This window comes from Apium graveolens, chromosome 8 (genome assembly GCF_009905375.1).
Source record: "Apium graveolens cultivar Ventura chromosome 8, ASM990537v1, whole genome shotgun sequence".
In the NCBI taxonomy this organism is placed as follows: Eukaryota; Viridiplantae; Streptophyta; class Magnoliopsida; order Apiales; family Apiaceae; genus Apium; species Apium graveolens.
The window spans coordinates 247,476,467-247,548,555 of record NC_133654.1 but is presented as its reverse complement, the minus strand read 5'-3'; the positions used below and the strand labels follow the sequence as shown (position 1 = coordinate 247,548,555).

The 72,089-nt window shown below is 34.3% G+C and overlaps 1 protein-coding gene and 1 pseudogene across 1 annotated transcript; one reads left to right on the top strand and one right to left on the bottom strand.

Moving 5' to 3' along the window:
- Positions 1 to 32,727: 32,727 nt before the first annotated feature.
- Positions 32,728 to 36,704, top strand: LOC141678859 (putative sulfate transporter 3.3). Its single transcript, XM_074485270.1, has 13 exons — positions 32,728 to 33,132; positions 33,244 to 33,292; positions 33,393 to 33,600; positions 33,691 to 33,862; positions 33,966 to 34,031; positions 34,694 to 34,807; positions 34,891 to 35,007; positions 35,092 to 35,218; positions 35,318 to 35,604; positions 35,699 to 35,889; positions 36,005 to 36,090; positions 36,260 to 36,336; positions 36,440 to 36,704. Exons 1-13 carry the CDS (start codon positions 32,839 to 32,841, stop codon positions 36,584 to 36,586), a joined length of 1,935 nt encoding a protein of 644 aa, XP_074341371.1. The 5' UTR covers positions 32,728 to 32,838; the 3' UTR covers positions 36,587 to 36,704.
- LOC141678861 (uncharacterized) lies at positions 36,637 to 40,112 on the bottom strand (annotated as a pseudogene).
- Positions 40,113 to 72,089: the final 31,977 nt, after the last annotated feature.

Sequence of the window (72,089 nt, the reverse complement as noted above, 5' to 3'; positions counted from 1 at the left end):
ATAATATGATTTAAAATTATTATGATAAATTTCTCGATCATTATATGCTTATTTATATCGAAAAAGAAATGGAGAAATTTTTTAATACTTACTCAATTATAATTAGCTTTCATGATTTAATAAAATGTACAGCTCTACTTCAAAAATTTTACTAATTTTTTTATATTTATTTCATTAAATATTTAAGGGTGTTTTAGAAAAAAAATAGCCACTTGTAAACATTTGACGTCAATCGTCTCTGCTTTGTAGGGATGACAGTTTTACCCGACCCGACGGATACCGGACCCGTTCCGACCCGATTGGGTCTACCCGAACCCTATTTTTTGAATCTGGATTTGGATCTTATTTTTAGACCCGAAAAAGTTTGGATCTGGATCTGGATCTTAGGTGTTCTAAACCGAGACTCGACCCGAAACCTGAAACCCGATTCAGACCCGATCCAAACCCAAGACCTGATAAAAATTCGATACAATATATATATATATATATATATGTATGAAGTATGTATATATATACATATTATATATATAACATATTATATAAATATATATGTTATATTGTATTGTATATTATATATATAACATACAATATATATATATGTATATATATATATATTGAAATATTTTGAATTATTAAATATGTATATTAACATTTTACTTAATTTTATATATGTGATACATAATTTACATTCATGTTATCGATATTGTGTTTTTCTTAAATATTGCTCATTAAATAATCAAAACGAGTGACTGTAAACAATTAAATTAGGAATGTTTCACATGTTTATTGTGCTAAATAAAACATGTGAAGCCCTTTGATATTCATGTTTTTGATAGAAAAATAATTTTTTATTTTTTAAGTATCCAAATTAGATCCGAACCCGAACCGAAATCCGGAAAAACCCGACGGATCGGATTTGGATCTTAATTTTTGATATCCGGATCGAATATAATGGATCGGATCTGGATCGTCATAAACCCGACCCGATCTGACCCGTTGCCATCCCTATTGCTTTCATCACCTATATCTAAGTTTTTCTTTCAAGACATCTTAGTAGTTTCCCCGATACCTAACTTTTCGGGTTTCTTATATATATTATGTGATAAATAAAATCTCTGTGTATTCCGATTAAATTATATTATTATATTAAAAACACTATTATTGTCTATTGTCTACGGAACGTTTAGTTAAATATAAACTCTCAAATTGACATTTTCAGCTCCATTAATTAACATTAAGTACAAAACTTTCACATAATAATAGAATATTTTTTGACACAAAAAATGGATGAGTTTGAAGTAGGTAATCGTATGATAATTTATACTAATGTTTAATTAGTCGGTCTTGTTTTATCAACCAAAAAAAGTTGGAAGGAGATCTTTCACTTATCAGTCTCTAATTTATAAAATTGTGCTTATGATAGAAGTCTTGCATACAGTTGGACCATCTCCGGTCGGTTTGAAGATGTGTCCATGAAATTTGGGTCAGGCCCAAGTTGGTGGACTTGGTCGGTTGGTCCTAGAATTAGAGTAAATTGGACAACTTTTTTTGAAACCGATTTTTACTTGGATGGCGAAAAAATTGGGTTCCAATAATCATGAACTTGGGCTCATGCATCTGAGATGCTTTTAAGCAGAGTAATTATCTACATGTAAAATGTAAAATGATTTGTAAAAAGCGTAAATTGGACCTAAGCGGTTAAGTCATCTTCTAGCACTTAAGCGTTTTAGCAGTTTTAAAAACGGATCATTAATTGGATTATATATATATATATTAAAAATAATGAATATTTTTTGAATGAAGAGATAGCATCCACATATTATAATAAATCAATAAAAAAATCATTCACAAAATAATAATTAATTTAAATAATACAATTATACAAGTAATATTTAAAAATATCTAATTATACCTCTTTTAAAAATAATATTTGTGTTTTTCTAATTATTTTTAATTTTCTATTTAATTCGGTCAAAAACCGCTTAACGGTCAAAATCCGCTTAATTTCCGCTTAAACCCGCTTAAACTTTACTAAACGCTTAAATATCCGATTTTACAGTAATCCAAGCGCTTTTTACAAAAGAAAATTCTGTGGATACAAAGTTAACCAATTAACCACATCCTGCGGTGAAAGTGTGATAGATAACAGAGGATCCGATGAAACATTAGTGCTAACTAGTACTATGACACTGGTAGGAGAACTATATATAATCAATAATAGTCCCCTACTATAAAGGTACTATTAAGGTAAGAATGAAAGTGGTTAACTGCTACTAAAGGGGGCCAGACGGCCGGTTTAGCTCGGCACGAACGTTAACCGGCTCGCCAAAAATTCGTTTGAGTCGGCTCGTTGTGTGCCGGTTAATTATTCGGCACTAACCGGCTGAAGAGACGAACCGATTATGAATAGACTTTCCTGAAACCGCAAACGGACCGACCGTGTGGTCGGCTCTAACTGCTACGAACTAGCATAATAACCCCTGCGAGGCACGGTTCATTTTCTAGATTTTTTTTATATATACTATATAATTATATTAGTAAAATTCTTGATCGTTTCTTATTGATAAATATTGTGTAACATCTAAACATATCAAATATAAGTTGAGTATCAATCAATGTGTATGATTTTCATGTAAAACATTCAAAACGTTTTTAATATATCTCATTAATCATAATACATAGTTTCTTGTTTGTGTCGTGTAATTTGTATTTACTAAATGAAATTGTACGTGTAAAAGGAAAAGATTGAAGTTAATCCATCAAATATTGTCAATATGTTAATAAAAAAAACTAAAAATTAACATATATGTATATTGCAAAGTCGAGTACATTTTTTGAGTTTCGGTCAAATAAACCCGGGGTAATGAGATATTTTATTACTAAGTCATTACTAATTTATAATTATCTTGCTTAATTTAAAAGGATTAGTAATGCATAATTAAAGTGGTCAATACCTCCAATCGTAATATTCAACAAAATAGAATTTACACTAAAATTAAAATAAGTTTATTTTTTAAGAAAAATGTTATTTTTTTAATTCAACATTTATGTTGATTTAATATCATTGCTAATGTCTTAATTTATTAACTAAAGTTTATCTCAGCCGTATATTTAGCTTTTAATCCTCTCTAATATACAAAGTTAATTTTATAAGATGTTAGATAATTGTCAATTCATAAATTTAAATTGACATAATCTATTTAGTTTTTAACACATTGAAAAAAAACTTAAATTTAATTGATCATTTTTACTTTCAGAACATAAAAGAATTTTGTTATTTTCTTCTAGTATATATATCAATAACTCTGAAATACTCCATTAAAATTGAATCTTTTAATATTGGTAAAGATAAAGTCACATGTATGTGTATGTATGTAAATTATTATTTAATATATTTTTGAGTAAATTATGTGGGTCTCTTTTATTTATATGCTAGATATCTTGATCATGTGTATATCTAACTGTTATTCAATAAATTACTCAAATAACATGTATTTATTATTATTCAAAAATTATAATTATCTAATAAATAAATTACAATTATTTATATTTAGTAGTCGTAGTAGCATTGACAATCAAATAATATCTATTTTTTTTTTTTTTTTGCTAAATAAATAATATCTATTATTTGAGTAAAAATAGAAATAATATCTATTTTTACTCAACATAGCATTAGTCATGGATGTGACATAAAAATAATTTATATATCGTAAAGACTAACTACTCATATTCAGAAGTTTTTTTTCAAGAATCTGAAGATATATTTGTACTAATATCATCATTCAAATCATTTCGAAGTTTCTTTTATTTATGATTCTAATATTTCTTTTTTATAGTAATTTGATAACATTGTATATTATTTTTTTAAAATTAAATATTTTCAATTTGATGATTTTTTTTAAATATTAGTTGAACTTGTTAATCCTTTCAAAATATCGACTAATATTAATTTTTTTAAGATAGCATAATATGGATTAAATTAAATAATAATATAAGTTAAGTTCTATTGAGTCCATATTTTTAGTTGAGTACAGTAGTCCATATATGTTTTGCAAGTAAATTCGTATAATTTTTTTTGTAAATGTATTATAATGTGAATCATGTTCTACAAATATCACTATTTTAATAAATATCTTGCAAATCTCATACATTTGACAAGTTGAACATTACAGAACATATGATTTTATAGAATATGGTCAATTTGAAGAACATATGTATTCACGTTATAGAACACGCAAATATTCAACTTGTTGAGCATTAATGATATAACACCATAACAAACGTTTATATCATGTAGTTTATTATTTTAATTTTTAAATAATTAGAAACATAAAACCTGAACCATTAGATTAGATTGTAATATAAAGTTAGGATTTCAGACTCCAGAACTCCACAGAAAAATAAGGACTTTATGTATATGATTACTTATAATAACCATATCAAATTGAATAATATAAAATTTAGGATTTGTCTCACAAATATTTGGATATAAATATATCTTTAATTAAATAATGCAATAAATAAACTATTTTTTATGAAGAAGCATCAAATGTCTTACCATTTTTCAAATAACATATTAATAAAAATTATTAATTTTAATTTATGGTTGTAGTTTAATTTTTTCTATAGAGAATGAAAAAATAGGAGTTTAGGAGCACCCCTTTATAAATTCACCATCATTGAATAATATTTTAAACCTAATTTTTTATAGTAAAACATTAATAAATAAATCGATTTAGTATATCTTCATAGTTTTAACGGCTTGTGACATCTTATGTCAAATTTTGAATATATTAAAATATTGGGTCAAGTTCCAGATCTAATAATGTAAAACCGGTATGTTAGTAATTTTGATAAATAATATCAATTGACTTGATCGTATAAAAACCTCAAAAATATTAATTTTTATTAATATAAGATATTACGAAATTTATCCTTATTGGTAAGATATTCTCGTCGAACTCATAATTTAAATTTAATAAACCTAGATAGTGATGATGTATTTTCGGCTGGGTCATGTAGTCAAATTTTGAGTATTTTTTCAAAATGGGTAAAATTCTGATTTTGAAGCTAGTAATTTTGATACATATTATTAATTGACTTGATTCCATAAAGATCTCAAAGATATTAATTTTTACTAACATAAGATATTACAAAACTTTTCTTTGTTGGTAAGATTTTTTAGTCGAACTCGTAATTTAAATTAAACCTACGTAGTGACGTGATATTCACGGGCAGGTCATTTAGTCACATTTCGAGTATTTTTTGAAAAATGGGTCAAATTCTACTTTTGAATTCGAAATAAATCGAAATACGCAAATTATAAATTATATAAATTTGTAGTACACATATATATTATTCATATAAGTGTATCTCTTTTCAACAATATAAAAAATATTAATTATATGTACAATTTATATTTTTGTTAAAAATATATATATTAAAAATGTATGAGACATGCTTTCAAATTAAAAATTATTTAATAAATAACTGAATGATCTGTTTATGTACTATGCTTAACTTTATATCTCAAATTCAATTGTTCAAAACTAACTCTAAAAATATTTAGTAATCATGTTTAAAGTTAAATAAATTGTCGCTATTTACGACACTCACATATTATGTGTATGATTAAAAGTTTAAGTAAAAGTGTGGTGTAGTGGTAAGGTGATGCGCTTGTGAATATAAAGACTCGGGTTCAATTCCTCCCAACAACCTCTTTTATATAAATTTAAAGTACATGGGTAAATTAGTCATTACAATGAGACTTTTTAATCTCATGAATATTATCACCATGTTCTCTTATTATATACAATACAAGAAAAAAGGCTAAAAGTCACCGGTTAAAAAACGGTTGCTTTTAGCTATAAACGACCGAAATCAGTGGATTTTAATATAAAATCGACAGCTCACCATCGGTGGCTTTTAAACTGGTCGAAATTGTTTTTTACGGTGGAATTTATATAAAAACGACCGTTTGGATGGTGGCTTTTATTGGAAGTCAACTTTTCAGTTTTTTGCCTCAAATATTTAACGAAAATTTGAACCTTTCGCTCTTAATTTCTACTAAAATTTGAATTTCCTGCTTTTAGATTATAAGTCACTCAGATCGGTGGCTTTTATATGGCTTTGGATTAATTTACATCACATGTTACTTTCTAATTTAGGTAACCAAATATGGTCAAGAATCATGTGGTCAATATAAGAACCATTTAGGATAAGGAGGTACGTGATTGATTATATTAACATAAGCATCCGAATGCGGTCAAATTACGAGCACCGAATTTTAAAAAATTATCACCAGAAACTAGAAAATTCCAGAATCCGGTGAGTTTTCCGGATTCCGTTCACATTCCGACAGTCCGATTTCGACTCTAATCATATTTCAAGTAAGCCCCATATAAGAAAAAGTACAACCATTCAAAATAAATAATGTGAGTTAATTATATCCTCAATCAAAAAACAAATGACACAATTATTAAACATTATAATTCTCATTCAAAACTAAACTTCAAGTCTTCAAAAACATTCTGTCCAAAATAACGTAAAACTCTTCTCCACTATTCTAATCCATAGCATCCTGCAATTGAAATTTACAATATTACACACAAATAAATAACGAATCTATACATACATGTATATATGTATGTATATATTTCAAGGTGACCTTAAATTTTCACCTGCGAGCAACAGCACCGCGGTAAACCCACCACGTCCTCCATAAACACATGATGATTTATGCATGCGGTCAATTACCTGGAGGGACGCGACCGATGATTGAAAGGCGGCGGGATTGAGGTTATGTTTTTTCATGGACCCATGATTGAAGAGGTCTAAGCGTAAGGGAAGAGAGGGGTCTGAGACTTACAGTTGGGAAGGAAGGAGGGAGAGAGGAGGGGAGAGAGAGAGGAGAAGAGGGAGAGAGAGAGAGACGAGAGGGGGTTGTGTTGGGAACCACGGACTTAGGGTGTTACTACGTTTTACGATAAAGATTACGAAAAGAGGATTACCTTGTTAATGGTTGATTCCACGCTCTTCTATTGTATTCCCAAATTCCCTTGAGCGAAGTGTGGCCTCCGTCTTCTCAAGTTATCCTCTCTTCTTGCTCCTTGGTGGCTACAATATGTTTTCACACAATTCCAAGCAAGAAGAGAATAAGAATATATATAGGCTACAATAAGGACCATGGATAATTAGGTTGGGCCTTCTAATTACATCTTGAGCCTAGCCCAATGTAATTAAATATTAATTCAATCCACTAAAGAATTAATATTTGCACTACCTTTCCTAATACCTTAATTTATGTAATTCGGTTCCAATATTATTTGCTTATTAAATTTCCCATGTTTAAAATATCATATGTCCATTAATTAAATAAATTACTGATAATTTATTTAATTAATATCTTTTATCCTTGATCATCCACTCAACCTTTATTTAATTATGCCAGAATAAATTCCACCTGCAGGGTTTCACATAATTAAATCTTTTTGAGCTTTCAAGGGGACATCATTAACCCGAATATTATCAGGACATGAATTCCTTCAATAAATAATATCCACCATGTATATAATTCCATCACCCAAAATATAATGATATAATTCAAAAGAATTATTTCATATATAAATCAAAGCATGTAAATAATATACACGTGTCAATTACTATTTCCGGATTAAGAACCTAAGCATTAATAATAACATAGAATCTTAGTTCTCCTTCTTAATCAGTATTAAGGGAACAATTCTAAATTTGACCCTGTTCAATATACACAAAGTATACTAGTATTATTTATTAGTCAATATAAACTAATCTAAATAATACTACAGCCATACCAGTGGATTGTCCAACATCACCTGTGATGTGAACCTTATTATATTATATAACCGTATTTAACAATCTAATATTCTGTATCCCATTTGATACTAGATTGTTCACAATATATAATATTAGACAACATGTAAACATTCAAATGATTCTCAAATAAACTGGCCAGAAATAAATGTACATACTTCAAATAAATATTTTCAGTATACACTAACAATCTCCCACTTATACTCAAAATATTCTATGTGTACATCAGTGTTTATTTAATCCACTATTACATAAAAATCTATGTGTCCATCCATCTGACTCCTATCGCTTCCACATGCTTGTCAAAAACCTTGGTTGGCAAGCTCTTTGTGAAAGGATCTGCTCGGTTGTCTTCTGATGATATGTGAGCCACAACTATATCCCCTCGCTTTACGATTCCTCGTATGAGATGATACTTACGTTCAATATGTTTAGCTGCTTTGGGGTCTCGCGGTTCCTTTGAATTTGCCACAGCACCAGTGTTATCACAATACACCGTCAAGCTCCTAGGCAAATTAGGTACCACATATAAGTCCAAAAGGAAGTTCCTGAACCATACAGCCTCCTTGGCAGCCTCAGAGGCCGCCACGTACTCGGCCTCCATGGTGGAGTCTGCAATGCATTTCTGCTTTACACTCCTCCATATAACGGCTCCACCTCCCAAAGTAAAAACATATCCCGAGGTTGATTTCCTCTTATCCCTATCTGATTGAAAATCTGAATCAGTATATCCCAAAGGAAATAGATCCGAGGCCTTGTAAATTAACATATACTCCTTAGTCCTTCTCAGGTACTTAAGTATAGTTTTTACTGCACTCCAATGTTCCTGACCTGGGTTCGACTGATATCTACTAACCATGCCTACAGCAAAGCAGATGTCAGGCCTCGTACATAACATAACATACATTAAGCTTCCACATGCTGAAGCATAAGGAACTGCTTTCATGCTCTCTATATCCTTAGGTGTCGAAGGACACTGCTTCTTAGATAGAGCAACTCCATGCTTAAAAGCTAAAAAACCTTTCTTGGAGTTCTGCATGTTAAAACGAGCTAATACTTCATCAATGTAGGGCTCTTGAGATAAAGCCAACATCTTTTTCTTGCGATCCCTTATAACTTTGATCCCAAGGATGTATGCCGCTTCACCTAAGTCCTTCATGTCAAATTGTTTGAACAACCATGCCTTTACTGATGACAACATCTCAACATTGTTTCCAATGAGTAAAATATCATCTACATATAGTACTAGAAAAACCACTGCATTACCTTCACTTCTCTTATACACGCACGATTCGCTTGGACTTTGATCAAATCCATATGACTGGACTGCCTGATCAAAACGAATATTCCAGTCTCTAGAAGCTTGTTTAAGTCCATAAATAGACCTCTTAAGCTTACATACCAGATGCTCTTGGCCTTCCTTAATGAATCCTTTTGGTTGCTGCATATAGATGGTTTCTTTAAGACTTCCATTAAGAAAAGCTGTCTTGACATCCATTTGCCAAATCTCATAATCGAGATGAGCTGCTATAGATAAAAGAATACGGATTGACTTAAGCATGACTACCGGTAAAAAGGTTTCCTCATAATCGATACCTTCTTTCTGAGTATACCCTTTCGCAACAAGTCTTGCTTTCCAGGCTTTCACCTTTTTATCTAATTCCCTCTTTTTCTTGTAGATCCACTTACATCCAATAGGTTTTATACCTTTGGGTGGTTCCACGAGCTCCCAGACCTGATTAGAATACATTGATTCTATCTCAGATTCTATCGCCTTTTGCCAAAGATCTGCATATTTGTCTTGTACTGCCTCTTCGTATGTACGGGGATCATCATCATGTTCACCAGGGACCAAGTCTGAAGACTCTCCCAAAAACATGAATCTATCAGGCTGTTGAACAACCCTCCCACTACGACGAGACACTGGTGCGATATTAGTGACAGGTTGTACATTATGTTGTGGTTGTTCTACTTGTACTACAGCTTCATGGGTATTATTTGTCCCTCCCACTAGTTCCTCTAAAATGACACTACTCATGGGTTTGTGATTCATTATATAGTCCTCCTCCAAGAATCTTGCATTGGTGCTAACAATGACATCCCGATTCTTCGGACTATAAAATAAATATCCTTTCGTTCCCATGGGGTAGCCTACAAACAACTTTACTTCTGTACGAGATTCTAACTTAGTCGCGTTCTTGTTCAGCACATGTGCTGGACAACCCCATATTCGAATATGTCTTAGACTCGGTTTATCCCCGGTCCACAATTCTAAGGGGGTTTTAGGAACCGACTTAGAAGGTACTAAGTTCAGAAGATAAGTTGTTGTCTCTAAGGCATGTCCCCAAAATGATTTGGGTAAATCCGAATAACTCATCATCGATCTAACACTCTCTAAAAGAGTCCAGTTCCTTCTCTCTGCTACACCGTTCTGCTGGGGTGTGCCTGGTGCAGTTAACTGGGACTATATCCTATTTTCTGATAAATATTCCCTAAATTCTCCAAGCAAGTATTCGCCACCACGATCTGATCGTAGTGACTTGATACTTTTATTAAGTCGCTTCTCCGTTTTAGCTTTGTACTCTTTGAACTTATCAAAGCACTCAGACTTACGGCGCAACAAATAAACGTACCCATATCTAGAATAATCATCAATAAAAGTGACGAAATATTCATAACCACCTCTTGCTTGGATATTCATGGGTCCACATAAATCAGAGTGAACCAATTCTAATACTTGTTTGGCTCTATTCTCCTTTGCCTTGAAAGGCCTATTAGTCATTTTACCTTCCAAGCAGGATTCACAAACTGGAAATGGCTCCACTGCCAATGAGCTTAAAGGCCCGTCTACTACAAGTCTTTGAATCCTCCTCAAGTTAATATGACCTAATCTCAAGTGCCAAAGATATGTTTGGTTCTAACTAGAATGTTCCTTTCTTTTAGTAGAGTTAGAAGATGTGTTATTCAATTCCCTAAATTGCAGTTGCAGTGCAGGTTGACTAGGATTAATTATATACAAATTGTCTTGCAATGTACCAGAACATATAATTCGTTTATTCATCATAATAGAAATATTACGATCCAAACAAACATTATAACCATCCAAAGCAAGTTTAGAAACCGAAATTAAATTCCTTCTAAAAGAAGGTACATAAAGACAATTGTTCAAAACCAAAATCCTATCAGAACCAAAAGATAAATGAATAACTCCTACTGCAACTACTGCTACTTTCGTAGCATCTCCCATGAACACGTATATCTCGTCATCTCTAAGCATTCTGGATAGTTGGAACCCCTGCATAGAATTACAAACATGATCAGTGGCTCCTGTATCTACACACCAAGTGCTCGTAGATATAGCCGCTATAAATGTTTCTGTAACTAGAGAAAGAGACATGCCGGTATTATTTGTCTTCTTAGGAAGAGGACAATCCTGTTTCCAGTGACCTGACTGTTTGCATCTGAAGCACTTTCCCTTAGGCTTTTTCACACCACCCTGAATTCCCACTGCCTTCACAGCTTTCTGTGTCTGAGCCTTTTTCTTCTTCTTAATACCTTTCGACTTAGAGGAAGAACCTTTCTCAGTCACATTCACTTGAACACTCTGCCGAAATAATCCTTCAGCTGCCTGAAGTTCTGTCAGCAGTTCCGCGAGACTATACTGCCTCTTGTTCATGTTGTAATTCAAGCGGAACTGCTCAAAACTCTTGGACAAGCTCATAAGGATAATGTCAATCTCGGTTTCCCCGTCAAGTTCAACACCAAGGATCTCTATCTCATTCAGATGCGACATCATCTTGAGAACATGATCCCTTACAGGTGTGCCTTCAGCCATCTGAGTGTTCATTAAAGCCTTCATGGCTACTTGCCTAGCAGCCCTATTCTGATCTCCAAAAAGTTCCTTTAGATTAAAGAGCATATCCGAAGCAGTGGCCATAGACTGATGCTGATGCTGTAAAACACCCGACATTGCTGCCAGAATGTAACACCGCGACATCTCATCAGCCTTAATCCACCATTTATAATACTCTTTCTCATCATCAGGAGCATCAGCAGCAGGCTGTTCAGGCTTGGGTTCATAATTGCAAAACTTGTACTCCTCAGCAGTCAACACAATGTCCAAATTTCGTTTCCATTCAATATAGTTAGGTCCGGTAAGTTTGTTATCCTTAAGTATGGTGAATAGTGGATTAAAGCCCATTTTATCCTGAGAATCATGCATAAAAACATCACATAAATAAGGGTGCATTAATTATTAAGACCTAAATTATTAAAATTTAATGCACTAACATCTAAACACCATAAGCTTCTGGTACGCCACGATGTGTGACATGTATACCACCTAACTTTGTTTAAATGTTACTTCGGTCCTATTACTAAATAATATGCCACGTTGGGGTGGACTATATTATTTTTCATAGCTAAGTGTATACCATCATCAAATCTTAAATTATTCAAAATCTATGGAACTTGGTATGCCACGATGGGTGGCGTGTATACCTTCCAATATTCGTAATTTCGCCTTGAATAGAATACTTCAATTCAATATTCATCAATGGTTTGATTTCCAGGTAGTGGAGGAGTCACATCGGTCTCGCTTAAAACCCACAGCCTTACAAGTTCGATGAACCCGTTTTTGACAAAATCACCCCAAATCAGAAATAAAGAAAATCCTAATTTATTCCTTTCAAAATTTATTAATTTAAGAAGTTTGTTCTAGTAATTTCTATAACATTCTAGACACCATAAATTACATGCCACGATGGGTGACGTATATATAATTTATATTCGTCTTTATGTTAAATTACATACAAACAATAATGCAGACCATGGGATTTAATTTCATATTAATTCCCTCTCCCACTTAGAATTTTTATTAAAATTGAGGAATTTTAAAATTAAATGGGGCCCTATGTCGTTACAATTATGTCTAACATGCATTCAAAATACACACATAATTTTAGCAACATATTACATTTAATTAAAGCAATAAATAAAATTTATGTTCATGTCGTCCTATTTATGTTAAACATGCAATTTTAAAGGAATTACACACATAATTAACGACACACATAATCAATAAATTTAAAGCAATAATTAAAAAATTAATGGAAAAAATTAAAATAAATTTTCCACTATTATGGCCCTTGAAAAAAATCCAGCTCTCAAAAAAAATCTGCCCCGACGCCCCCAGCAGCCCCAGCAGCCCCGGCCCCAGCAGCCCCAGCAGTCCCTTGTAATCGCACAGCGGAACAAAAAACTACCGGAATTGATTTCCGATAGCACATAACTATTACAAAATACCCGGAACAATTACAAAAAAAAATAGATCTAATACAAAACTAAATTTGTAAAATCTATTCTAACACGATCAACCCTCGTGTAAATTACAACCACGATTAAACCACGTGGAAACCAAAACAAAAATTAACCACGATTAAACCACGTGGGATCCAAACACATAATTAAAATATACATGGCCATAATAGTGGATTAACAACCTGCATCAAAAACAATACAAGCAAAACACTATATACACACATATATAATTACGACATGGACATTATATCATAAAACGTAGAACCCATTACCAGGCTCTTGATACCAATTGTTGGGAACCACGGACTTAGGGTGTTACTACGTTTTACGATAAAGATTACGAAAAGAGGATTACCTTGTTAATGGTTGATTCCACGCTCTTCTATTGTATTCCCAAATTCCCTTGAGCGAAGTGTGGCCTCCGTCTTCTCAAGTTATCCTCTCTTCTTGCTCCTTGGTGGCTACAATATGTTTTCACACAATTCCAAGCAAGAAGAGAATAAGAATATATATAGGCTACAATAGGGACCATGGATAATTAGGTTGGGCCTTCTAATTACATCTTGAGCCTAGCCCAATGTAATTAAATATTAATTCAATCTACTAAAGAATTAATATTTGCACTACCTTTCCTAATACCGTAATTTAATTAATTCGGTTCCAATATTATTTGCTTATTAAATTCCCCATGTTTAAAATATCATATGTCCATTAATTAAATAAATTACTGATAATTTATTTAATTAATATCTTTTATCCTTGATCATCCACTCAACCTTTATTTAATTATGCCAGAATAAATTCCACCTGCAGGGTTTCACATAATTAAATCTTTTTGAGCTTTCAAGGGGACATTATTAACCCGAATATTATCAGGACATGGATTCACTCAATAAATAATATCCACCATGTATATAATTCCATCACTCAAAATATAATGATATAATTCAAAAGAATTATTTCATATATAAATCAAAGCATGTAAATAATATACATGTGTCAATTACTATTTCCGGATTAAGAACCTAAGCATTAATAATAATATAGAATCTTAGTTCTCCTTCTTAATCAGTATTAAGGGAACAATTCTAAATTTGATCCTGTTCAATATACACAAAGTATACTAGTATTATTTATTAGTCAATATAAACTAATCTAAATAATACTACAGCCATACCGGTGGATTGTTCAACACCACCTGTGCTGTGAACCTTATTATATTATATAACCGTATTTAACAATCTAATATTCTGTATCCCATTTGATACTAGATTGTTCACAATATATAATATTAGACAACATGTAAACATTCAAATGATTCTCAAATAAACTGGCCAGAAATAAATGTACATACTTCAAATAAATATTTTCAGTATACACTAACAGGTTGTGCGGCGGCTTGAGGGGAACAGGGGTAGTTGTGTGAAAATGGGGGGTTAGGGTTTAATTTTTTATTTTGTTTTATTTTGTTTTGATTTATAAATTATATTATATTATATCCTATATATAATTAGTGTAAGGCAGTTAAAATGGTACGGTTAGATGGTTTGGTCGTCAAGGTTAATAAGGTCATTTAATTGGAATGGGTGAATTTGATTAAAAAAAATTGTAAATAATTCATTTTAATTTTTATCATATAAAATAAGAAAAACATTAAAATTATATTTATGTATAAATATTACATGAATTTTGTTAAATTTTGTAAAAAGGGAAAATTACGGATTGACTTCTAAAAAATTTAGAGTACATGAATTTTATAAAACATTAAAAGTAGGAAGAAATATAACAATAATCATAAAAAAAATATTATAATTCAAAATTGAAAAACAAATTAATAAATTAAATTTAAATGTACTATCACAAAAAAATGTAAAGTATATTTTTTCAAAATCATTATAAGAACCGAAATAATATGAAATATTGTCGCAAATTCAGCAAGATACAAACTCTTTTATCTTTTAAAAAATTTAGAGTACATAAATCCTATAAAACATAATAACGAGGAATAAATATATTAATAATAATAATAATAATAAAACTAATACAATTAAACTTGAACTAAAAATTTAATAAAACATATTATATACTATTTTTTAATTAACATTTTTCTTACAAATATAATAATATTCTAAATTTTAAAATTTATTTTGACAACTCATTATTTTAATAAAAGTTTGAAATCATGAATTTGACTATTAAAATAGTAAAACAAAAACATTTATTTTTCTCTAAAATTTTTATCATATCATTAAAATATATAGATCTTGACATTCTTGCGGTTGGATCATTCATAAACATTTTATAAAAAATTGAGACATCGGTATGAGACTAAACACTAGTAAGAAGTACTGGTCAAATTACTAGTTGATTGTTAAAATAACAAACCAAATAAATTAATTTTTTTCTAAATATTTTATCATATCATTAAAATATATAAATCTTGACATCATTACGGTTGAATCATTCTTAAACATTTTTTAAAAAATCAAAATATCGGTACAGGACTAAACACTGGTAAGAATAACTGGTCAAACTACTAGTTGGCTGTTAAAATAGCAAATCAAATATATTTATTTTTTTCTAAATTTTTTATCATATCACTAAAATATATAAATTGTGTCATCCTTACGGTTGGATCATTCATAAATATTTTGTAAAAAATCGAAACATCGGTACGGGACTAAACACTAGTATGAATAACTGGTCAAACTACTAGTTGACTGTTAAAATAGCAAACCAAATATATTTATTTTTTTCTAAATTTTTTATCATATCACTAAAATATATAGATCTTGACATCCTTACGGTTGGATCATTTATAAACATTTTTTTAAAAATCAGAATGTCGGTATGAGACTAAACACTAGAAAGAAGTACCGGTCAAACTACTTGTTGACTGTATAAATAACAAACCAAATACATTTATATTTTTTTCTAAAAATTTATCAGATCACTAAAATAGATAGATCTTGAAATCCTTACGGTTGGACCATTCATAAATATTTTTTTAAAAAAAATCAAAAAATTAGTTTGGGACTAAACACTAGCAAGAAGTAGTGTTCAAACTATTAAATGACTGTTAAAATAAAACCAAATACGTTATTTTTTTTCTAAAATTTATATCATATCACTAAAATATATATAAATCTTAATATTTGTTTCGAGAACACCTCGGTTCGCAAATAACTTGTACAAAGTTAGTAAGTTACTTAATTAATTTATTTTTAAAAAAAATCTGAAAATAATTAATATTACCGAATGCAGTCATAATAGATAAATACAATTGATTTCTACTAAAATTATAATTTTTAAGAAAGCGAAAATTTTTCCCCACTTTTGCAACCAATATTTTAAAAGTGCAGGAAATTTCCATTTCAAAATATCAAACTCGACCGAAAACGGTTGAATTTAGTACTGTCAAAAAAATTGGCTAGCGGGAAAATTTTCCTAATTTCTTTTGAAAAGGCTAAATTCGACGGGATGCGGTTGAATTTAGGAGTACCGCTAAATTCAACTGTACTCGACCGTTAATGGTCATTTCTATTACCACAACCGTTGTAGGTGTGATTATTTTTTTATTTTTTAAAAAATTAAAAGCGACCGCTCGGTCACTTTTATTTTCTATTTTTTTCTTCAATTTGGCGGCAAATTTCCCGCCTATTCTTGAAACCATAAAATCGACCGCGACAAGGTGGTGGTTGCTTTTCTTAGCAAAAGCCACCGGATAAAAGCCACCGCCCACAAAATCCACTATATGCGGTCGCTTTTATACGTAATTCAGAGTAAGATAAGGTTGACCATAAAAGCCACCGTTTTCGGTGGAATTTATGGTTGGTCGCTTTTATTTGATTGCTTTTACTCTTTTTTCTTGTAGTGATATAGAAAGAGGTGACACAGATGTTTGAAAATTTTAACCATGTTTGTACAATTGCACTGATTAATGAACCTTTAATGTAGGGTTTCATGTATATCCCAGTTATGAACATGCTTCCCTAACACAAACTTTAATTATGAATGCTCAAGCATGATGAGTTTAACAAGAATCACAATGCACGCTTAGCTTGCTTCTAGAGTTATTGAATGTAAAACTTGCTTAAATTGAAGAGATAAAGTTAAACAGAATACAAGAGAAGAATATAAACTATTGAGAGTCCCTACAAAACAGAAACTACTCCCACTCTTTCTATAACAACTAAAGACCTATTCTACTGCAAACACCCACGTCTGTGCAACAGACTTATTCAACAAATAAAAATAAATAAATAAACTATGTTTAGATAAAATAAATAATCCAACATATTCCCCATTAATCTAAACATGATCAAGATTCCTAACACCCAACAATTCACGCATCCTTTCAAACTTTACCACAGACATGAGTTTGTTCAAGACATCTGCTCGTTGATGTTCTATGCTAACATGCTTAATGGTGATCAGCCCTTTCTCCACGCATTCTCTAATGAAATGGTAGCGCACATCTATATGCTTACTGCGACCATGGAACACCGGATTTCTAGCTAGATCGATGGCAGATTTATTGTCGATATATATCACAACTGGTCCAGCTTAAACATCTGCAATTTGACTCAGAAGAAGGTGTAGCCATATTCCTTGACACGCAGTGGTTGTAGCAGCCGTAAATTCAGCCTCACAACTAGACAATACTACACACCTCTGCTTCTGAGAAACCCAGGTGATCAATGACTCGTCCAGATAGAAGGCCATGCCTCCCGTGCTTTTCCTGTCCACCATATCACCTGCCAAATCGTTGTCCGAAAAACCAGACAACATGTAATCACCTCGACCTTTTGTGTACATCAATCCGTAGTTTAGAGTACCCTATACGTACCTTAAAATCCTTTTCACAGCTCCTTGGTGAAGCACAATTGGCCTATCCATAAAGCGACTCACAACTCCAACCGCATATGCGATATTTGGACGTGTGTGAACCAAATATCGCAATCCTCCTACTATGCTCTTATATTCAGTAGCATTAACAGGCTTACCATTCTCGTTTTTGTGCATCACCAGCTTCGGTTCCATAGGAAATTTTACCACATTACAGCCAGCCATGCCAGACCTTTCAAGAACCTTTTTGGCATATGCAACCTGTTTGAGTTCGATGACACTTTTTTCTTGCTTAGCCTCTATACCGAGGTAATATCTTAACTTACCCAAGTCAGACATTTCGAACTCTTGACTCATCTGCCTTTTGAATTGAACAATGTTCCCCACATTAGTGCCTGTAATAATCAGATCATCAACGTAAACACCAATGACTAGTGACTCATTTCCTTCCTTCTTAGTGTAGACATCATGCTCCAAAGGGCATTTACGAAAACCGAGATTTTCCAGACATTTGTTTAGTTGTGTGTACCAAGCTCGTGGAGCTTGGCGAAGTCCATACAACGCCTTATATAACCTGTAAACCTTTGTCTCTTGTCCTTCTTTTATGTATCCCTCAGGTTGTTTGACATAAACCTCCTCATATAGTCTACCATTAAGGAAAGCTGATTTCACGTCTAAATGGTGCACCTCCCACTCATTTCTGGCTGCAAGTGCTAGCAACAAGCGAACTGTCTCCATCCTTGTTACAGGGGTGAAAGCTTCTTCAAAATCAATCCCGAGTTTCTGTACATACCCCTTTGCCACCAATCGTGCCTTGTACTTCAGCACCTCACCATTCGTATCTCTTTTTACTTTATATACCCACTTCAAATCTATGGCTCGACGACCTTCAGGCAAGTCTGTCAAACTCCATGTTTCATTTTTCTCTATAGCCTCAATTTTGCAATCCATGGCATTTTTCCAGTGTTGTACCTTTACTTCCTGTGTGTAGCAAGTATGTTCATCAATGCCAATTAATAGTAACGCATCAGCCAATTCGTTTGCCAATTCCACTTCCTTAGTTTCGTTGTATATGTCGCTGATGAGTCTGAAATTTTATGGGGGTTCACTTCCATCATAATTATGTGACTGAACGGAGGAACTTGAGATGGGTGTCACAGTTTGTGGTGTAGATGTATCGCTTGAGGTGGGTGTCACAGGCTCTGGTGTAGATATACCACCATCCTGTTGTTCTCCTTCTTCACCTTAAAATTCTTCCACCTGGTGGTCTGGTATAACAAATGATGCAGCGGACAAGTTTGCAGATGAAGCTGCTTCATTCCACTTCCAACCCTTAGCTTCATAAAAAATCACGTCCCTACTGACAAGTATGTTATTCGTCTCAGGATCATATACACGATAAGCTTTGGTTCCGGCTTCCCTTCCCAAGTGTACAACACACTTGCTCCTTTTTTCTAGTTTCTTTACGTGAACACTAGGAACTTTCATGTAACAGATGCAGCCAGAAACTCGAAGATAGTCAACCTGAGGTTTTTCTTCTGTCCAGGCTTCATACGGAGTTGCTCCTTGTACTGCCTTCGTAGGCACTCGGTTCAATAAATACACAGCATGTCTAACAGCCTCGCCCCACATGTATGATGGCATATCTCGGTCACGCAATAAGCTTCTTGCCATGGCTGTTATAGTTCGATTTCGACATTCCACAACCCCATGGCTGTTTAGCACTGAACTTCGTTTGAGCTGGGAATGGATGTCTAGTCTGCGTAGCCATTAAACAGCCCTCGCAAATCTCCTTGGGTTGAGTGAGATCAGACAATCCTCGTACCATTTTGTTTTTAGACATAAGGAGTATAGAGTGAAAATTGACATGACCTAGCCGTGTGTGCCAAAGCTAGGTTATTTTGTCCGATTTAGTTAGCAAACATGCATCTCTATCATCTTTAATAACTAGTTTGTATAGTCTGTTCGCAGATTTCTTCACTTTCACAATCAAGCAATCACTCTTATCATAAATCCACAAATAATCATCTTTGATAAGAACCTTACTACCATTTTCTGACAACTGGCCTAAGCTAATTATATTATTACAGAGATTTGGGATAAAGTATACCTCTCCGAGCTTGCATATTTTTTCCGTCTTTAATTCTGAACATCACAGAGCCTTTTCCTTATATTTGCACTGTTGACCCGTCGCCAAACCTTACCTTTCCAGTCACTGTTTCATCCAAATCATTGAACATACTACGGAGACCAGTCATGTGGTTACTGGCCCCGTTGTCAAGATACCATATACTAGATTCACCCCAATTTTCCTTGCCGGTTGCATTCATACTTGGAGTCGTTCCCTCTTCGTTCAATAAAATCATCACTTCCTTACTGTTATCATACTTTGCAAGGAGAAGTTTGGGCTCATCACATTCAACCTGGGACAGGTTTGCTTCACTCCTCTGTTCCTTATCACGTCGTGCCTTACGACATTCAGTTTGGAAGTGTCCATAAGCGCCGCAATTGTAACATCGAACCCTGCTTCTGTCCCTGTAACCTCGTCCAAAATATCTGCCCATTTGTTCAGAGTTGCTGCCTGAACCTCCTTTATTTTTCCGTTTCAACCACTCTTCTCTAGTGAGAAGCAACTGACCATCCTTTCTTTCCTTCTTCATCCACTCTTCTTCTGTCAAAAGAAGTTGTTGTTCGATACTCTCCTTTTGCCCACGCATTCGTTCCTCTTGAGCCTTTAGGGATGCAACGGTCTCTTCCAAAGACATTGTCTCCAGGTTACCAAACTGTTCAATAGCTGACACTATTTGCAGAAACTTTGTAGGAACAGCTCAAAGGATTTTCTTTTCCACATACGCTTCCTCAATTTGCTTTCCCAAGGCTCGGATGTTCGTCACAAAGTCATTCAATCTCATACAAAACTCATCAAGCTACTTACTGTCTCTCATAGTTAAGGCTTCAAATTCAGATTTGAGTGTCTATACTTTGGCCTTTTTTACCTTGTCTGCACCCAAGTGTACTGTCTTAATGGCCTCCCAAGTGTCCTTGGAGGTTTTCTTATTTGCAATGGACAGTAGTAAATCCTCAGTAATTCCTTGATAAATGATGGCTAACGCTCGCTTATCCATCTTGTCGTCGGTTGGAGCTTTTAGATCCTTGGGATCAATGGCTTCCCACACACCATGGGCTTGCATGAAAACTTTCATCTTCATAGCCCATGCAGTGTAGTTGGTTTTTGTAAGTAGTGGGTAACTCAAGCCAAATGAACCTTCTTTAACTTTCGTGGTCTCCATTTTCTCCATTTTTTCTGTAATAGTTCAGTGTGTTTGATTGCGCGAATATTTAGATGTGTATATGGTTAAGCTCTGATACCATATGATGGGTTTAACAAGAATCACAATGCACGCTTAGCTTGCTTCTAGAGTTATTGAATGGAAAACTTGCTTAAATTGAAGAGATAAAGTTAAACATAATACAAGAAAAGAATATAAACTACTCAAACAGGAACTACCCCCACTCTTTCTGTAACAACTAAAGACCTATTCTACTGCAAACACCCACGTCTGTGCAACAGACTTATTCAACAAATAAAAACAAATAAATAAACTATGTTTAGACTAAATAAATAATCCAACAGAGCATACGGGTTAGAGTAGATTATATCCGGCCTATCATAGTAGATATTAGAAGACCGACATGCATTTCTTAGAAGATTCAGTTACGAGTGCTCATGATCATGTGCGATCACTGATGCTCAAAATGGACTGATCTACACTGCGTGATTCAACCATCCCTAGGCTGGACGACTGTGCTTGAGAGCCTAAAATGGAGATATGCAATATTTGGTCACATGATTGTACCAGCAATCTGCCCAAATGAAATGGAGCTAAGACCCTCGTTCTTAGGTGACTATATGTCGATAAGAGGTACTCCCTCTGTCCCCTAGATAGTATACATTGAGGCAAGGGAACTCGGCACACATGGTAAGTTTCCTTTAAAATATACTCTCTCCGTCCCTCTCAATTCTTTACATTGGGGACGGGTGCTCGACACACACTTTAATACAATATAATGTTCAAATTTTTATACAAAAAAAGAAAATTTTAAAAATAAATTACGGAAATATACTTTATAGTTGCCTTAAAATGCGTGTCAAATATGTGAAAAACTGTAAAGAAATGAGCAGGACGGAGATAGTAGTTTCGTAAATAATTTTTTATATTTTTTTCTTCCGAATAAAAATTTATTGTTTAAAGTTTAATACAAAAACAAAACAATTATTCAAAAATAAATTATAAATATATACTTTATATTCATCTTGAAATACGTGTCGAGCATTAAAAAAAACTGTATACAATTAAATGGGCAGAAGGAGTATAGTTTTTCCGACGGTAAAGGTCACAATGTGGTATAATGACTTTCGATGTAAACAAGGAGGTTCTAATTAACGTTTTAACTTGGCTGTTCTTGTTGGGGTTAAACCCAATAAGTAGTATGGTCTTGGTGATAGAAAACATAATTGAATTGGGTAATAATTGTATGGGTAGACAATTATTATCATAATTGAGTTGGGTAATAATTGTATGTGTTGACAATTATTATTATAATGGGAATGTGTAATAATTGTATGGGTAGACAATTATTATTGTAATCAGATTAGGTATGTCTTGTTGGCTAAGTTTGTGATGGCTATATATACATAGTCATGTTATTGTTTTGATGTATGCTTGAGTATTGTTTGACTTAAGTATCGCTTGAGTGAATACCGTTTGGTGAGATTGATTATATTATTGATAATTATTTTGATTAATAATACAATTTGGGACGTGGGTTTTTCCGCGTCATATATTGAGTGTGTGTTTTGCATTGTTTGTTTGGTTCTATACTTGTGTGTGTTCCCCCTAACAATTAGTATCAGAGCCAAGGTTCATGATGGAGAAGGTTGGGGGATTTGAAATTGAATTGGTTAATGGAAAAAATAATTTTACCTTGTGGCAAAGTACGGTAAAAGATCTGTTAATTCAACGAGGGTTATATGCGACTCTCGGAGGGAAGAAGCCTACTGAAGAAGATGTTACAAAGTGGGGAGACATGAAGTTACGTGCGGCATCAACGATCCGGTTGGCCCTTGCACTGGAAATCAAGTATGATGTTCTTGAAGAGGATAATCTCAAGAATTTGTGGGAGAAGTTAACGAAGACTTATCACTCAAAGTCTTTGGCCAACAAGCTGTTTCTCAAGAAAGATTTGTTTGGGCTCAAGATGGAAGAAGACAGAGATTTAAGAGATCATCTGAATCGTTTTAATGGCTTAATCAACCAGCTAAATAATTTGGATGAAAAATTAAAGGATGAGGACAAAGCTGTTCTACTACTAGTGTCTCTACCGAAGAAGTATAATACTGTGATGACTTCTTTATTGGTTGGGAAAACGAAGTTAGATTTGGATGAGACTATTGTTGTTCTTCTGGAGGCCGAAAGATTGATGAAACAAGAATCGAGTGACACATCTGATGGAAGTGCATTTGTGGTACGTGCGCGTGACACGGAAAAGAAGTATGCTAACAAATATAACCCTAATATCAGGTATTTTTATTATGAGGAATTGGGTCATATACAATTTATGTGTCCAAAGGCAAGAGAAGACTTGAGAGAGTTGAAGAAAAATCGAGGGGGTAGTGTTTCGCTTGTAGAAGCTGATGAAGATGTTCTTTTGGTTCAAGAAGAGAAGGGATCAAAAGAAGAATGGGTGCTTGACTCGGGATGTTCTCATCACATATGTGGTAGGAGAGAGTGGTTCTCGTCCTATAAAAAGTGTGAGGGAAAGATTGTAACTTTACCGAACGGTAAAACGGTAAAGGTTGTTGGCATTGGTGAGGTAACAATGAAACGTCACAACGGTCGTGTTCAGAAGTTAACTCAAGTAAGATACATACCGGAGTTAAATCGAAATCTGATTTCGTTGGGTAAATTAGTTGATTTGGGATATACTGTTATGATGAAGAACAGTATGTTGAAAGTCACTAAAGGAGATTTAGAGATACTCAAAGGTCGAAAAGATAAGAGAAGTCTTTTTGTACTAGAAGGAGGGGTTATTGTTCGAGGGGATGTATTGGACGATCGACGTCGATGGCTTGATGGTGACCGTTAATTCGGTTGTGCATAAAATCATATTGGGTTGAAGGGGAGGATTGTTGGGGTTAAACCCAATAGGTAGTATGGTCTTGGTGATAGAAAACATAATTGAATTGGGTAATAATTGTATGGGTAGACAATTATTATCATAATTGAGTTGGGTAATAATTGTATGTGTTGACAATTATTATTATAATGGGAATGAGTAATAATTGTATGGGTAGACAATTATTATTGTAATCAGATTAGGTATGTCTTGTTGGCTAAGTTTGTGATGACTATATATACATAGTCATGTTATTGTTTTGATGTATGCTTGAGTATTGTTTGACTTAAGTATCGCTTGAGTGAATACCGTTTGGTGAGATTGATTATATTATTGATAATTGTTTTGATTAATAATCCAAGTTGAGACGTGAGTTTTTCCGCGTCATATATTTAGTGTGTTTTTTGCATTGTTTGTTTGGTTTTATACTTGTGTGTTCCCCCTCAGAGTTCTCATCACCACCGACCTAAAAATTTATAAGGCCGATGCTAGCATCGTCAACTTCAAAGATTCTAATGCTCAATATTTGATGTCAATCGGCATTTCCTGTTAACAAGTAATCTAGAATGCTCATGAAGATGATAGGTAATTAGGGAGAGCAGCTCTGATATCTGTATTCTTGTGATAGATAGCTAATGTTGGTCTTATCTCTGTTATAAAATTAAATTTTGTAAATGGTTATATATTACTTTCTTGTGTTATCTTACTTTCTTTTATTACGTCCAATGCAAATCTTAGTGATATATTTTTAAGGACATTATTGAAATTGTTCTCTATACAAATTGAAATATAAAATATGAGTAAAGTTCTATGGAGTCCACCTTTAATTGGAGTCCTCGGAGTCCATATATGTTCTGCAAGTAAAATATAGCTTAAAATATTGCAAAACATATTATTTTTCGACAAACATCACTATTCTATCAAAAATCTTGTAGATTGCATACATTTTACAAGCAGAACATTGCAAAAATACATATTCTACAAAACATGTTTAGTTTGCAGAACATAAATGTTCATGTTGCAGAACATATTGCAGAACATACATATTGTACCGTAAATATATGAGATTTGCATGATTTTGTTGAAGTTATGCTATTTGTGTAACATATTTTGCAAAATAACACGTTTTACGATATATTTTATTTGCAGAACGTAGATGGACTCCGAGGACTCCGATAAAAAGGTGGACTCCATAGAACTCAGCCCTATAAAATATGGACTATGATGTAATATGATTACAATAAAAAGGTAAAAAGTGCAGTCATAAAGTCACTGGACATGTAATCCTGGGAAAGTTGTGAGAAAGCACCAAATCTGAACAAACAAACATATCAAAAGCAATTCTCTAAAAAAATGTTAAAGGTAATCAAAGAAGGTAAGATACATTATGCATACGCTAATCAATAAGATTGCGTGTTTCTTCTTTTTAGTCTAGTGTACTGGTCGTGCAACCATATAAATATCTTATGAAACCTACTAAAACACCAAATAGTTCGGAAAACTGGAAATGTATCAAAAGGTAATGAAGTTTATACTATAAAGTAAACAACATCAACAATTTATTTAATTTTTTTGCAAATCTTCGAAAAATTATTTACTCTCTTAATATCTCGTTGCCAATATGCAATAACAAAGACGTAGCCAGGTCGTTATAGATAGACCATTACGCTTCCGCATAGATGTCCAAGACTCGAGAATTCCAAAATTTGAAGCATAGATGTCCAACAATCGAGAATTCCAAATTTTTCAAACTCTTTATAGAAGAGTAATTTGCAAAAGATATGGTATGTATGTAAGTTAGGGCCCAAAAATTGATTTTGACTAAGGTTCCGTGAAGTTCAGGTCGGAAGGAAGTAACGAGTGACATAAGTTATCATCATCCAAATAACAAGGCTATTAGGTATATACATTGGATAGGGTACAATGAGATTGAATATTTCATAATGGCAATTAGAAAAATACTTTGGAGAAATATTATAGTGGGAATCAGTAGATTCAAAGCAAAGATCCTCATTCCCCAGATAAGGCAGAAGTATATTCCTCTTCAGAGCTAAGCACCTGTTTAGCCTACATCCATGTAATATGCGCAAAGGGATGGGAAAAGAAAAGGCAGGTTTAGTTCTTATCACATAGCTTTATACATTATGATGGAATGTTCCAGTATTTAGGACCACATTTTTAAATGGCGATTTCAAATCCCATCACTTGCTTTGCTTGCTACCATGCCAATAGCATAAAACTTATCCATGATACTTCCAAATGGTATAGGTTAAATTTTACTTTAGGACCCCATAGCAATTATATGTTTGCAAGAAGAGTGGTTCTAACTCTTTCCTAAGTTCAAACAATGATTTAGTGGCTGTGAAATAGATGATAGGATGATAGCAGAAGTCCTATCATGTAGTGTGGTTCTTATCGAGAATCCCTAAATTAAGAATAGTGCTCAATCTATTTAGAGTCTTAATCTTTTTAAATTTAAACATTCACACAAGCTTTTCTGCACAAATCTTACCAACTGTTTTTTTTATTGAGACATTAGTTTGGATCCCCCCATTTGTTTTAATTCATTGCTATCTTTCATTTTATTTTATACAATCGAACATCAATACTCTTACTAGCGAGATACTGTATGTACTGGTATAAAGTTTGGAGTTCTATGCTATTCCTATCTTACCATAATATTTGATCATGTTTCTTTATATCTTAAAGTTCATTTCCTAAGAAAAAAGTGCAAATTTAAGATATGAAACTGCTTTTATAGGTAGGAAACAGAAAATCTAGCCTACCAAAATTCAGGTTAGCCTACTAGTAAAATTGTTATTTCAAAGATCTCTCTACATATACATACTAGCTAGTAGCTACCCTGCACTGGCTAGTCACTTTCCTACTGCAGTGACATACATATTTTTCATTTTCGATAACATTGTCTTTGTCGACCCATAAATGAACTTTCGAATAATAAGAAAAAATGACTTCGTCTTCCTAGCACACTGGTAAAGGTTTATCATGTTGCTGTAGAGAAAAACAAAAGACGGGGTTATATCATGTTGAAGAACTCTCTAGGAGTGGAAAGTTGTACAGTGATCAAGCACTAATAAAGCTCAAGTTGGCAAAAGTCACTATAGTGCTTGTTAAGATCTTGTAGCTACCAGCTTCACATTCTTGGCCGAAATACTAATCAAGATTCCACAAATATTCTTTGGCTCCATCTATCACAAAATCAAATCAAAGTTAGTGGGTTTGCTGGATCATTGCATGCATTAGGGCTGAATTTAATTGCATTCGGATCTTTTTGTGTGATGAATGATGATTGTTATACAAAATTTTCAAATTCAAATCATTTACTACATGTTTGATCTTCTAAGCTCGTGTGGTCAGTATTTTGTACACTATTTTGTGCCTGGCAAATATATTCTTTCTAATTCTCTCTTCCGTGTTCCATTTTCTTTTAAGAAGCGAAAATAAATTGATTAAAAAACAGCACATTGCTGATAAATTCTTAAAAACTCTTTTACTCTCGTATCTCCTAAGTTTTCAAATCTTATTTCTTGTCATCCCGATTCTAAATTTGATTCTAGTTAAATTCGTTAAATTCAGTACAACACATAAGTTTTACATGTAAAATCACAATTATAAATTAATTAATTGCAGGTATATGTCCGAATTTACAGATAGCATCTTACAATTTTATGCAAAAATATACTCCCTCCGGGACGGTGAGTTGTTTACGCACGTATTTCGAGATTTCAATAAAATATAGTTTCATAATATTTTTTTTAATTTTTTTTTTCTGAATGAAAGTTTAAACATGAATTTTTTTTCAGATTTTTTTAAAAAAAATATATTATGGAAGTATACTTTAAACGAGTATTGAAAAGCGTGCTGAAAAGTAACGTAAACAATCCAATGGGACCGAGAGAGTAACATTTTTTTAATGTGTGTTCAATGACACAAAATAATCACTACTACCTTTCATGAGTTTGACGTATTTTGATTGATTCTCTAATCATAAATATTGATAAACCCCTATATTAACAACTCCATTAATTAATACTCACTTATCTCAATCATTTCTTTACACTTATCTTTTTGGATATTTAATCTAATTCTTTACATTTCAAAATTTACCAAAAATAGTAAATGAGTCCAACCACTTTCCCATTTTTTTCTCTTTCCACACTACTTTTACTCCACTATCTCCTTTTCATACATTAAAAATCAATGAGTCTCGCCACATCACTCACTTTTCTTTCTCCTTTTCACTACTTTATATATATTTCTTAATCTCCGTGGCCAAACCAAATGTAAACAATTGGTCGGGGACGTAGGGAGTATAATTTAGTAATTATTAGAGCATCTCCAACAAGGGGTTGCCAAGATAGTTGCCAACCTTGCCAAATCATTAAATATATTAATATTTTATTTACACTCAATTTTATATCAACTTGACAACATTTCACTCCAATAGTTGGCAACCTCTAATAGTTGCTTATGTGGTCCCCTAAATTAAATTGTAATTGATTCATGAACTAAAAAAGACATCATTGGTTTATATTTTTTGTACTTATATATGTATTTTAAAATTGCCAAATTTTGGCAACCTTGGTAGGCAACCTCTTGGCAACCATACAATTTCAATAGGTTGCCAACCAAGGGTGCTATGCCACGTAGGATTTGGCAACCTCTTGGAACCCCTATTGGAGATGCTCTTATGTGACATTATATACAGATTAGAATAATAAAAAATAATACTCCTTTCATCTCATATTATGTGTCTTCTTTGGATTTGTGCCGGTCAAATTGACTTAAGTTTGACTGAAATTTATTAATAATTTATAATTGAACAAAATAAAAAAATTACATCACCGGAAAGTAGATTTAATCTACTTTAATCTATAATTTTAGTTTTTTGAAATAATATAAGAATAATGTTTAATCGTTAGTCAAAAGTTGATAAATTTAATTTTTATAAAAAAAATGTGACACATAATATGAGAGGAAGTACTATAAAACATACGAAAATAAATTTGGAAGTTCTTACAGCTGGCGGACACTGAATCCTAAATACACAATGTAGATGCAGCGTAAAGCAACTGACCAAGAGAGGGACACTGATGCGAGGAGAAGACAAAGGTGGACTTTGACTTTGGGGCCGCCTGCAGGCTGACCTAATGTGGTTCATAACTCCACAACGATCAACTAGCTACATTACATTTTTACATACATCCGTTGAATTGTTGTACATAAATATTTCGGTGTTTGTTTGTTAATTTACACCACAGAGAGAGCTGTCATAAATGGTTAGATCCTACATTTTTAGCAAAGGCGAGAAGTAATGTAAATTGGAATTATTAGTGTCACGATTTATTATACGAGCTACTTAGTTACTTGTATAATCTATAAAATTTTGTTTTTATCACAGAAAACAAACACCTTGCGTTTCTCTAATTGAACTTTGGGTGTATTTGATATTATTGTTGCAGACAATAATATCATCTTTTCGCTGAAAAACATTTAAAATATTGTTTGGTAAAATTTAAAAACTATTTTTTGAAAAAGTGCGTTTGACATAAAAGCTGTTGTTACAGAAAACAAGTGCTCCGTGCTTTTAGAAAAAGCTGTTTTTTAGCTGTTGCGGGAAGCAGATGCTGATTTCAGCATCAAACCTTACCAAAAACATTATTATTTTTAATTTTTTGCATCAAAACATATACTTATCAAAAATATTACCAAACAATTATCTGATTTTTACAACAACATTTACTTTTTTAGCAGCATTTTTTCTAACAGCACAACAATTTTTAACAGTAATCTTGAGCCATTGTCTTCTAAAAGAGTTCAATAGCAATCTTTATTCTAGCTGGGATGTGTGCCCGCATTAATCATGTTATTTTTATTTAATTTTTAAAATAATTATTCTAATTATTATATTTTACATCTTTTGAATATTTATGATTTATTTGTAATTATTTATATTATTTTTATAATTGAATTTATCACATACTTTGGAGGTGGTTAATGAAATATATAATGTCATATCGGCATTTTCCTTAGAATTTCTTAATTCCCAAAAAATCAAAGTTTTAGAGGGAACCAATAATAACATTAGTATGGGTTGACTGTCGTTGACATTTAACATTTCAGTTCGACTCTATTAAATTTAGAAAAGTGTGCCCGCAGTGGATGTCATATAAAAGGTCCTTTTATAATCCTTCTATAATTGTGGAAATATTCTTGTAATTATCTTGTGCTCGTTTTAATATTCCCAACATTCAAATTTGCAATTCTATAATTAGCATCTTTTTTTTTTTTGACCAAAATGCAATTAGCATCTTAATATTGTTGACCAGCATGGAGAAAGGTTAGTAAGCTAAAACATAACTGAATGACAGTTATTACATTCAAAAGAAGCGGTCAATTCCCTAAATTGATAAAATTTTATATTTAGATAATTAGCTAACATGTCCTTAAAATATACACTAACGGGATGAAAACAAATAAGATTGATAGGCCAAAATGTAATTGAACAACACTAAGAATATAATTAAACAACACAAGTTGAGATGATTGAACTTAAAAAAAATTTACACTTTGACCCTAAATCTATAATTTATATTTTCCATAAAAATTTTAATCTAGTAAAATTTATAAATGTATAAGTATTGTTTTTTGAAAATAAAATACGTAAAAATTATGTAAATGTGAATTATTTTGCAAAAACTAATAAATCGATTTAGTAGAAAATTACAAATAAATTTATTTAACAAAAAATACTAACAAATTAAATAGCAAAAAAATAAAAAAAACTGTTTTATTTAGGAAAAAAGCTAACAAATTTATTTATTTTAAAAATTATATATATTAGCAAAAATTATAAAAAATAACTTATTTTTAGCAAAAATAAAAAATAAAAAATAACTAATGTTTTCTAAAAAAGCTAGAAAAAATAAAAAAAAACATGACGGCTTCGGTTAAAGTCAAAGATAAGTTAACGTTTGCCCAAAAAATTTAACTTAGTGCCTCGATATCAAGTTAATTCTAATTCATTGATCCATTAGCAGGTTTTTTTAGTTTAAGAGATCAATGAAGTTTTAAGCTATTAACTCGTTTCAATAACTAACAAAGTAAAAATAACAAAAATCGATGAAAAATAAAAAAAAAAAAAGATGATGAAAAACATCCATACTTTCAAACCTGTACATAAAGTATTTTATATTTTCCACTTGTTACCAGTTTTGAATAGATAAAAACTATCATATTTTAATTGAAATACATATATAACATACTAGTCTATAACCAGTGTTATTCACGAGCTGATTATAAATTTTATAATTTTATTATTTGATTATTTTATATAAATAAATTATAAAAAATAAGTTTGCGACTCAGTTCATTAAAGAGGGATATCCTCTTAATTAGCCACAGGTTAGAATGTCACGTAAAGAAAATTTATAATTATGCTATTTACATATTATTTTGCATATATCATATTCTATTCAAAATTTAGATTTTAAAAATCTTAAAATATCCTTACAGTGTATAGGTCGCTGCCGCCCGTGGAAAGTCTATAAAAAATTGGGAGTCTTGAACTTGGTATTGAACTTGGTATTATTTATTTATTTATTTATTTTAAAATTTTTCTTGATTTATTAATTATTTTTTTATATTATAATTTTAATTACTAAAACTAATTTTGAAAGTATTTGATTCCCTATGTAAAAGAAATTGAGTGCAATTAAAAGTTAAGTTAAATAATAATTCATAGAGTTTGTAATTGTATTAGATACATGATTTAAATATTTTTTAATAAAATTATATTAGTTTAATTTTTTTATAGATATATTTTATTTAGAAAAATAAGAAAAATGAAAAGCACTAATATTTTTTATAAGTACTTGAAAATAATTAAACATGTTTACTTAATAATATATTAATTTTTTATTATACTAACACCTCCCTAATATAGGTTAGTACCTACTACCTCCGTCCCCTTTTTTTTTACAGTTTTTAAGGTAATTATAAAGTATATTTCGTAATTTATTTTTAAATTTTTTTTTTATAAAAATTTGAACATCATATATTTATTTAGAAGAAAAAAAAATTAAAAAAATATATACAATTATATTTAATAAGAACATTAGAGTGTGTATTATTTACTCATAACGTAGTTATAAAATTTTGACACATATATGTAGAATTATATGATTTGCCTTGATATAAAGATGGACAAAATATAGGCTTTTTTTATGAGAACAAAATGAGCATACATGATGAGTACTAGCTAGATAACACGTCTTAGAATCTCTACTACTGATCATTAAAATTAGGTTTTCTCTTAATTACCACTTTTGGTCCTTAAATTGGACAATGGACACGTTAGTTTTGTCATTTCTTAATATGCTTTTGAGAACTATACTATAATTTGCCCATCTTTTCATCTAACAATCAATTCAAAGTGTCCAATTCACAGATGTGAATGAGATAAGGCCATCTCTCTGCCTACAGAATCTACATTTATTACTATTTAGTGCCAAGACTAGTAATAAATCAAAAGAAAACTAAACCAGAAACACTATAAATACATGTAAGTTTCACTAAAATTGATCAGAAGAAATATATTTCATTAGTCACAAGGTTTCAAGAATGGAAGAACCAAAGGGTAACATGATGATGAGTGTGGAAATAGGCTTGGAGATGCATAAAGTAGAGGCACCACCTCATAGAAGTACCATAAACAAGTTACAAACCAGGCTTAAAGAAACCTTCTTTCCTGATGACCCTCTTCGCCAGTTTAAGGGACAGTCTGCGAAAAAGAAGTGGATTCTTGGAGCTCAGTATGCTTTCCCCATCCTCAAATGGGGTCCTGAATATAGTTTCCAACTTTTCAAATCAGATATTGTTGCTGGCCTTACCATTGCCAGCTTAGCCATTCCCCAGGTCCCCACTGTTTCAGAATCCTGGTTCCGTCACTGCATATATTATAAATAATCTTCTATTTTCCGCGCATAGATATTCATAAGATTTACCAATTTTTTGTGTTTATTTCAGGGAATAAGCTATGCAAAGCTTGCTAATCTACCTCCCATTGTTGGTCTTTGTAAGTACAAACTATAAAATAACTTTCGGAGAAAAATAATATTTTCTTGGAATTTATGTGAAGAAATGATCACATTTATCAATTTTGAATTTGTTTGTAGATTCTAGCTTTGTGCCTCCTCTTGTATATGCTGTTCTTGGGAGCTCCAGAGATCTCGCAGTAGGCCCTGTATCTATTGCATCACTTGTAATGGGATCAATGCTTAGGCAACAAGTTAATCCTGTCACAGACCATATTCTGTTTCTTCAGTTGGCATTCACATCAACCTTCTTCGCTGGTCTCTTCCAAGCTTCTTTAGGATTCTTAAGGTCACTTTTCGAACCCGTAAACTGTCAAATTTATATGTACACAAGCCTTCTGCATAAATAAGCTGTTATAATTTCATGAAAATGTTGCAGGCTTGGATTTATAATAGACTTTCTATCAAAGGCTACGCTTATCGGATTCATGGCTGGAGCTGCTATAATAGTTTCGCTCCAGCAGCTCAAAGGCCTTCTTGGGATCACTCATTTTACCAAAAAAATGGGCTTAATTCCAGTTATATCTTCTGTTTTTCGAGAAACAAACGAGGTCAGTACTAGTCCACTGTGATTTATAATTTTTGCTAGAACCGAAAGAATTACGTAAAATACTTGATATAATTTTCTAAAACTCGATGTTGGAATGTTTGCAGTGGTCGTGGCAGACAATACTGATGGGCTTTTGCTTTCTGGTGTTCCTTCTTATAACCAGGCACATTGTATGTTATCTACTTAATTATTTCCCTGGATTTATTCGCATTTTTAACCTATATATAAATTTGAAGTGACACTATATGCATCTAAATTCTTATAGAGTCTATATATGTATCTGCAGAATTTATATTAAATAAAAGATTATGATTATCTGTCTTACTACTATTAGTTAGACGTGTAAAGGAGAATATTATCTACTAGCCATTCCTGTTTCTATCTGCTCTGTTATAGCCTTATAGGTGTATATGCAGATTTGTGTTTCAATTTTTTTAAGCTTATTTTTTGAAATTTATTCTATAAATTTGAATTTTGATTCAATAGTTGTGATTTAAATATACTGATTTCAATTTCGAAAAATTGTTTAACCTTAACATGCAATTATGATTTATGAGTACTTTTATATGATTAAATTGTGACCTTAAACTTTCAGAACGACAGGTTACTTAACAAATATTACTAGTTTGTTATAATTACTACTAAATATGTAATATATCTAAATGTTTAAGCCATAAGGTGCAATTATGAACACTATTAGTTCTAGTAAAACAATCAGGTGATGATTACCAAAAGAAACAACTGTTACATGTTTAAAACATACATGCATTGTATGGATTTATAGATGATTAGTTGGTAAGATGGATAATGATGATTAATAATTTTAATGCAGAGTATAAAAAAGCCAAAACTATTTTGGGTTTCTGCTGGAGCTCCTCTTCTATCAGTTATCCTATCCACCATCTTTGTTTTTGCTTTCAAAGCTCAAGATCATGGCGTCAGTATAGTAAGTTTCTGGGACCTTACACCATTTCATCTTTCTCGCCTCGCTAAATTCATATTAATAAAAAAAATTGTTCTTTCTTTTAGATTGGGAAACTAGAAGAAGGATTAAACCCTCCTTCATTGAACATGCTGCAATTTCATGGAAGCCACCTTGGTTTAGTTGTGAAAACTGGTCTTATAACTGGGATTCTTTCTCTTACTGTAAGTTTTATTCGCTTTTAGTTACCCTCTACATGGTTCTTGTTTGCAATGAGTTTGAATCGATTGAATTACTACGTGAAACAGGAAGGTATTGCTGTTGGAAGAACATTTGCAGCTCTGAAAAATTATCAGGTAGATGGTAACAAAGAGATGATTGCAATTGGTCTCATGAATGTAGTTGGCTCCTCCACTTCCTGCTATGTTACAACAGGTATTTTGATAGCTGATACACGATATAAGATCCCTGTAACGCATAAATGAACTTACCTAATGTTCCTGATCTCTAATGGGGCTTCTGAATATATTTCAGGTGCATTCTCTAGATCAGCTGTGAATCACAATGCTGGAGCTAAAACTGCAGCTTCCAACATAGTAATGTCAATTACAGTGATGGTGACACTCCTGTTCTTAATGCCACTCTTCCGGTACACACCAAATGTGGTGCTGGGGGCGATCATAGTCACTGCAGTTGTTGGCCTCATCGATATCCCAGCTGCATATCAAATTTGGAAGATCGATAAATTTGATTTTATTGTGATGCTATGTGCATTTTTAGGTGTTATACTTATCTCTGTTCAGGAAGGGCTGGCCATTGCTGTAAGTTCCTTTTTTTTCATTCTTCATTTAGTCATATATACCACCTATCTATAGTTCATTTTTCAGGCTTCTGAAACGGCTAGATGGTTATCAGGTAGGAATATCCATACTAAAGGTACTCCTGCAAATCACTAGACCTAAAATAGTGATGCTAGGAAACATACCTGGTTCAGATATCTTCCGGAACATACACCAGTACAAAGAAGCAATAAAAATCCCTGGATTTCTTATTTTAAGCGTTGAAGCTCCAATTAACTTCGCCAACATTACCTATTTAAATGACAGGTTAGCGGTTATCTAGAATATTTCAATACTACTGATTCATGACTAATGGTTTCATGTTCTTGGATCAGATTATATATCATGCAACTTTAAAACTAACATCAATGTCATGTAAAAGGATTTCACGGTGGATAGAGGATTATGAAGCAGAAGATGAAACTCATAAATATTCTGAACTCGGATTTTTGATACTAGATATGTCTGGTAAGTTCATTGTTCATACCTGATGTTGAAACTTAATCAATCAATTGCTGTAATTTATAGCTAAGCTAGCATTTTTCACCCAGGTCTTCAATGTTAACTTTATTTTCTACAAGATTTCCTATAACTGGTAAACTATTACATCATATTTATCTGATATGTTTATTTACAGCTGTAAGTGCTATTGATACCAGTGGAGTCTCTTTCTTCAAGGATTTGAGGAGGGTTTTAGACAAGAAAAGCCTCGAGGTATGTCATAATTTTTTTACCTCTGTTCTTCTAGAAAAAAAAAAACTCTCCCCTAACTTTTGTAGTATTTGCTCATACTATTTTTGTGTTTTTTTGGCTACAGCTTATATTGGTTAATCCAATAGGCGAGGTGATGGAAAAATTGCAGCGATCTGACGACACAAGTGATCTAATGAAACCAGATTATCTTTTCTTGACTGTTGGAGAGGCTGTGACAATGCTCATGTCAAGAAGAAAAAACCATGTGTAATGAATAGCTGTTATAGTCTCTTTCACTTTGATAACGTAACAGTAACAGAAACACAATCAGATGTATGTGCTATACATGCATTCTATCAGCATCAAGTTGCTGGTTTTAGTTTCGCTGAGCTACATTGTCTTGCATAGAACAATTATCAGAATACAATTTGCTTACAATTATATATGCACAAGCATTAGACAAATTTTTCAAAAGAGATGCAGTCAAGTCAGATTTACTAAAAACGGTCATAAACTCGTAATGAAACATATATTCGAATAAAGGTGTTATTCATTACATAAACGTACCTTTCAAGAGGGAAATATAAAAGCGATTTATTAAACAAAATAAAAAACACGCTAATTAACTCATATTATAAGGGTTACCAATCTATGAAGGCTTGACCAAATAGAGGGGACTCAAATAATGCTCCATCAGGCAAGACAAGTACGTGGTTGACTATGGGCTGATCGATTTCGCTGAACCTTTAGCCACTTTCGTCCAGTTGTCCATGGGAAACCAAGTGTGCCATGTACTTCTGCAGCATTTAAAGAAAGACCAGTAAGAGCAGACCTGACTGCATCACATGCAAATTTATTTCTGAACGTGAGTTTTAGGAAAAAAATATGAAGTCGCCTATTTACTGCAGATCTATTGATTCTGTCAAGAATCACATTTGCAAAGATGCAATGAAACTCAATCTACATATTAGCATAGTACATTATGTTTAAAAAAATCTGTTCAAAATAAATGTAATGGCAATGTACTATAATTATTAAAGTAGCAAAGAAATTATGAACCGAACTTCCACAAAAAGAACTCTTAATTTTTAAGATTTAAAAGTTGAGCATAAAACTTTGTGATAACCAACCGCGGAACTTAATTGCATGACCTACAAAAGATCTGCCCCACCTTTTCTCCACTCTTTAAAACCTAACTCGCAGAGAAAACTATATACCTAAATAAGGTAGCAGATCGAGCAAACTATATTATTTTTCATAATGAGCAACAAAATTGCGATTCCGACTCAGCACACCATCAGTTCAAGTAGGAATGAATGTGGTGGCGGCTGTTTGGGATATGACCATCCAAACAAATTTTTGCAACTCTTTCGCCTTTACCAGGACATGAAATTTACAAGTCCAACTTCTATGATAGCTAATAGCCTAATACATAATGTCCATTTGTATATTTATTATGACTTGGGTGATGCAAGAAGTTGATAACTCAACAATTTAGAGTCGCCGAACATGAGTTGACATCAGCTAAATATTTATTAATTGCTGCCAAAAGTAAGATTGAGGACTGAGATTCTGAAACTGAACATCACTGTTTAGGTTTGAGCATGCAGATATTCCTACGTGTTTATATTTATAGATGCAACATTAATACCCAAAATAATGTGAGAAGCTGTAGCTGATGGAGCTAACACAGCCCACCATAATATACTTTGGAAAGAAGAATAAAGAAATGATCCCTCACAAACATCCTTAAAACCCATTAACGGTGTCTCACAAACACTGATGAACTAGGAAGCATGAATTCGAGTGTGAGTTCCGGCTCCAGAGAATCGGAAAATATTAAAATATTAAAAATGTATATTTACATATATTTCAAGAGTTGCCTATTAATTAAAGTAAATAGTCAAATAAATAAGTTCATTATCCTGAATAACTATTAAATATTCAATAACATGGAGATGCATTATAAAGTCATTCAGAAAATAAGTAAATAACTAAATTTTTCATTAATTGTCATAAAAATAATCTAAACTAATAAGACACCACTGAAATAGGTTGCTACTTGCTAGAGACTGTTGGTGAAAGTAATTGTGTCCTCCTGGGTTTTACAGGGCATAAACGAGAAGTATCGTCTGATTAGATCTCACTCTATATCTATTCAATGGCCTTCCCTATAGCCGAGGACTCGTCAAGGTGAGTCCTGCCACATCAAGATAAAGTACTTGTAAGACCAGAAGGCTATCTCAAGGCACATCATGACCTACAGGCAACACCGGCAAGACCTGGGAATAGTTCAGTCTTTCCATCATGAAATCGACTAAAGAGGAAAGTTGCACATACATATGGGTTTGAATCCCCTCTATAACTAGTATTGTGGAGGCGTGAACAACCATTTGCTCTGTGTATTTCAGCATTATTGAAAAAATAAGGCAACCCCCCCTCCCCCCTCTGTGCAGGGATATGCCACTCGCTGCACCCCGTGTGAATCCCCAAGAATACGGTGCAGAGTGCGGAACATTGGAACAAACAAGCCTATCCAATTTTAAAAAAATTAGCATGGTAGTCAGTAAGATAGAATTTGAATTTGTTGATAATTTTACCAGACTAAATATAACTTCTTTATAGTGGAATAAGAAAGTATATATTGGCTTCGCAAGACAAATTATATATAGCTACGATTAAAGCAAAAGGTAATTTGGCTAATCAATTAGTCGAAAGATCAACTGATTCAGGAACATTTGATGTGTTCATGCACGCACAACAGTCAATTAATTCATGTATCGTATTGTTTACAAATATAACAAAATAACCACTACTCTCTATCTTGTATGAACGTACAGGAAATTCACACACAAAAAACAAATGAATGTACGTTCTGTACGACGGATATGGTGATATTCGTGATGTATCCACGCAGCTGGGCCATCTATTACAGCTAAAAACATAGCCACTATTATTAAGAGCATTGGTTTGTAATTACATTAAAAATTCGCAAAGGTTAACCTAAGTAAAATGCATGTCGAATTACAAAACAGTGCACACTATTTGGTCTGACATAGCAACTAAAACTTTCATAAGCTATACACGCATACGATACCAACCGTGCTAATTTAGTTTGTCAACAAACGAAACAAGGATTCAGAAATATCAAAAAACTTACAGCATGATATTCAAACGGAGCTTTTCCTTGACGGTTGAAATGATCAGCCATTACACACCACTCAATTGGTCCCCAATCTTCCATTTCAAAGCAATAGCCAAGAGCTTGTTTATATAACTACATACAAATCAACAAGTATCCACATTATAAGTGCATAACTAACACCAAAACTTATGAGTCACGAAATTTAACAGACCTTAGCAGCATCAGTTAAAAGTTCTGTTCCAGCTGGATAGACGCGTAGTACTGATCAGCTCTGGAATACCCAGCCCGAGTCCTGCAAACCCATATAAACATAATGACCAAAACTAAAACGCAATATTTTTTTATTAAGAATGCAAGATTATACTAAAGATCATACTTACGTATTGTTCGTGTATGCATATGTTACGACTGCTGCAAAGCAATAAAACCCGGTATACGATACAATTCTCCTGATCTTCTGGACTTTCAAGATTTCTCTAAACCCATTATACAATGTCATGTTTGAACGTGAAAACAGAGGTGCATTTACATTCATTCCTGACACACAAATGCAAGCATTTCTTTGAGGCAATTTGACAAACATGTTGTGTGCATGGAGTTAAACAGTTATTAATAAAGCAAAGTGTGGGAATTTCAACTACAAAACGTAAGAGCTTACAGGATACGCGTATTTTTAAATTGGGTTGCTGTTGGATTCAAGAAGTGTTGAAGTTGAAAACTGAACTGGATTAGTTCTACCGGTTATATAATATTTATTTTAATTAAATTAATATTTAAAAATTAATATATAGAGTTTTTAAGAATATATGAAATATGAATAATGGTATATTTTATATTTACGAATTAAAATACATATAATTATAAATAGACATATTTTATATTTTATTCAAATACATTAAGTATTTATGGACAGATACTTAAAAGATGTATTTGCAAAAAAAGAAGATTTGCAATGTTACCGTAGAAAAAATGAGATAAAAATAAGGAGGTATGGAAATGAAGAAGAGAGAGAATTATTGGAGAAAGGAAAAATAATTAAGGAGGAGAGAGAATTAATGGAAAAAGGAAAAATAATTAAGGAGGAGAGAAATTTAGTGGAGAATGATTTTTTTTCTAAGTCAGAGGAGTTTGGCACATAAGCAACTAAATTTAATGAGAAAATGATAAGTGTTCAGTTTAATTTAATGAGAGAGTGACACATGTCAAGTTTGTATTCTGTTTTAGTATAATATAGATATAACAGAGTTTAAGTTTTTTTTTTTGCGCTAAAAAGTTTATTCCTAAACAAAAGTTTATTGTCTGTCAGTTTGTATGACTTTATCAACCTATATTCCTAAAAAAAGTTGTTTTAATAATGTATAATAAAATAGTGTGTAAATGAGTAAAATTATGTGAAGAACACGTTTTTGTTGGAAACCATGTACACCATTTTTGTTCTGTAATTAAAATCTTGCATAAAAATATTACAAAACATATTATTTTGCGAATTAAATTCTATAAAAATCATTATTTTATTCAAAATCTTGAAAATCATACATGTACTACATGTAGAAATTATAAAATATTTTAGTGTACGAAATATGTTTAGTTTGCAGAACATTTGTTCAAATTGCAGAATATACACAATATACTTATTAAACTTAAATGATCTTTAACAATTTTAATGAATTAGTGATATTCGTAAAACATATATTTCACAAAATAATATATTTCATAGTGTTTTGATTACAGAACATAGGCGGTATCCGAGATTTTTAATAAAAATGTGGTCTCCATAGAACTTCTCTCTCTCCCCCTCTCTCTCTATACGTATATATTAATAAATTAAATAATATTTATATATACAAATATATATATATATAATATAATATAATATATTCGAGTTTCTTTCGGGTTTTAATATTTCAGATGCAAAGTATATATAATTTTCAAAGTTATAGTGTGCGCAGTAAAAAATGTATAATTCATAATAATTTAATTAAAATGTACGAAAAATTTCACCTGACTAAGATTATACCCAATAATTGTTTAGTTTGTTCAGTGATGATATATCATGCCGCAGTTTACAATTTTTTTTCAAGAAACTTTGATGATTCCGGGGAGATAAATATTTTGACTGTATGTGATCTCTAATTTAAAAATATATTGATATTTATTATAATTTATATAATTTCGGTATTATAAGTTTAACAACCCAACTAATTAAGGTTTCTCAAGATAAGACTTATTTAAAACCGAAATCCATTAAAGTCCGATAAAATTTTACAACTTCTCAACAATCCGTAAATTTTAAAAAAAAACCTAAAAAAAGGCTGAACTACTCAAAGTTCCACAACTCGCACTCTTCCCGTAAGTAGCCCACCTAAGTAAAAATACCTTTCGGAGGAAAACAAAGAAAACAAAGAACCGACAGTAAGCGAAAGACTCATATACGGATACACTACAATACACAAGCTGACAAACAAAATATGATGAGAATATAACTGAACAAGAATTAAAATGATGAGATTGCGAACAAAACTAAATATCTGACTGAATGATGATATGAATAATGAATGAGACGATTAGAAAATGACTACTCAAAGCACAAACAAAAACAAATAATGTTGATCAAAATAATCTTACAGCTTACACATAATATAATCACAAATAATATAATCATAATCATAACTGAAAAATTATAATCATACTCTTACACATAATCATACGCTTACAAACAAGACTCAAATAACTTACTAAAATGGGAGACGATCTTACAGGATGTCCTACATTTTCGGATATCCAGAAATATGTGGTCATCAAAACTTACAGGGGTTTGCACAACACAAAACAAATGCTACCCAATATCTTACACGGGCTTGCATGGCAATAAGCACATGCTATCCAAAAGGCCAAATCATACACACACTAGCCATGGCTATACGTGTCCCACAATTTCGGTGACAAGTCCATACAATTTAATTACACCGCATAGGAGGTGTCAAGCACGAGATTATCCACTCGCGATGGATATCTTACAACTCCTAAGTCATACAAATAACATAAATAACTCAAAAAAAAAATTAAAATATCACACACCCAAATATTTTACATCTTCAAAATATATATAAATTTATCAAAATAATCTCAAAACACTCTAATCAAGTATCACAATACTAAATATCACACAAAATCACTAATTACTGATGAACTCAAATCTGATCAGTTCTAAGAAATATCAAATTGCTAAATAAATATGAATTCAGCTGAAAAAGTACGAAACACGAAAGTCGTAGGCAATTCCGAGACCTTTCCAGAATGGTAAGGCTCGTCAAAAATGAACAAGTAACGGATTCAGAAAAAAAATAAATGCGGACTGCAGAACAAAATCAGCTACTGATTATAATAGTATTTTGATGTTTAAGATATCAAAATCACAGAATTTAACAGCAGAATGTAAACGCAAATTGCAGATATCGAAAAGAGATTTCCAGAATGATATTGCTCATAATATTTGAACAAATATTCAATTTATAATGAATTTACGAAGTTAGGCCGCACAAAAAGAAATTTCAGCAATAAATTACACAAAAAAAACAGATTTTGATATATTTTCAAGTAAAATTTCAGAAAATGCAAAGAACGAAAAATGAAGATAATCAAATTAGCTTTCCAACGAGTATAGAATCACAACAATCCAATAAATAGAGAATTAAATATGGAATTTATAAGAATTCAGATTACTAGAATCAAGGCACACGAATCCGATGAAGTACAAGAAGATTGACTGTATAACAAAAATATCCGTACCTCGAGATCTTAGTTATCGAGAATGCTAACAACGATTTCAGAACCACAAATCACAAGAACCCCAATTCCAGAAACGCCAAATTCATAACCCTACAAAAAGTTCTTGATATTTATCTCAATGTATTTTCTCTTTCTCTCTTCTATCTCTCTCTCGCCTCTCTTCCCTAATGAAAGTAACGTAAACTCTTATTTTTTAACCAAACCCTAACTCTTCTTTTCCTTCTTTTTTTAATTGAAACCCACACTTTTTTATAAAAGGCTTACTATTTTTTTAACTAACACTTTTAAAACAATATTCTGAATATAAGAAAAAAAATAAACTTACACAGACTATTTTAATTATAACTCACTAATACTATTGAACAATAATATCAAATAATCTAATTAAAAAATCAAAAAGTATAGGGATGTTACATTTTTCCCTCCTTACAAAAATTTCGTCCTCGAAATTTAACTTACACACCACTACTCAAAAAGGCGAATATAATGAATACAAGACAAATATCGAAGAAACACAGAACGAAGCACATTTTTAAGTAAATGATCATTCTAAAGTCTACCCACGCTCACAGGTCGAGCCTAAAGGCAACTCTAAAACTAAAATTCTATCTTACAAGTACCCAAAATTCACACCTGGAGCCTAAAGGCAAGTCTACAGAATCTTAAAACTCTAGCTCTGATACCAACTTTAACAACCCAACTAGTTAAGGTTTCTCAAGATAATACTTATTTAAAACCAAAATTCATTAAAATCCGATAAAATTTTACAACTTCTCAACAATCCGTAAACTCTAAAAAAAAACTAAGAAAAAGGCCGAACTACTCAAAGTTCCACGACTCACACTCTTCCCGTAAGTAGCCCACCTAAGTAATAATACTTGTCGGGGAAAACAAAGAAAACAAAGGACCGATATTGAGCGAAAAGCTCATATACAGATACACAACAATACACAAGCTGACAAACAAAATATGATGAGAATATAACTGAACAAGAATTAAAATGATGAGATTGCGAACAAAACTAAATATCTGACTGAATGATGAATGAATAATGAATGAGACTATTAGAAAATGACTACTCAAATCACAAAAAACAAACAATGTTGATCAAAATAATCTTACAACTTACACATAATATAATCACAAATAATATAATCATAATCATAATTGATAAATTATAATCATACTCTTACACATAATCATACACTTATAAACAATACTCAAATAACTTACTAAAATGGGAGACGATCTTACACTTACAAGATGTCCTACATTTTCGGATATCTAGAAATATGTGGTCATCGAAACTTATAGGGGCTTGCACAGCACAAAACAAATGCTACCCAATATCTTACAAGGGTTTGCATGGAAATAAGCACATGCTACCTGAACCTTCAACTCTTATCTCTCTGACTGGAGAAGCAGTAGGAGTAATCGTTGTATCAGGAACAGTGTCTTGGGCTTTAGCTGGAAGGGCTTCAATGATAATTGGCTCTTTTGAGATCAGAGATTCTTGATCCCCTTCCTCAGCTACTTCAGTATCTTCTGATGGAGGCTTAGCATTATACCTCTTTGCCCTCATTTTCTTCAATCTCCTTGCCAATGAAGGAGTTGTTGTTGCAGCATCAGAGCGTACAGATTTCCTCTTCAAAGTATCAGAACTTTGAGCTGCAGTTTCTTTTTGAGAAGTAACATTCTCAGCTTTAACTGTCACGGGTTCTGAAGCATGAACCTGTGCTTCCTCTTCACTATCAGATTCATCTCTGAGAATTATCTTCCTTCTCTTTTATGGAGGTTGGAGAACAGACTTTTCCCTCTTTGGCCTAGAAGATGAAGGTCTGATGGTATGTGCTAATGATTCAGGTTGAGATGATTGTGTTGGTTTGAAATAGTTCATGATGGTTGGTTGTTGAGAAGTGTGAGGTGTTTGTGTAGTAGTGGTAGGTGATGATGGTTCAGGTTCAGAAGGTTGGACATCAGGATATAGTGCAGTGTATGTAACTGGATCATAGGTTATTAAGGCTTGTTTGACAGATAAAGGAATTTGGAAGGGTCTTAACACATCCTTCTTATTATCAGTAAATAATAAGTCATTAAAAGCTCTTTTAGCTAGTCTAAATGGTAGAATTAATTCACTGGCTAATTGGGGCTTATCAGAACAACAAACACTATAGATAAGCTGACAGAATCTAGCAAAATAGACAGTATTCCTATGTTCTGTCATCCTATCCTTAATAAAACCTAAAACTGCACTTGCATAATCAAAATCAGTTTGATTAATGAGAGCATACCCGATTTGTTGACTGAGTATAGGGATTGCATCGAAATTAGAACATTTGTTTGCAAAAGCCTTTGTGATGCAGTCAAAGAAGAAACTCCTTTCCCTCCTTATGTAAGGTCTCTTCAATTAACCAAGCTTTGCCAACGTCTTTTCATACCCCAGACTGGCCATCATTTGTTGAAGAAATGGCTCCTCAACAGTCGAATAAATGCAATTCTCAGGTAGTTGCAAGGCTTGGCGAACTGTAGCCAAAGTCACGACATGCTCATCCTCCCTTATTGTAAAGATGATACTTGGGGACCCTTGAGCACCACCATCATCATATATGCCACTTCTCCAAAACTCCAGCACTTGAGTTCCAGAGATTACTTCAGGTTAGGTCAAAGCATACCCAATATCAGAATTAGCAAGGAAATCCTGAATAAAGTGAAGTTTCAATGGAGCTTCAGCCTTGCTAAGAATAGACGAGTAGTTGTTAGGAACAAATTTAGCTCCACTGAAAATCAAGTCTTTTGGTGCCATATCTGTAAGAAATTAAGTGAGAAAATAGATTGCTTGAAAGGTGTTTGTGAAAATGCCTGTAAGAAAAACTACTTCAGAGAATATTAGTGGGTGAGAAAAATAAGAGAGATGAGAGAATAAGAAAAGTAGGTAAAAGATTAGAAAATCTTTTAACTCTCTTATTTATATAGCCCATGTGATAACAGTTAATTTTTGAAGCATGACAGACAATTTACACCTGGCAACATGTGAACAGTCAGTAAAAAGTTAAGGCAGGAGTTAATGGGCACGGGAAATAAGCAATAATTACCGTGCACATGCAGTTTTTCAGGACAAACACGTTTACCACTAACCCATAATGATTATGACTATTTTTATCTCACCTAAATATATTCTGATTAAATATGACCGTTTTAGTTTTCACCACAAATAAGTCAAGTAAAGAATAATGCCACGTAAGCATCAAGGATTCCATCAGGATTTAATATCAGAACTTTAACTTATATCAAATTTTAATAATCATCATAATATGGCTTCCGTACTTAAAAAGTGAATATCTTTTTCTGTGATTCTTCATACAAATACTGACTTGATTCTTCAGAGTTTAATCATCAGAACTTTCATCAGAACTTGTCCTCAGAATTTATGCAAATAATACTTAACTGTTTGTCAAAAACAACTTAATCACCACAGTAATTTTCATCATTCATATGGAGTGAAAGTGTGTGCATTCAGCAGAATATCAAATAAAGATTAAAGTCTGATAAACTTCAGTACATCTTAGAAATAAGGCATAACTAAGAAAAGTGCTTAAAATCTGTCATCAATCATGAAGTCTACTATAGAACAAATTTATGCAAGAGTCCACCTCAACTGTTTGTGCTCATTTTATGCATCTTTTGAAATTCCTTTTTACAGTGGCTTCTCAGTGTAAGTGAGTCACAACTGCTTATCAAAATTTATGCTATTATCATAGTATTTATCCAGTAATCAGAGAATGTGAAAAGTCACCAAGAAAAATTTATTTGCTTTTCTAATGCATATTACTTAATACCAGCAATGCGTTTGGTTCTTCCCTTCCACATTATTTTCTCTAGATCTCAAAGGAGTACCTGACTTTAATTATTCTTTTCTTTTCTTTTCTTCAGATTAGTGAGGCTTATCCGCATTTAGGTTCATCCTTAAAATTTACTGACATCAGAATTTGACAGATAAGAAGCAAGAATCTAGTTTGTGACTTAGTAATAAGATACACAAAGTAAACTTGACTAAGCTCAAAATCAGAATTTGCTTGTGTTAATGAATTTCCACATAAACAACTAATTCAAACATAGGATTTCTAGTATGTTAAAGACTACTAGGTCAGCATCTAGCACAGTTATCCTCATTGGATTGAATAGTCACAGAACATTCAAGAATACTTATCAGAGTATATAGTCCCACATCAGATAACAATCAGCATTTAATGAATTTCAATTAGGACACAGATTATATGAAAATAAAACAATTTGTAAACACTGATCATAAAGTCTGATGCATGAGAACAAAAACTAAGCAGATTTAGAGAAAGAACCTGAAACCATTCCAAGTTCATTTACCAGTCTTGTAAAGGTAGCTTCATATAGTGGTTTTGTGAAGATATCTGCTAGTTGTTGATCTGTTGGAGCAAAATGCAATTCCACTGTACCTTCCATCATATGTACCCTTATGAAATGGTACATAATGCTGATGTGCTTTGTCATTGAGTGTTGAACTGGATTACCTGTCATAGCAATTACACTTTGATTATCACATTAAATAGGTATTTTAGAAAATTCACACCCATAATCCAGTAACTGATTCTTCATCCAAAGAATCTGTGCACAACAGCTTCCTACAACAATATATTCTGCTTCTGCAGTTGATGTGGAAATTGACTTCTGTTTCTTGCTAAACCAAGAAACCAATCTGCCTCCAAGAAATTGGCAGCTTCCACATGTGCTTTTCCTGTCTATTTTGCATCCTGCAAAAGCTGCATCTAAGTAACCTATTAGCTTAAAATCTTATTCTCTGGGATACCAAAATCCTAGATCAGCTATACCCTTAAAGTACTTGAATTTCTTTTTCACAGCTATTAAATGAGGTTCTCTTGGATCAACCTGAAATCTTGCACAAAGACAGGTAGCATACATGATATTTGGTCTACTTGCAGTTAAATAGAGTAAAGAGCCAATCATACCTTTGTACTTAGTAATATCTACTGATGAACCAGTATCTTTATCTAACTTGGTTGCAGTGGCCATGGGAGTGGATGCATTTGAACAATCTTGCATTCCAAATTTCTTCAGTAAATTTCTGGTGTACTTAGATAGACAGATAAAAGTACCTTCTTCATTTTGCTTGACTTGAAGTCCCGGAAAATAGCTGACTTCTCCCATCATACTCATTTGATATCTTGACTGCATTAGCTTTGCAAACCTCTCACAGAGTTTGGCATTTGTAGAACCAAATATGATATCATCAACATATATCTGTACCAAAAGTAGGTCCTTTCCATGGTTGAGGTAGAACAGTGTTTTATCAATTGTACCTCTTTAAAATCCACTCTCCAGAAAGAATTGAGCTAAAGTCTCATATCATGCTCTAGGAGCTTGCTTAAGGCCATAAAGTTTTTTGTCAAGCCTGTAGACATGATTTGGAAATTTTGAATCTACAAAGCCTGGAGGTTGTTCAACATACACCTCTTCTTCCAATTCTCCATTGAGAAAAGCACTTTTTACATCCATTTGAAAGACTTTAAACTTTTTGTGAGCAGCATAAGCCAAAAAGATTCATATGGCTTCTAATCTAGCAACCGGTGCAAATGTTTCATCATAATCAATACCATCCTATTGAGAGTAACCTTTAGCAACCAGCCTTGCTTTGTTTCTTGTAATTATGCCATCACTGTCAGTTTTGTTACTGAACACCCATTTTGTGCCAACTATTGATTTGTTCTTTGGTCTTGGCACTAGGGTCCAAACTTTATTTCTTTCAAATTCATTTAACTCTTCCTGCATTGCTTGCACCCAATCAGCATCTTGAAGAGCTTCTTCCACTTTTTTTGGTTCAGTCTGAGATAGAAAAGAATGATAGAGACATTCATTTGATGTTGCAGTTCTAGTTCTGACACCTGCTTCAGGATCTCCAATTATTAAGTCAGGTGTATGTGATTTGGTCCACTTCCTTGCAGATTGAAGTTGACTTCTAGAACTGGATCCTCTCCCATGATCCATGCTATCTCCATCAGCATTTTATGATGCTACCCCTGTAGTTATGCTCTCTGAGACTTCAGAACTTGACTTGGATCCTTCAGGATTTGAAGTATCAGAGTTACCAGAATTATCAGAATTTGGCTCATCAGAACTAGATGAATCAGAACTTGAAGAGCCAGTCACAGGTTCTGATGCTTCTTGAGAGTCTTGAGATGTGGTAGGATCTTCAGCTTGCTCCCCCTGGGCATGTGCATTTTCCTTTGGAGTTGTTACCACAGATTCAATGACATCAGTACTTACAGGATAAGAGTATAAGTCATCAGAATTTACAGAATCAGAATTTAAGTCTTCATTTTCAAATCTCAGTTGATCGTGATCATTGAAATCTTCAAGTCTAGTAAGCTTCTTATCATCAAAAGATACATTGATAGATTCCATGAAAATCTTGTTCTTAAATTGTAGAATCTGAAGGCTTTTGTGGAAAGTGGATATCCAACAAAAATTCTTTCATCAGCTTTTAGATCAAATTTTGACAGCTGTTCAGGATGAGTCTTAAGAACAAAACACTTACATCCAAATACATGAAAGTATTTCAGATTTGGCTTCTTTTTCTTCACCATCTTATATGGTGTTTTTCCTTGCTTGTTTATGAGTGTAGCATTCTGTGTGAAACAAGCAGTCTGTGCAGCTTCAGCCCAAAAGTAGGTTGGCGGCTTTGCTTCATCAAGCAAAGTTCGTGCAGCTTCAATGAGAGTCCTGTTCTTTCTTTCTACAACTCCATTTTGTTATGGAGTTCCAGGTGCAGAAAATTCCTGTTTGATTTCATGCTCTTTGCAGAACTCGTCCATGATTGAATTCTTGAACTCAGTGCCATTATCACTTCTTATAATTTTAACAGAATCTTTGACCAACTTATCCAGCTGCCTGACATGATCAGTTAGAGTAGATGCAGTTTCATTCTTCTTGTGCAAGAAGTACACCCAAGTGTACCTTGTGAACTCATCCACTATAAACATAGCATATTTCTTATTTGCAATACATGACATTGACTGGACCAAATAGATCAACATGTAGTACGTGATAAGGCTCAAGAATTGATGACTCGGTTTTGCTCTTGAAAGAAGATTTTCATTGTTTTGCCTTTTGACATGAATCACAAAGGCCATCAGGAGCAAATACTGATTTTGGCAGTCCTCTCACAAGATCTTTCCTTACAAGCTAATTTATGTTGTTGAAGTTTAAATGAGAAAGTCTTTTGTGCCAATTCCAACTTTCTTCAATTGATGCTCTACTCAACAGACAGATTGCAAAACCATCAGAACTTGTTGAAAGTCTGGCTTCATAAATGTTACCATGCATGTAACCTTTCAGAACCACTTTTCCTGTAGAATTGCTTACAACTTCACAGTGTTCTTCAAAGAAATCCACATGATAACCTCTGTCACAGATTTGACTCATACTTAGCAGATTGTGTTTAAGTCATGAGACAAGAGCTAATGATTCAATTATGACATTCCCAAGATTAATATTGCCATATCCCAGAGTTTTTCCCATGTTTTCATCTCTATAAGAAACTCTTGGGCCAGCTTTCTTCACAAAGTCTGAGAGCAGGGCTTTATTTCCAGTCATATGTCCTGAACATCCACTATCCAGTACTAGGATGTTTTTCCTGTTGCCCTACAATCACAAAGACCACTAATGGTTAGTTTTAAGGACCCAGACTTGCTTGGATCCTTTGGCCTTTTTAATTTTGTTAGCATTTGCAGCGGATTTAATATCAGAGTTTATGCTAACATGTTGTTTATCAGAATTTATATCAGACTTTGCATCAGACTTTACACTAGAAGGAATTAAAGTAATTTTCTTCAAAGAGGGTTTTATTTGATAGTAATCATAGTACAAACTATTATATTCCTTACAAGTATAAATGGAAAGTCATAAACTACCACAATGAAAACAAGGATTTTGTGACTTAAACCTAACAGACTGACTCTTAACTCCTGACTTAGGAGGTAAAGAGTTTATATTCTTATTTTTCCTGCAAAAAGAAGCAAGATGGTTAGAGTTTCCACAATTATAACATTTCTTTCTAGGAGCATTAGGAATAGGCATATAATTATTACTTTTATTCACACCTTTCTTTCCATTCCTATTATTCCTAGCTTCCTTTACCTTGTTGATATTCCTTATTTCTTTCAGCTTATGCTTAAGCTGCTTCTTTGTCATTAAGTCTATGTTAACTTCAGCTGGTTTATCCTGTTCTAATTTGTCAGAAATTGACTTTTCCTTAACTTCTGCTACAGACTCTTTCATCTTTTCAGAATCAGACTTTACAGTTTTAGCTAAAAACTTAACAGGATTCACCTTTGGCTTAGCAGTATGTTTAACAACACTTGGCTCAATTGTTCAGTTCCTTTTTCACTTTTATCATCTCCATAACCTAATCCCTCTTTCCAGTTTCCACTATTTAATAAATTCTGAGTTGTTCTACCAGAGTTAGTCCAAGTCCTGATAATCTCTCTTTCTTTTTCTAACTCAGTTTTTAGAGATTAATTCAATTTTAGCACTTCATCTCTAACATAAAAAGCATCATCTCTTTCTTTCTGAGTTTGATGGAACATAACTAACTCCTTTTCTAAATAGTCATTCCTTTTCTTATAAGCAAGATTTTCAGAAATTAATCTTTCACATGTTAAAGTTTGATCTCTGTAGCTAATAAACATGGTTTTAAGATATAATCTCAACTCAGTAATATCATTAGTATGAAAAGCATAAGTTTTTTGAGGTACCTTCAATTCAACAGTTTTAGGGCTGCCATCAGCATTTGCCATTAAAGCATAATTCACCTCATCTTCAGAATCTGAAGAGTTTGTCCATCTTTTCTTCTTTGTGACAAGTGCCTGGCCTTTGTCACTTTTTCCTTTCTTATAGTCAGGAGATATGTGGCCTCTTTCACCATAATTGTAGCATTTGACATTTGAGTTGTCTCCTCTGTTAGACTTTGCATTTTTGCCTTCATACTTTCTGAACCCTTTCTTATCAGAACTTCCACCTTTCTTGGAAAACTTTTTTCCCCTTCTGAATTTCCTGAAGGCTATCTTTGTGATACCCTTCACCATAAGAGCACACAATTTCATCATCTCTTCATCAGCATCTATTTCAGGTAAACTTTCAGTTTCTGAATCATCATCAGAACTTGATGATTCTGAATCAGACTTTATAATGAGAGTCTTTCCTTTGCCTTTCTTTGAGACAACCACTTTGGGGGATTCCTCCTCAGCTTTAAGAGCAATTGTCCTTGACTTTCTCCCATGCCTCTTGCTCCTTTGATCCATCTCAAGTTCATAAGTCTTGAGCATACCATAAATTTTTTCAAGAGCATAGTTGTCTCTTATAGTAGTAGACTTCAAATCCTAACTTTCAGGAAGAGCTAAAAGGAATTTTAGATTTGAATCTTCAAGATCATATTACTTGTCCACCAGTGACAGATCATTCAAGAGTTTGACAAACCTGTCATATAAGTCAGTTAATGACTCATCAGCTTTTGAGTCAAAATGCTCATACTCTTGAGTGAGTATAGTCCTCCTGTTCTTCTTGATTGCATCAGTTCCTTAGCATCTTATCTCCAAAGCATCCCAAATCTCCTTTGCAGTCTTGCAATGAATTACCCTATTTGACATGACATTATCAATGACAATATGCATCAAATGCCTTACCTTTGCATCCTTGGCAATGGATGAGATATCTCCAGCTGTATACTCACTTTTCTCCTTTGGTATGGTCTTTGTTGGCTGATCTGCAACTACAACAGAGAGCTTGGTTGGCTTATGTGGTCCTTCATTAATACTGTCAAGGTATTCTAGATCTGTAGCTTCCAGAAATATAGCCATCTTCACTTTCCATATGGGATACTCAGAAGGTCTCAGTATGGGAACCCTAACAGTCTCATATTGACTGTGGATTTGAGTTTTTTAGTTTCTTCAGTTTTTGTGGGCTTGGTTGGAGTTTCTGCTTCTTCAGACATGATTGTTTGGATCTTTACTGTATGTGTGTTAACAGATTAGCTCTGATACCAATTGTTAGGTCACACAACACTGTAGAAGGGGGTTGAATACAATCTTTATTACAATCAAATCGATTTCGAACACAAGTTACAGTAAACAGATATATTCAATATAATAAACTCTGTTACAATGGAACTGTTCTCTCTCAGTGATGAACAAATATCACTAAGAGCTGCTAGGTTACAATGTATGATCTTCTCGATAATGATAACACATATAGTGTAAACCTATGTCTGTGTTTTTATAGTACATATTTACAAGATAACTTCTAATTGATATGAAATATAATTCTGTCTCCTAAAATATATCAATCAGATATCTTATACAAGTCTTCTTATCTTCTAACTCTTTCCATGCATATCTTCTTTTGTTTTAGTCTCGATCTTCTATACTGTAAATCAGCTTCCTTCCTTAACTGTAAGTCCTCCCGCACTTAAGTTCTGATATGACCTTAAGTTCTGATATCTATCTTCTGACTTCCAGTAAGTACTGATTCCAATAAGTCCTGATATTTCTTGTTTGTTAAGATCTGAAAACTAAACATGAAATATATTAGGCATGACATCTCAAATCTAACATCCCCCTTCATACATCGAGCTTGACACCAGCTGAATCAGCCCCCAGATTGTGAATCTGCTCCCCTGGACCCATACTAGAATCCTACTAGCTTTCTGACTCCCCCTAGGCCCATACTGGAAGGCCCACCTACCTTTTCCTTGAGCCCATACTGGGTAGCCCATCTGCCTTCTCCTAGGTCCATTCTAGAAACCTAACTGAGATTATTCTGGACCGTTACAACCTGAAGCTCTGATACCACTTGTTGGGCTTGCTGAGAAGGCCTAACTCCACATTAGTATGATATTATCCGTGTTGGGCTGAGCCCGCACGGATTTATTTTTGGGTCACTCCCAAAAGACCTCATACTAATAGAGTTATGTGGTTGCTTATATTCTAGAAATCTACCCTTCCCACAGGCCTCATACTAATGGAGTTATTTGGCTGCTTATATTCTAGCAATCTGCCCTTCCCATAAATGATGTGGGACAACTCCTAACAATCTCCCCCTTCACACATCAGGCCTGATACATGTCTATTCTGCCTCCTTCAGTGTGACCTGGCTCCCCCTCGACCCATACTGGAAGTCCATATGGCTATTTGCTCCCCCTAGGCCCATACTGAAAGGCCCCTCTGCCTTTTCCTTGAGCCCATCCTGGGGCAAGCCCATCTGCTTCTTCCTAAGTCACTTCTGGAGCCCATCTGAGATTGTTCTGGACCGTTACTACTTGAAGCTCTGATACCACTTGTTGGGCTTACTGAGCAAGCCTACCTCCATATTAGTATGATATTGTCCGCTTTGGGCCGAGCCCACACGGGTTTGTGTTAGGAATATGTTTTGTACTTGATGATAACTTGAACAAAACACTAAGTAGATTTTAGTTAAGTGAAATTGTAGCTTTCAACGGATGATCATTTCAACACTCGTTGAAAGAGTAGCTTATGTAAAAATAATATTAGTAGCACATTCCTGCATATCATAATGGCTTAGTGAACTATATGTTGTAGAATGTATAGGTCATGTTGACTACTAGATTGATATGCAAGATAGGTTGGTTAATTGTAAATATCAGATGCCTTGTAATCTTGCATAAATGAAATGGAGTTAACTACCAAGAAAACAGTCTCAACGGATGTTTCACCAAGCTTCAATGGATGATCAACTAAAGCTTCAACGGATGATTCACATAGTCTCAACGGATGATCAGCCAAAGTTTCAACGGATGATCAACCACAGTTTCAACAGATGATTCAATGAAGCTTCAACGGATGCTCAAATTTGAAAGAGCAGTTGATAGTGACTTGAAAGACACATGCGTTGATTGTATGCAAATGGAATATGGCAGCCTATTTACAGGGTTTAGAGAACAAAGAAGCATTTCCATTTCTATGCTAAACTGAAGATATTAAAAGATGCTGGATAGAGAAATGAAGCAGCATGAAATTAGACTAGAAATAGTTTTGGATTATTTACTTATCTTTTTATCATGTATCTTGGTAATATAAAAACCAAGTGTAGCAAGTTGAATAGTATCCAAGTAGTAAGCAATTACCAGAGAAATAGAAAAAACTACATCTGTAAAGAATTTCTCTGTTCTTATAGTTCAACTTGTAAGCAGCTGCGTACAATTTTGTAACACAGAGTTCTCTACTTAATATATATATATATATATATCTGGTGGAAAAATTCAATCCACCAGAAAGTTTTTAAGTACTTGTATTTAATTACTTTGTGTTTTGATTTCTACACTACTTTCATTCCGCACCATTGCTAAATCAAACACAGTTATTTATTTGTAGAAAAATTATTCTTAAAATTGAAAAGAAGCCAGAATTACATTCAAACCCCCTTCTGTAATTCTTGTTTAGATTTTTTGGGAATAATAATTGGTATCAGAGCAAGCTCTTGAAGAACAAAGAGTTTAAAGATCACAACAACTAACAAGATGAGCAAAAAAGATGTTGGAGTAAAGATTCCATTTCTGTACAAAGACAACTATCACCATTGGAAGGTGAAGATGTACCTGCATCTCCTATTTCAAGATGAAGCATATGTGGACTGCATTGAGAAAGATCCACATGTCCCTATGAGAGCTTCTATAGGAAATGAAGCATCTGTCCCAAAGCCTAGAGCAGAATGGTCTGACCCAGATATTGAACAAGTTCATAAGGATAAAAAGGCCATGAACATTTTGTTTAATGGTGTTGATGGTGACATGTTTGACAACATCATAAACTGTAAAACTGCTAAGGATGTCTGAGACACAATTCAAGTTATATGTGATGGAACTGAGCAGGTAAGGGAAAAAATGCAACTCTTGATTCATCAATATGAGCATTTCCATAGTGAAGAAAGTAAGTCACTCACTGACATTTTTACTAGATTTCAAAAACTACTAAATGCTCTAAAATTGCATGGAAGGGTCTATCAAACAAAAGACTCAAACCTCAAATTCCTTAGATCTCTGCCAAAAGAATGGAAACCTATGACAGTCTCATTGAGAAATTCTCAAGATTACAAGGAGTTCACCTTGGATAGACTGTATGGGATTCTAAAGACCTATGAGCTTGAAATAGAGCAAGATGAGAAGCTGAAGAAAGGAAGATGTAAAGGAGGATCCATTGCATTAGTTGCTGAGCAAGAAAAGGAGAAGGAGACAAAGGTTGAAGCTGTTGAATCTGCACCAAACCTTAGAGTTTGTGAAGGCAAGGGAAAAAGGCCAGTAGCTGAACATGAAGACAATTTTAGTCAAGATGACATGGATGACTTAGATGAGCATCTTGCTTTTCTATCCAGGAGATTTTCCAAGCTCAAATTCAAGAAGAATTTTGGAGCAACCAAGTCAAACAGAAACATGGTTGATAAGTCTAAATTCAAATGTTTCAAGTGTGGCTTGGCAGGTCATTTTGCTAGTGAATGTAGAAAGTCTAATTCTGGTAAAAAGAAGTTTGAGCCTGTTGATTACAAACAAAAATATTTTGAGTTGCTCAAACAAAAGGAAATGGCTTTCATCACACAAGAAAATGACTGGGCTGCAGATGGATTAGAAGAGGGTGAAGATACGAGCTATGTCAATCTAGTACTTATGGCCAAATCAGATATAACAGAGGTATGTTCATCAAGTAATCAGGTAATCACCACTAATCTAGCACATTTATCTAAAGCTGAGTGTAATGATGCCATAAATGACATGTCTACTGAATTATATCATCTGCGTGTTACACTTAAGTCTCTCACTAAAGAAAACACCAAACTTAAAGAGAATAATTTGTTTTTAAGTGAAAGAAACACTGTGTTAGAAACTCAATTTGTTGAGTTTGAAAAACTGAAAATAGAGTGCAAGATTGCCAAAGATGAATTTCCTGAATCCTTAAAGAAAAAGCATATTTTAAGAAAGCAACTTGAACGAGAACATGAAGTAATTAAGGCATGGAAATTATCTAGATATGTCCATGCTCAAATTACTAAAGTTCAAGGTATAGAATCCTTCTGTGATGAAGCCTGGAAAAAGAGTAAGGAGAAACTAGATTCCAATTTAGTAAAAGGACTTTCAACGGATGTGGATTCGACGGATGATGAATGTTATCCATCAAAAGACCAAAAGGATTATCCGTTGAAAGACAAGGAATCCCATTCGTTGAGTTAAAGAAAGCCAGTTAGCAAAACTAAACTAGATAAACTAAATAAGAAATATGGATCAGTTTCTAAGAACTTTGTTTCAGGAGAAACAAGTCAAGTGAACAAAAAAAGAGAGTCAATGTAGGACATCTGTCTATCAAGCAATTGAATGACAAATTGGAGAAAATTGAAGTGAGAGCAGAGTCTTAAAAGAAAAATAATAGGAATGGAAAAGTAGGAATTAACAAACATAACAACTACAAACCTGATAAATATGCACCAAGATAAATCTGTGTTAACTGTGGTAGTGTTAATCATTTATCTATTAATTGCAAACTTGTTATACCTGCTCCCATGTCTGCACCTCCTTCATTTCCCAGTAAACCTACAATGCCTGTAAATATTATGCCTACACATAATTTGAATGCACAGTTTGCTAATATGCCATTTGGACAAAATCCTTATTATGCTGCATTTAGTATGCCATAAATGCCATTTAGCATGCCATACTAGAATAACATGTTTGCACAGAATATGCCTTTCCATGTTAATCAGCTTGTGCGTGATAATTCTGCAATGATGAATGGTTTTAAGGGTTCTACTCAATTGACTAAGGATGAACTTCAAATGCCTAAGTCAAATGAGGACAAGCCTAAGAAACCTAAGAAAAAGGCTAACAAAACAGGACCCAAGGAAACTTGGCTACCAAAATCAACTTGATATGATTTTGTTGTGTGTAGGAAAATAGAAAGAATCTTTGGTATTTGGATAGTGGGTGCTCAAGGCACATGACTGGAGATTCTACCCTGTTCATTGAGTTCAAGGAAAGAGCTGGCCCAAGTATTACTTTTGGAGATGACAACAAGGGTTATACTGTGGAATATGCCTTGATTTCAAAAGATAATGTCATCATTGAGGAAGTTGCCCTGGTGGATGGACTCAAACACAATTTGTTGAGTATCAGCCAGCTTTGTGATAAGGGCAACTCAGTAACATTCAATTCTGAAGCCTGTGTTGTGACAAACAAGAGAAGCAACAAAGTGGTTCTCACTGGAGTGAGAAAAGGAAATGTGTACCTAGCTGACTTCAACTTATCAAATGCAGAATCTGTCACTTGTCTATTTAGCAAGGCAAGTCAAGATGAAAGTTGGTTGTGGCACAAGAAGCTGTCCAACCTCAACTTCAAGACAATAAATGAGCTAGTCAGGAAAGATTTGGTAAGAGGTATTCCTCAAGTGGAATTCTCAAAGGACGGACTGTGTGATGCCTGTCAGAAAGGAAAGTAGATCGAGGCATCATTCGGAAAGAAGCTTGAATCAACAATTGAAGAACCTTTACAACTATTGCACATGGACTTATTTGGACCGGCCAATGTATTGTCCATCTCAAGGAAAAGATACTGTCTAATAATTGTGGATGATTTCTCAAAGTTCTCTTGGACATATTTTCTGAAATCCAAAGATGAAACTAGTGAAATCATCATCAATCACATAAGACAAGTCAACAATCATCCTGATTTCAAAGGAAGAAGAATCAGGAGTGACAATGGAACTGAGTTCAAGAATTCTGTGATGAGATCATTTTGTGAAGAGAATGGGATCATGCATGAGTTTTCAGCAGCAAGAACTCCATAACAAAATGGAGTGGTGGAAAGAAAGAATAGATCTCTTATTGAAGCTGCAAGAATAATGCTGGAAGAATCAAAGTTACCAACATATATTTGGGCAGAAGCTGTAAATACTGCATGCTACACTCAAAATATTTCTTTGGTTAATCAAGCAAAATACATGACACCCTACCAATTGTTCAATAATAGGAAGCCAACACTAAACTTTTTTCATGTCTTTGGCTGTAAATGCTATATCTTAAGGAATCAAATTGATCAGCATGGGAAGTTTGATGCCAAAGCAGATGAAGGCATTTTTGTTGGATATGCAGTTGGAAAAGCATATAGAGTCTACAATCTTAGAACAAACATTGTTATGGAATCTGTGCATGTTGTGTTTGATGATAAAAAGATTGAAGGACTGCAAGATGGAGATTTTCATAAAAGCCTCAAATTTGATAATGTTGAGATGATTTGTGATGATAGTGATGATGAAAGTGATCAAGAACCAATGTCTAAGGATAATGCAAAAATATATGCAACTAATGAAGCACACAATTCAACATCCGTCGAAAGACCAAGTGCATCATCCGTTGAAAGACAATCTGCATCATCCGTCAAAAGGCAAAGAACAACATCCATAAACTCAGGGGGAGTTTTTGACAATCAAAACTTTGTCACTCATCAAGATAACAATGAGGCCTCTTCATCCAGAGCTAATCTACCTCAACAGAGAAAATAGACTAGAGATCACCCATTTGAACTGATCATTGGTGATGTATCTTCAAGAGTGCAAACAAGAAAAACAACTCAAGAGGAATGTCTATATAGCAACTTTCTATCTTAGGAAGAACCTAAAAAGGTAGAAGAAGTTCTGTTAGATCCTGATTGGGTTTTAACTATGCAGGAGGAGCTAAACCAATTTGAAAGGAATAAAGTTTGGAAGCTGGTACCTAAGCCTAAAGGAAAGAATTCTATTAACACCAAATGGGTATTCAGAAACAAGATGGATGAAAATGGCATAGTAGTCAGGAATAAAGCTAGATTGGTTGCTAAGGGCTATTGTCAACAAGAAGGAATTGATTTTGATGAAACTTTTGCTCCTGTTGCAAGACTTGAAGCCATCAGAATTTTCTTAGCCTATGCAGCCCATGCCAATTTCAAAGTCTATCAAATGGATGTCAAAAGTGCATTTCTTAATGGAGATTTGGAGGAGGAAGTCTATGTAAGTCAGCCTCCTGGTTTTGAAGATCCAAAAATCATTTCACAAGAGGTACAGTTGATAAAACTTTATTTTATAGAAATGTTAATGGTTCTAATATACTTGTTTAAAACTATGTAGATGATATTATATTTAGTTCTACAGATGAAAAACTTTGCAAAAAGTTTTCCAAATTGATGCGAAGTAAATATGAAATGAGCATGATGGGAAAACTAACTTACTTTCTCGGTTTACAAGTTAAGCAAGTTAGTGATGAAATATTCATTAGTCAAACCAAATATATTTATGATCTTTTGAAGAAGTTTGACTTAATGGATTGCACATCTGCAAAAACTCCCATGGCCACCGGATGCCTAACTCTAGAGATATCCTGATCTTACTACCAAAGGAATATCCAAACTTAACAGACCGTATGTCATTTGATATTGTCATCGCGAGGATAGTAAGTTCCATCTCAAGTCTCAAGTGTAAGGCGGATTAGGAAATTCGATCCGGGCACGCGCAAAAGAGACAAGTTTTGGTCTCATTTCAATGCTTATAAATCATTCTCTTTACTCCATAGTTGGAGGGAGAATTGTTCGAAAAACCCGTGCAACTTCACTTACGGTTTTCCGGTGACAATAGAAGCTATATAAGGAGTCCCATCTTTCTGAGGATAAGAAGCCGCAAATAGCCCCCTTGCAAGCGCAGTTGACTTCCATAGACTGGCTTCCTTCGTTGACCTTTGTTACTGAACACCTCTCGGATTCTCTCTTTCTTTTAGGGGGGATCGCCTTGTCAGAACCAGCACCCTTTTGATGTCAAAGACTAATGATCTCAGGCCTAATGATCACCCCGATGCACGCTGAGAAAGGGGGTCTCCTACTTCTTTTCCCCTGGGGCGTCATATCTTCTGAGGTAAAATTCCTTATTCAGAAGAATCATATGTTCTTCTGTTCCCGAATTCTTTCCAAACTCTTCAATATAGTATGTGAGTTGGGTGATAATAGGTCATTTTTTATTTGAATTTCTCTGACATTCTACGTTCCCGAAACGGATCCTATCAAATATTTCACATTTTCTATGATCATCTCTATTTCAGGTATTCGGGGAATCCTCCTTAATAGACGATGGGGGTCGATCATACTATGTGTAATGAAAAAGTTTACGATAAATAAAAAAGGTCATTCCATTTTGACAAAAGACCCACACCCAAGTTCCATTATCCCGATCATGGTTTTCTTACCCCCAGGGGGAAGGCACTTCCCTTTTGGGCCGGTTGTGGGCGAGGAGGGATTCGAACCCCCGACACCGTGGTTCGTAGCCAAGTGCTCTAATCCTCTGAGCTACAGGCCCCACCCACGGACCTCTAGACCTAATCATATATTGTGGTTTCTATATAAGTATTTATAAATTTGCTTCATAATGAAATTTCTTAATAATTGATATATGTCTTGCAATTTTCCACCCTTGAATTAACCAGGACGAGGTTTGTTAGGATGATGCAGTTCCTTTATGATGAAGAGGATGAGCTTCAAGAGAATGATTCGGAGTTCTTACAGAGTGGAACCATACAATACCAGACACGGGATAAATCTTCCAAAGAACAAGGCTTTTTCCGAATAAGAAAAGAAAGATAAAGAATAAAAAAAAGAAGATAAAATTGACAACAACAACCGTACGAGCATCTTTTATGCATTACATACGACTCTATAATAAAATTGACCTTTACCTTCCATAAAAAAACTAGGATCTATCATATCCAGATCGGTAAATGATCAAATTACCACCAGTTGCCTCAGGAATGGCTGTTTACGCTGCGCTTAGGAACCCCAGCGGGTGAATGCTTATGCCTGGGTATAACTCTCTTTAGTTGCTTCTTTTCACGCTCTAGAAAGCAAACCAAAATCTAGAATAGTTTGAAGAGAGAGTTGTAGGAGTACATCATTCTTCCAATGGCAACAATATGGGCAAATGGCTTCGCTAGATAAAAAAAAGTAGTGTATGGGGCTTCCCTTGCATTGCCAGGAAGAATGAGTGGGTACATAGTGAGCAGTCATTACGTTAGCAAGCCTGCAAGCAATTCATCTGTTTTGGGTAGTGGTTTTTCAGTCTTATCAAGGTTTGAAAGAGTTCTGTCAAAGGTCACGCGAATCAAAGTGTTGATTCGCGTTACCGCGGCCTCTTTGAATCACACCTAAACGCGAATGGGCGATCGGATCGAAGATGAACTACTTTTATTCCTTTATGACTACGCCAATGCCAACGAGAATGCTGCTGTAGCTAGGAGGTCATTCCCACCTTAGCCCGTTTTTATTAAGACTGTAATAAAAAATTATTTTGTAACACACAAAATATTTCATTCCGAATTAAGAAATATAAAACTTTCAAGTTCTGAAATGAATCAATGGAAAAACTGGTTAAGAGGCCATTATCAATACAATTTATCTCAGATTAGATGGTTTGGATTAATATCACAAATATGGTGAACGGAGACGACAACAGCATGTCGTAGAAGGAGATAACAAGTGGAGCCAACGACCCACTAAGACTAATATATCTACAACTACATCCCCGAGCGGCAGTCAAAGGGGGCGTGAATGCGAGATGCCAGCAGTATGATCGGCCGGACAGAGGCTAGGGCTGCTTCATTCCCACCGCGTCCTTCCTTGTGTATCGGAGATATAAAGCGAGTGTACCGGAAAAGAAAAGGGAACTGGGTCGATCTATTCTATGGCGAAGCATCTGAAGTATAACCGCACACTCACACGATCTTTATCGAGAGATTAGAAGCATTCGGTGGAACCGGTGAACTACACTTGCTTCTGGATAGATGTGTGGGATAGAGGGCTCGTGGTACCTCCTGCCCAACCTTCCTCCTCTGTTTTGAGAACCGTATGAACGGAGAGTGGCGATCCATCATCTCCTTTTGACAGACTTTTTTATCTATCTCTTCTCTATATGATATTTATTCTAGACTATATGGGACCAGATCTATCACTCAAAAGCAACACAACCTTAAATGCGATCTCCCACGCCTGACAATCTATATTGATTGACTTCCTCCATTAGGTTGTTGCTAGCAAATATCATTTTTTTGTTTTGGATCTTCCAAATCATTTCCGCAGGAGATCCGGACCCATTTTTTATGATCCTTCGATAAAAAAATTCATTCTCTTCATAAAAAAGGGAGGTAGAGCCAATAAAGATTTTTTTTCGATTCATCCCTGGAGTTGAATACCTCATTCAAGAATTGTTTTTGCTGCTGAGGTGGGAATGACCTTCTAGCTACAGCAGCATTCTCGTTGGCATTGGCGTAGTCATAAGGGACTAAAAGTAGTTCATCTTCGATCCGATCGCCCATTCTCGTTTAGGTGTGATTCAAAGAGGCCGCGGTAACATGAATCAACACTTTGATTCGTGTGGCCTTTGACAGAACACTTTTAAACCTTGATAACTTGCTTGTTTTCTTACTTCCTGGGGATACTCGTTTCTTTGTAAAGCTTATAGTTTATTTAGCACCTATAAGGTGAGATACGAGAAATTGACGTGAATGCGAGATGTCAGCGGAATGATCGGCTGGACAGAGGATAGGGCTGCTTCCTTCCCACCGTGTCTTTCCTTGTGTATCGGAGATATAAAGCGAGTGCACCGGAAAAGAAAAGGGAATTGGGTCGATCTATTCTATGGCGAAGCATCTGAAGCATAACGACACACTCACACGATCTTTTCCGAGAGATTAGGAGCATTTGGTGGAACCGGTGAACTACACTTGCTTCTGGATAGATGTGTGGGATAGAGGAATCGTGGTACCTCCTGCCCAAGCCTTTCTCCTCTGCTTTAAGAACTGGCCGCTCATGCTCATCTCAATAAGAAGACTAGACACCGCTGGGGTGATAGCTATCTTAGGTTTCAGTTGTGCGCTTTCAGCAAGTAGGCGATGCGAGGAGCAGGTGTGTTACCCAAGGTGAAACATACTGGTTACGGCTAATGCAGCTAATCTAACTGGCAGTTTCGGGGAGTAGGCAGTTTTTAAATCTTGGGGAGATAATACCAAAATATCAAGTTGGCTCAGTCATCTTTATCTCGATTCTTACAGGTCTCCTGAAGAACCAGCGCTTAGTAAGCGGCGGCGACAGCCCATTGTATAGGTTGGAGCTATGAAGCTGACCCGGTTCCCGCTTGGTCAGTTCCTGGAAGGCCCCTATTAATGTAATGATTGAACAATAAAAGTATCACTAAAAAATGAAACCTTTTTCATTTTTAAAATTATTACATTCTGGAAGAATAGAAGAATACTTTTTTATTGTCTCGAATCCTATTTATATTTTAGAGCCAACGTAAACTCAAAGGAAAGATCAGAGAGCTTCCCTAGCCTATCGGCTAAAGCCAAGCCTCGACTGCTCGTTGCTTCTAGCCACCTTATTTCGTCACCCGAGATCCAAGTCGCACCGGCGGAGCAGAGCTTGGAGAGGAGGCCTCCCGTTCTTCTTTTATCCATTTCACCAGCTGCATCTCCTTATTGGTTCAACTGTAGGAGCATGGAAAAACCATCGTTGGAGCAAGAATCCAACTCAGCAAGGCAGGTCCGCTATAAAGCCCACCTGCCAGAAAGTGCTAAAGAACGAGAAAGTCGACCAACAGACTATTCCATAACCAACTCTAGTTGCCGGATCGAGGGGGCTTGGCTGGTACTGCTGAGCGAAGCTGCGAGCCTACCCCAAAACCATTGCTTTCTTTCCAACACTCCGGATAGGCGGAAGGATTTATGTCCATCCCCAACTTCCTTTCAATCCACATCGGAAGATCGATCTGTCTTAAAGTGGTCGAGGAAATATATATTATAGCAATCGCATTTGAAGTGTAAATGGAAGGAGTGGAACAAAGTGTTGCTTCGAGAAACATGGGTATTGAAAAACTTAAAAACCCGTAGGTTCCCAATTTTAAAGGACACGTTGGCGGAAAGGAAGGAGGCATTGGAAAGACTAGACCATACTAAAGTAAAGAGGCACCGCGCATTTTTTTATGGTTTCAACAAATACACTTGGTCCACGCTAAACCCTTGGGGTTGCCAAAAGGTTTCCAGGTATAGCATTTACTAGATTCCAGAATGAGGTCTTTATTCCAACCAAATGGGAATGCAAATAAAGGAAACAAAAAAAAATTAGGGGGAGTCACACTTCTTGTTCTTAAATTGGAATGAAGAGATACGCCCACCACCTACAGATTTGATACCTATAACCCCTAGCCTTCCAAGCTAATGATGCGGTTTATTTTGTTTGTTCTATTTAAAATCTCTCAATTCTTGTTTCAAATATGAATACTACGGCTGTAGTTTTATGAAAAAACCAAAGCCCCTTATCGGATTTGAACCGATGACTTACGCTAATTTGATATAACGAGAAGGGGTTTACTAAGGTTAGCTCAAGAAGGAGCTACTTTTGTCAGTGCAATAGTGGGCAAAAGCAGGAATTTCCTATAAAAACAGTGTTTGGCTTTTCCTTTAGACGCGCTTCGGCGGCGGATAGCAGCATGGGCAAAGCACTCTGCTGCGGTGAACAGCTGGTTCTTATTGCATATATCAAGATAGTTTTTCTCGCTCCTGAACTCTGCGGTGAGTTCAGCCACCACCCCCGAGCCTGAAAGCATTATTGGAAGCACTCTTAGTTCAGTTCGGTAGAGCTTGGGTCTCCAAAATCTGATGTCGTAGGTTCAAGATGGGTATGAGAGCTCATCATTCCTCTCTGGTAGAACAGAACATGCAAACCGCTCATGTTACTTTTCCTAAGCTACATGTCAGGGCCAAGGCATCCGGTTGGATTGAATGGGATGACAGAGTTTCATTCCGAATCATCTGTAAAATCAGAATTTCGAGTCTTTCCCGTTGAAAGGCTAGGGGCGAAGCTGGTGGAGGATCAGGAGAAGAAAGGTATGAATCAAAGAACTGAAAACATTTCCAATACCCTCCGAAATATTCTCTTTCCATTTTACACACCACAAAAATGTGATAGAAATTCTGCATACACAACGGCATTTTGGTCAAACTACCTCAGATTGTTGAGCCATTGCTCCAACGTAGTTTATAAGAGCACTTTCTCTGGATAGGCATGAGGGTGGGGATTCCCGAGATTTAACAAGTCCAGCCTCCCCTCAATAAAATCTAAAGCTTCGGACCATATTGCCCTTTCCGGAAAAGGAGATTCTCTAAAAATGAGCTGGAGGCGTTCATCGGGTTCCGCCATCAAGAGATCGAAAAGCCTATCTTGTAAATTCGCCTTCAATTCCAGCACTATAATATCGAACAACTAATGAGATAGAGCGCTTTGATAGTGCAGGACGTTCCTTGCTTGGTTGAGGTTGTCTCTAACCAACTAAACTTGAATTAAACACTACTAAAAAGTCTGTGGATATTTGAAGCTATAAAGGCATGATTGGTTCACTTTTATATTTAACAGCTAGTAGGCCATATATAATATTTGCTACATATCTTTATGCTAGATTTTAAGCCGATCCTAGAGAATCTCATTTAGTAGCTATTAAGAGAATTTTCAGATATCTCAAAGGAACACCAAAACTTGGCATTTGGTATCCTAGAGATTCTAGTTTTGATCTAACTAGTTATTCAGATGCAGATTATGCAGGTTGTAAAATTGATAGAAAAAGTACAACAGGAACCTGTCAATTTCTAGGAAATAAGCTAGTAACCTGGTTCACTAAAAAGCAAAATTCAGTTTCTACCTGTACAGCTGAAGCTGAATATATTGTTGTTGGTAGTTGTTGTGCACAAATTTTATGGATGAAAAATCAACTGTTAGACTATGGTCTACAGGTGAATAAGATTCCTATTTTATGTGATAACACAAGTGCTATTGCAATCACTGAAAATCCAATACAACTTCAAGGACCAAGCACATTGACATCTAGTACCATTTTATTAGAGAGCGTGTAATGAATGGTACTGTGAAACTTCATTTTGTTCCAAGTGAGAAACAACTTGAAGACATCTTTACCAAGCCACTTGATGAATCCACCTTCACTAGGTTGTTAAGTGAGTTAGGTATGCTTAATTACTCTTAATCTATTTTGATGTCTAAGCATATTGAAATGCAGCCAGTGTAAAAGTTGATATTTCCTGTCTGAGATAAAATTTTAGCTAAGTCAGAATTTGTATCTCGACGAATGTTCATTATCCGTTGAAAATTAATATCCGTTGAATTACATCACCCGTCGAAGTATCAATTATTACTCTGGGTAATTTTGCCATTATCCGTCGAATTGCACTCAATCTTAGCCGTTGATTTTGAGCATTATCCGTCGAATTTACTTACAGCCTATATTTATATTTCAACGGATAATCTTGGAATTTTGATAGTTTTCTTTATTTTTAAACGGCTATTTTGGGCCAATTTGATTGGTTACTTTATTTTACGTTTTAATTTTTGACAGTTTATATCTGAGTAAGTATAAAAGCTAATTTCATTTCTATTATTTACTTTTATCTTTCTCAAGCAATTTTTCTAACTCTCTTCTTCTCAAAAAGCAAATACTCTCTCTCAATCACAACAATGGCACTCGTAGTCAATATTATGTCCTCAACTGGGTTCTCCAATGAAAAGAACAACTTTTTGGCTTTGGTAAATAAGCAAATTCTGGCATCTGAAGATTATCACAAGATGATGGACTTCATACGGAACTGCAAATTGAATTATGCCATGTTTGAGTCCCCAACCATCTACTGTGAAGTTGTCGAGGAAATTTGGACTACAGCAGTGTTCAACTCTAAGGACAAAACTATTATCTTCACTCTCAAAGGTAATGAACACTGTGTTAATTGTGATGCTATTGAAAAATGCTTTAAATTTCCTGAAAATAACACACTTGCTCCACACACAGACACTGATGTGAGTAATATGCTAGTTTCTATGGGCTATGCTCTTGATGCCACTAAGTTAGTTGATGTTAGGAGACCGGGTCTTAGAAAAGAATGGAGTTTTCTGTGTGATTCATTCATTAAAGTGTTTTCTGGCAAAATTAGCAATTTTGACGTTGTATCTTACTCACTTGCTCACATGTTTTATATGCTCCTTAGTGATAAGTACTTCAATTTTAGCACTTCTATTATGTATGAGATAGGGAGTAAATTAGGGGATGTTAAGAAGAGGTCTAAGAATATTTATTATGCTAGATTCTTCATGATGCTAGCTAATTTTATTTCTGAGAACCTCTCAATTGAGAACCCAACAAACAAGTTAGATTGTTGGGTCCAAGAGAGGAGAATTATTGTTGATTTAAACAGGGCAAATCATCACAAGGATGTTACTCTTGTGTACATGCTAATCATAAAACTACCTCAGGTAAGTGAGGTAAACATTTTTTTGTCCCTACTACTTCCCAACCTATTATTTCTTTACAAACAACTGTGGCCATGACACCTGTGACAGTGACCAAATAGGTGCCTACCCAAGCCACAAAACCAAAAATTTCCAAATCCAAGTCAAGGAAAGCCCCCTTTAGTTTCTCTCAAAAGAAACTAGTTGTAAAATCCACTCAAAGCCAAGAGGGGAGTGTGAATGGAAATGAGACTGGTAAGGGACATGGTGAACATCAAAGAAGCCCTAAGAATAAGGATGGAGAGGTGAGTGCATCCCAGCCTAGCCACACTGCAGTTTCCCAACAAACTGCAGTGCTTAATAAGGATATAATCTCATTGCTAGTTGCATCCTCCCAAAAGAATGTGACTATTAAACAAAGCACTCAACCAAGAGCACAGGACAAAAGGGTTGGGGACACAAGCTCACCCCAAAATTATATTAGAAAGAAGAAATCAAAAATCCTGGGGGATATACAGGGTGCACACATTATGCCTACTACAGTCAAAGACTCAGTCCATGCACCTTCTCAAAGTCAGGTTGATGTGGCTCCTATAAATGTGGAGTCACAACCAAAATCTTTAGTTATAAAAGCACCTCACACTCAAAAATCACCCACAAATTCTCTGGATGTGGACATGATTCACACATCAATTCCTGATTCTCCATCTTTAACTCTCATGGAGGAGACAAAATCTACAGCAAGTGAGCATCATCTTTTAGATGATTTGTTAGCTCACTTGTCATTTCTTTCTGATTCTACTGAGAATACTGTGCAAAATCTCAAATCAATCACCACAGATTCTACAGTAGTTTCTACTCCAAACTCTGTCATTTCTACTATCTTGACGGAAATTGTTCATCCGTCGACTAGTGATTGTATCTCGACGGATGTGCTTAACAACAGTCATCCGTTGACACTCTCAACCACTACATCAACGGATGTTTCTCATCCGTTGAATATCACTGCACCACTTCAAATTTCAACTAATGTAACTAGTGTAAATGATTTAGTGGTTGTACAATCACTCTTAGGATTGAGGGAAGGGAGTGAACAGAGTGAGAGGCTGAGTTGTTCTCAGGAAAAAGGAGAGGAAAAGAGTGAAAATCCGTAAGTAATTTCTTCCAGCTTGGCAAAAGTGAGTGAGTGGAGTCCCACCTTAGTAGGTGAAGGTGAGGGTGTGAGGGTGGGAATCCAGGGGGAGCCCTTAATGCAAAAACATAGAGAATATGAGAGAAAAGCAGGTACAGGACAGATAAGGGTGGAAACCATTGCTAGTGAGTCAATAAATGTCAGTGATGCAGAAAAGAAGAAACTGTTTCTGCAAGAATATCAAGTTGTAATAGATTCTATATCTTTGGATGCTGAGACATTTACTCATCCAGTTCCAGCATATCAAATTCTGGCTGGACAGGGCAATGAGGAGGCTGAGAAGACATTGAACCTGGTGCACATTACTGCTTCTACGCAAAGGGCCAATGATTTCATCACTGCCATGCCATCCACAGCCGGCGATGATGTTGATTATCCAACTGGTGATTCTAAAGATATATTTGGGGATGAAAATGATGATGAAGGAGCTTCCATGGATATAGGGGGAGAAGCAGGCCATAGCTCAAGAAATGTGATGAGCATCATTTCATATCCACTCTTTTTCATATCATTCAACAAACTCAGACAGCTATTCAAGCTACTACAAATGCTAACACAAAGAGACTTCTTCAAGCACATCTTAACTTTCTTCAACTGCACCAAATTCAATCTCTCAAGCAAAATCTAAATGTCACTGAGCTGAAGACAGAAATTGATCAAGTCAAGAAAGATATTACTGTAAGATTGGAGGCTACCTTTCCTAACACAACAATGCTAGATATTAACAAACAACTTAGGAAAAACTCTGATCTAACCAGCAAAGTGGACTCCTTAGACAAAAGGCTCAAGACCCTGGAAATATCAATTACTGAAATCCATCTACATCAAGCCCAACAAACTCTGCTCCTTCAGAAACTGGTGGCTGCACAAACCTCAACCTCAACTCAACTTGATGTTAACAAAAAGGGGGATAAAAAATCTATCATTCAAGTTAGTCAGGGGGAGTCAACAAGTGAGGGAGAGAAAGTGCTAAACATTCAAGTCAGTAAAGTGATTGTGCCAGCAATTGCTTTCCCTAAGCCATCGGCTCTTGACATCATTGATCTGATCAAGATAACAGCTGCTAAGTTGGAATCAAATGATACATTAAAAAAGCTTGATGTAGTAGAAGTTGAGCAAGAGCTAGATGCAAAATGGAAGAAGCTTGATGAAAACATCAAGAAGAATTTTGGTCCAATTGGGAAGCAAGACAAGGTCTTCTCTCACTTCTCCAAATTGAGATAAATTTCAGCTAATGAAATGAGCCTAGGGAACATGAAAAGGGGTCAACCCTCATCAATCAAGTCTTCAAAGGCCAGTGTGATTTTTAAGCCAAAAAGAAATTATCCAAAGGATTCAGAAAAAAATCCACTGGACCTATCTTATGAAACCCCTAGGTCAGATGAAAAGAAGCTGCTTGCAAGATATATTGCTTTATCCAAAGATCCCAGAGACACAGTGTCAAAGAACAGAATTGCTAAAGTCTACAGGAATGGTAAACTAATCTGTGTGGTGGTTAGACATCCACAGTTTGCAGAAGCTAATAAAGAAGAAAAGGCGAGGCCTAAATAACAACAAAAGCAAGCTGCTTTAGAAGCCAAAAACCTACCCAAGAAGCCTGCAACCACAGAAGTTGCATTGCCTGCTGTGACAACTGAAAATTTGAATGAAGAAAAGCAAGAAAAACCAAAGCAGACTAAAAGGAAGTTTAGATACAAACTCCCAGCAAGGAGGAAGCTTGATTTCAATGAAGATAAGGAAGACTACTTGTGACGCCCTCAATCTCGAGGTTAGGAAATGAGGACCCACATACCCTTAATCTACTAATTAAATAAGCATAAACCCCGATTAGCTACTAACAGGATCAAACAGGATAAAGTATGAGACAAGATTACAACTACCAATCATAGAATATAACTTACAACCCAACATAAAACCGAATATACATAGTCGATCCCGGCTTGGAACCGACAGATAACCCATTGTATCTTTACAACTCTTTGGCTAAGCGCTTGCTCACTCAAAAACTTTACTACCTGCTCTGGCAACCGGAAGCCCTCAACACGATAGGCACCACCAGGTACGCTCTTACGAGCAGTGCACCTAAGTCTGGCCATCTTCTTGCTTAACTGTCATGGTTAGATTAAAACAAGACATATAAGTATAAAACTCAGCAAGTAACTAAAAAGCAGTTCTACAATATAAAATCCACAATATACTTTACTGATCTCAGGGCATTCTACTTTCTCAATTCTAGGTGGCAGATTTCTATCTTTTAG

What these genes read in the sequence shown, in the direction of transcription:
- LOC141678859 (XM_074485270.1), top strand. Translation starts at nt 32,839, where the DNA reads ATGGAAGAACCAAAGGGTAACATGATGATGAGTGTGGAAATAGGCTTG. An exon ending in CCAGCTTAGCCATTCCCCAG is followed by an intron (nt 33,133 to 33,243) that starts GTCCCCACTGTT and finishes TGTTTATTTCAG; the next exon opens with GGAATAAGCTATGCAAAGCT. An exon ending in CTGGGATTCTTTCTCTTACT is followed by an intron (nt 35,008 to 35,091) that starts GTAAGTTTTATT and finishes TACGTGAAACAG; the next exon opens with GAAGGTATTGCTGTTGGAAG.